The sequence below is a fragment of the Vanellus vanellus genome, assembly GCF_965231255.1.
Source record: "Vanellus vanellus genome assembly, chromosome: 11".
NCBI lineage: Eukaryota > Metazoa > Chordata > Aves > Charadriiformes > Charadriidae > Vanellus > Vanellus vanellus.
In genome coordinates this window covers 23,833,339-23,904,115 of record NC_138916.1, presented here as the reverse complement: position 1 = coordinate 23,904,115, position 70,777 = coordinate 23,833,339, and the positions used below count along the sequence as shown (strand labels likewise).

Below are 70,777 nucleotides of genomic sequence, written 5' to 3'. Positions count from 1 at the left end.
TGTTGGGGGCTCCAGAGCTGGAGCAGCACTGCGGGGGGGTCTCCCCGAGCGGGGCAGAGGGGCAGAGTCCCCCCCTCGCCCTGCTGGACACACACTGCTGAAGTGATGAATGATGAAGAAAAGCACAGAAACCCCAAAACTGCAAATGTGAGGAGTGTGGGGCTGTCTAAGGGAGGTATCGGGGGGCACCACACTGGCTCGAGAGCTCTCCCCCACCCGTGGGGCAGCACCCGGATGGACACCCACCCGCCGGACCCTCACCCTGGTCCCCCACTCCCTGAGATGGAGCAGCTTTGGCACCACTGGGGTTTTCCAGGTCGCACGGCGCTGTGGTAGGACCCACCTCGAAGTGGCCTCTCCGTCGGACGCAGGGGCTGGAGAAGGCGAGCATGGCGGCCAGCAGCCCCAGGAGCGCCAGCCCCGTCTGCGAGGCCGTGCCGCCCAGGCCCCCCACGCCGGGCCGGGCCGACAAGAGGTACTCGGCGAGGGCATGGCGCCCGTCCCGCCGTGCCAGCCTGCCTGGGCACACGCACGGTCGGGACGGGGCGCGGGGCACCCGCAGCACCCACCCGCTGCGCACCCAGACTTCGGCTACGCCCGACGAACCGTTCCCAGTTATTATTATTTTTTTTTTCTTAACTAAGAAACACCCAAGTGCTTTGCTCAGACATTTAGAAAAATGCAACATTTCTCCTTTCAGAGCGCGTTCCCGGGCTCAGCACCGTGTCAAGGGGGGGCGTTTTGCACGAGGGTGGGTAGTGCAAGCAGACGTGCTCCCCCTGAGCTGGGGACACAGCCCTGGCACCCCGCTGTGGGGTGAGGGGGGGCTGTGGGGTGAGGGGGGGCTGTGGGGCGCAGACCCCACTCGGGAGCTGTGGGGGAGAGCGGGATCCCTTCGCTGCCCGGCTGGGAAGCCACTAGAGGGGGATAACAGACAGTGCACAGACTGTGCGGCACCGCACGCACCCTCCGGCTGCCTGCACCCTGCCTGCAGCCTCCCTGGGCATGTGCACCCCCTCTCCAGGCCATGCATCCCCCTCCCTGGGACATGTGCACCCCCCAGGATATGCGCATCCCCTCCTTGGAGCATGTGCGTGCCCCTTGGGATCCAGGCGTACCCTCCCTGGGACATCTGCATCCCTCCGGGACTTAAGCATCCCCACCATGGGACATGTGCGTCCCGCCTATGGTACATCTGCATCCATCCAGGACATGAACATCCCCCCTGGGACGTGTGCATCCCCTCCCTGGGACAAGTGCATCCCCTTCTTGGGACATCTGCATCCCCCCAGGACATGAGCATCCCTTGCCTGGGACATCTGCATCCTCCTGGGACACAAGCATCCCCCAGGGACATGTGCATCCCAACCCTGGGACAAGTGCATCCCTTCCTTGGGGCATGACCATCCCCTCCTTAGGACATCTGCATCCTTCCCGGGACATGAGCATCCCCCCAGGACAAGAGTGTCCCTTGCCAGGGACATCTGCATCCCCCTGGGACACGAGCATCCGCCCTTGGGCTTGGTGCGGTCCCCTGCAGCTTTTCATCAGCGCAGTGCGGGTGATGCCCCCTGCACCGAGGGGCATTTTCCACTTTAGCAGAGGGACTGGAAGTGGGGGGGAACCCACCGCAGGTTTGGTGGGGTGCGTTAGAACGGGCGCTGCCCGAGATAAACCCACAGCAGCCGAAGTGCCTCCCCTGCCCGGGAGCTGCTACTTACTGAAGTTGGCGACGTGGGCGCCCGTGTGAACGGCTGCCAGCGCCAGCACCACGTACCCCACCAGCTGGTGGAAAACAACGTGCTGGTCCAGTGGCAAAACCTTGGCAATGGGGGTAGCTCGCAGCCAGGTCAGGCACCTCCGCAGCATCAGCACCTCCAGGAGAGAGAGAGGGGGGCAGTTGGGAGATGCTGGGGGGCAATCGGAGATGCCGGGGGACAATCGGAGATGTTGGGGGGGCTCAGCCATGGGCTAGTCCCCGGGCGCTCCAGAGCCAGCTCCCCGCTGATGCAGGGTGTCAGCTTGGAAAGCACCCAGAGGCAGAACTCAAGGACCCATCTGTAAGGTGCCATGAGTGCCCATGTCCCAAAGAGCTCGCAACCTCCCTAACCCATTATTTATATGACGTATTATATATATATATATATATTTATATTATATTTAGAGGACACAGCCTGGTCCCACAATTGCAGAAGTCCGCAGGCTCCAGTTACTGCCCTCCGAAGTGTCCCAGTGTAAATGTGACTGTAAATAGCCCAGGTAACCATCACCCCGTGCCGCCCTGAGCTCAACATCCCCCCGGGACCCGGCACTCACTGCGAGGAAGGCACAGTTGAAGTTCAGGCACTGCCCACAGCCCCGGGCCACCGCCAGCCACCCGCCGAGGCCAGCGTGCCGCAGGGCGGCCAGGGCGAAGAGCAGGAGGTTGAGGCCAGCATAGCCCCCCAGGAAGGCGAGTTTGCTGCGGTGGTTGTGCCAGTACGCCCGGGTCAGGTAGCGCGGCCGGCGGCTCCTCTCGATGGGTGGTGGGGGCTTCAGCCAGCTGGCTGCACTGGGAGCAAAGGCATGGGATTGCTCCTTGCCCAGAGAAAGAGGGAAGCTGGGGCAGTCCTGCACCCAGGCTGGCACTCATCCCTGCATCCGAGCCCTGCACCCATCCCAACACTACCCCTGCACCTATCCCAGCACCATCCCTGCACCAGTCCCTGCACCTGAGCCCTGCACCCACTGCGGCATCCTCCCTGCACCCATCCCAGCACGATGCCTGCATCTATCCCTGCATCCAAGCCCTGCACCCACTGCGGCATCATCCCTGCACCTATCCCAACACCACCCCTGCACCTATCCCAGCACCATCCCTGCATCTGAGCCCTGCACCCATCCCTGCAGCCAAGCCCCGCACCCGTCCTAACACTATCCCTGCACCCATCCCAACACCATCCTTGCACCCATCCCTGCATCTATCCCTGCATGCAAGACCGGCACCCCGCTTGGCACCATCCCTGCACCCTTCCCTGCGCCCGAGCCCTGCACCCAATGTGGCATCATCCCTGCACCCATCCCAGCATCATCCCCGCACCCATCCCTGCATCTGAGCCCTGCACCCAGTTTGGCACCATAAGGCTCCTGAGTTGCTCCCAGTGCTGGCCCAAGCACCTCATGGTCTGGGCACCCCATGAGAGCCTTAATGAGAGGATAAATCTCATGCTTTTTCCTCCAGGCGGGAGGAAAAAGATGCTCCCAAAGGAACCCACAGCCCCATGGGGCTGCCAGAGGGACACAGCTACCTGATGGTCAGGTTCTCCATGACCTCTGGGAAACCCTCCAGCTCCTCCCGGAGCTCCTCGAAGGTGATGGAGCCGCTGTGGTCCTTATCGGCGGCCTCGAAGAGTGCCAAGGTGAGGTCTGCCAGCCGCTCCTCGGGCAGAGCTATGCCGCTTTCCCGCAGGCACCACCGCAGCACCACGCGCAGCTCGTCCGGGTCGATGGAGCCGCTGCCTGCGCGGGGCGAGCGGGTGCCGCGGCGGGTCAGAGCAGGGACCCCGATGCGCCGTAGCGCCCTGACAACCCCATGCTTTTACCTTCATCTTGCGTCTTTAATGCAGAAGCTGCTTCCCTTTAATGCAGAAGTTGCCCCCCTTTAATGCACGCAGGCTCTTTGGGAGGATGGCCTGTGCCTTTGGTTATAAATCAGCTGCTTTTTAAAAAAAAGGGTGACCTAATCGGCAGTTTACCTGCAGCAGTCGCGTCGTGGCTTGGCTGGCAGAGCTCGGTGCTCGCAAAGCGATGCAGACACGCTTATCTGGCAGCCGGGCACGAGGGCAACGCCGACAGGCGAGCGGCTCGGCACTCAGCTCTCCGGCCGGCGGTTTATGCCCAAGCAGGTCAGAGCGGGAAAAGCAGCCCAAGAAGAGCTTTGCTTTTGTTATTTCCAGCTTTCCCAGCCGGCGGAGGCAGAAGAGAGCGCGCCGGCCTTCACCGATATCAACGGGACTGAGAGGCGGTGTTTGAGCGGAACAGAGAGTGCTCCTCTCCGTGGCCAGGGATGAAAGTGAATCGCGGGAAATCCCGACAGGCGGCTGGTTTAATTGCTGCCTTTCCAATGGATTTGTGCTGCTTTCATCAGGGGACACGGGCAGCGGCGTTATGCCAGGTAGAGGCTTACATTTAACGAAGATCCAGCAGTGAAGACCCACCTACCCCGTTACCTGGCTGTGCTTAACCTAAGAGGGGACGTGGCAGCAGCGCTGAAGCCAGGCGGCGATGCCGGCACTTGGCTGCTCACAGGAGAGCCGTGCTGCCTTGCAAATCGCAATTCGGTTCAAAAAAAAAACCAAACCCCAACATATTAATCTATTTTTCATCATCTTACCATCCACGTCGTAAACCTGGAAGAGGAATCTCAGCTTGTCGGTCTCATTCCCGTGTACCAGCAGGCTCAGGGCTTTCAGCAGCTCCTCCAAACTAATGGTCCCGCTCCCGTCCGAGTCGAAGAGCGCGAAGAACCTCTCGGCGAAGAAGGACTGTGGGGAGGAGGACAAACGCTCTCACACAGCAGTGGGATGCTCGCCACCGGCCGAATCCTGATGCTACAAGCAAAGCTCTCACCGCCAGCGATGGGAATCGTCCAGCAAAAGCTGAAAGTCATGGGGACGGTCCGAAAACAGGAGGGAGGAATGAAAGCTGTTTTTTTTGTGGAGGTGTACTGGCAGCGCAGCCGGAGGGGGCTGCCCGGGGAAGGGAGGGAGCCCTGGGACACGGGACGGGGTGACGGGCATATTCAGGGAATATTCACTGGGAATAGCCAAGCGTGTTCAGAGGCAGACTGTGTACATCCAATCGATTTTGCATTACGGATGGGTAATCCGTGTTTTCCACTCCTGCTTGCTGCAGAGAACCTCCACGTTTCCCTCTCCCTCTTTCACACAACGTCACGCAACTCTATTTTTAAGCTTAATTTTCTCTAAGTACAATAAGAGACCACAGCTCGGTGCCGGGGTGCCAGTGCCGCCCAGAGGCAGGGACCCCGTGCCCCGGCCCCCCGCGGGAGCGCTCACCTCCTTCACCTGCAGAGCGGTTTTGAACTCTTCCAAGTCGATTTCTTTGTCCTCCCCCGCGATGCTCCCGAACTGCTTCGTCACCCACCGCAGCCACTCGGCGTCCTCGGCCGCGCTCATGGTGCGGGAACCTGCGGGAGGGCAGAGCGCAGGACGGGCAGCGGCTCCTACTAACCCCTGGTGCCTTCAAAATCTGCTTTTTTACTGTTCCCACCACGCTTCCGCCACCCGCGGACTCCCCGCAGCCCTGTGCTGCAGAGCACAGGGGCGGCTGCTCTCTGCCCGCCTCGCCGGGGCTGCACGGGGCGTCCCTCACCGCTGGTCCCGCAGCAGCCGCCCTGGGATGAGCCGGGGCTCGGGCAGCCACGGTGGCTGCGGCGATGATACACGGCTGAGGAGCGTTTGGGTACCACATCACGTACAGCCCCAAATTTCCATGTACCAAAGAAATGAGCTGATGAGTCCTATTTGTACCTGCCACGCTCCTGATCACCAGCCCAAAGGTGCTGGAGGTGATAGGTCCTGTGTCCAGAGGAGGCCCTGGAGATGCTGGGAGGGCTGGAGCCCCTCTGCTGGGAGGACAGGCTGGGAGAGGTGGGGGGGCTCAGCCTGGAGAAGAGAAGGCTCTGGGGAGACCTCAGAGCCCCTTCCAGTGCCTAAAGGGGCTCCACGAGAGCCGGGGAGGGACTTTTTCCAAGGGCACGGAGTGATAAAACAAGGGGGAATGGCTTCAGACTGGAAGAGGGCAGATTGAGATGAGATGTGCGGAAGAAATGTGTCCCCGTGCGGGCGGTGAGCCCCTGGCGCAGGGTGCCCCGAGGAGCTGTGGCTGCCCCATCCCTGGAGGGGTTCAAGGCCGGGTTGGACGGGGCTGGGAGCAGCCTGGGCTGGGGGGAGGGGGCCCTGCCCGGGGCAGGGGTGGCACTGGGTGGTCTTCAAGGTCCCTTCCAACCTAAAGCATTCTATGATTCTATAATTTTATGATACTAGTACTAATAAGGGGTCATTCTTTCTTTGACCTTTCCTCCCAAGGCCAGTCCAAAGACGCAGCTGCTGGGGCCACCCCGTGCCTGCACGGGGAGCGAGACCCTCGGCTGGTCTTGTGGACCTGAGTGAGCAAGCACCAACACGCAAATGGGAAGGGCTGACGGAGAGAGAGGAGCCGGGCTGCTCTCAAGCCTCCGTAGCTCGTCCGTCAGGTTAACCAGGCGGAGCGGGTGCAAGTCCTCGGGCTGCCCGGGCCCCTGTCATCACCCCGGCGTGAGCAGCGTCGCACAGCCCGACGTGTTTCGCAGCGTGTGCTCAGCGAGGCTGAACTTCTTATTACACCCACACCTTAATCCCAGGAGTTCCCTAACCTTTGCGAGCTCGGTGTTACAGGCTGAGCCGTTCCCAGACCCTTTCAGCGCCCAACGACAGAGAGGTTCTGCTCCTCCATCACACTGGGACGGAAGCGGGGCGGCAGCAGCAAGATGCTCTGGGGTTTCCCTTTGCCAATGAAAAAGGAGCGGGGAGACGGGAAATGTTGCTCCCTGCAAGCACCCAGCCCCGTCTCCCCTTCCCTCTCCTCTCCTGGCTGGTCCTCAGCCCCATCCCCGTCGGTCCCTGCCTTCTCGCCTCTCTCCATCCCCTTCTCCAGACCTCCACGTCTTCAAACCCGGCAGATCTGACAGCAGCTTGCCAACAGAGTCCAAAATTACCACCGGCTCTCGTTATCTTGGGAAAGCAAGAGAAAAATCAGCACAGAGCCGCCACGTTCAACGAGCCTTTTTACACCCCTGAACCAGCCCTGTGCCGCACTGCCCCAACCCCCTTCGCTTCCCCCTCCTCGAATGGCTCCGGCGGGACGTAAAACGGGGGGCTCGGCCTGGGAGAACAGGCAGCGATAGAGCCGGTTTGGGCAACGCGGCTGGGAACAACCACAAGCTTCTGCTCACATACAGGGAGGTCACTCCCGAGCCCTCTCCCGCTTCGCGTCCGTTTCAGTTTATCATCTCTCCCGTCGTACAGTCACACCCGGGGTTGTCACCAGGGCTGTAGCTGCAGCCCGGTCCCGCTGTTCCCGTATGATATTTGAAACGTAGCTGCTCACAGCTGTTGTACGCTATTCTTTTAATTTCCTTTATTTTATATTTCTTGCGCCATTAAGCAGCCTAACCTTGGGAAGCGCGCGCCCTGCCAAATCCCATAAAGAGCTCGTATTCACCCGGTGCTCCAGCCCTTATTTACTGGCCATCAGGAACACATGGGGAAGTGTCTTTTTCATACTGCAACCTTTATTCATTTTTGAACAAATCCTACTTGTACGGCACTAAACGGTGACTAAATTGGGGAGGAGGTTGCCATGGGAATGTCAGAACCAGAAACCAGGTAGTAAACCATTTCTGCTTTACTACTGGGGCTGATGTCACGGGCGCTCCAGGCAGTAAACAAGCAGGGGAAGCAGGGAGGTGTTTTCTACGCTAAGCGGCAGAGTTTCGCTTCATCGCCGGAGCCGAGGCAGCCGATCCCAGCTGGAAAACTCCCTCGGTCTGCCTACTTACTTCTTTAAGGGAAAGCTCACTGGGCTTTGGACAAAAATACCCCTTTGGCTCCACGGGAACTGCAGACGTGGCTCAGGTCACCAAATGGTGGGGGCCGGCAGGGCCCTCTGGAGCCCCCCCAGTGCCACCCCCCGCCAGAGCAGGGGCACCTCCAGCAGTGGCACAGGACACCTCCAGGCGGGTTTGGAATGGCTCCAGAGGGGGAGACTCCCCCCCTCTCTGGGCAGCTGTGCCAGTGCTCTGCCGCCCGCACAGGAGAGAAGTCCCTCCTCAGGTTGGGATGGGACTGCCCATGGTCACGGTTGTGCCCGTTCCCTCCTGTCCCGTCACTGGGCACCACTGGAAACAGACCGTTCCCACCCCCGGCACCCCCCTTGGAGGACTGATAAGCGCTGGTGAGACCCCCCTCAGCCTTCTCCTCTCCAGACTGAACAGCCCCACGGCCCTCAGCCCCTCCTCAGCAGAGAGACGCTCCAGTGCCCTCCTCATCTCCGCAGCCCTTTGCTGGGCCCTCTCCAGCAGTTCCCTCTCCTTCCTGACCCGGGGAGCCCCGAACTGGACACAGCGCTCCAGATGTGGCCTCCCCGGGGCAGAGCAGAGGGGGGGGATGACCCCCCTCCACCTGCTGGCCACACTCTGCTTGATGCCCCCTGGGATGCCACTGGCCCTCTTGGCCACCAGGGCACACTGCTGGCTCGTGGGCATCCTGTTGGCCCCCAGGACTCCCAGGTCCCTCTCCCCAGAGCTGCTCTCCAGCAGGTCAGCCCCCGACCTGTACCGCTGCGTGGGGCGATCCCTCCCCAGACGCAGTACCCCCCACTTGCCCTCGTTGAACTTCTCCCCTGGAGCCGTTGCCCAGGGACCAAGGCTTGTGCTGCACACATTCCCGATGGCAGCAGCGTCCCCAGCCTCGCCCCTCCTTCCTTACCGCCCAAGCGGCACCATGGCCTGTGCCCCACGTATCGGACCGCAAAGAGCAGGGAGGAACGTGGATGAGGCAGCAGAGCCCGACACCACGTAGAGGACAGCCCTGTGCCCTGCCCCGCTGTCAGCACCATTCCCTCCAGACTCAGCATCATGACAGAAGGTATCAGGAAACACAGAATACCTTACACAAAAAGCATCTCCTTGGGTCACGACTGAGTCGTTCCTCACGTAAGGGCTTATTTTCCTAACGACGATAAGGCTTTAATTTGAAAAGAGGCTGAAACAGGATTGGAGTAAAGAGGTTTTACGAGAGCACACAAAACCAGGTACAACTATTTTAATCCAACTAAGAGCTGAGAAATGGGTGCTGTAGAGGCTGCCTGCCTCTGAGCTCCCCGGCAAAGTAATACACTTTCAAGGGGGTTATTCTTCCTATTTCCCACCGCAGTGGTATTTCTTCTCATCTGTATTTCACGTGAAGTTGCAGCTTTTCCCCACCGGGATCCAGCGGAAACCAAGCACAAATTCTGAACTGAGCTAAAACTGTCAATTCACAATCCAGACAAATTCGCTTTAAAACTGTGGCGCTCTTAAGGTCATGAAACCGTTTAACGAGGGAAATAGGAGAGTAAAATATAAACCATCTTCAAGTATGCACTGGAGCCTACAGACACAAGCCCCGCATTATACTCAGAGTATTTCACCTCTACAAACATACTGCAGATATCTAAAATAAAACTTAATAAATTGTGATGAGGCTGCTACGAAGAGAACAGAATACATTACAATCAGACATGGGACATTGGACGGAGTGGGATACTGGATAATCCACTGCCCTCGGAGCCGGCAGATGTACCAGTGCAAGTCTGCTTTATTTCAGTCCTTGTCTTGAATTCCTCATGTATAAGTTTATGAAAAGAAGCCCGATGAGTCAATCTCTCAAGAAAAGCACTTCTGTTTTCTCCGCCTGCAGAGATTCCCCTCTCGGGCTTTCAAAGATGACCACAAACCCAGAATTTTTGTACCGCGCTGGAATGCGTGAAGGTAACCCAAGCCGTGCGAGCCAGACTGCAGACAAGGACCCAGTTCTATGAGAACCTAGAGCGGAGCCCAATGCAGGCTGTTTCCATTTAAATCGCTAATTAGAACTACTTTCTAGAGTAAAATTACACAGCTGTAAAACTTTACAGGATGGTGCCTCAACCGCCTGTCACTCCAAGACCAAAATCAACTGTACAAACACATTCAATGGCTTCAGAAGCAGCAAAACACACGAGGATGAGAAGTAGATACAGGACTAACGCACCAGCAGCCACGGGTGAGGCTCACGCCTGCTTAAACGAAGAGGCTGTAATTAATAGAGACGAGGCACATCCCTGTAATACTGCTGAGCAACAATTTAGGCAAGAAGCGACTTTGAAATGTCTTCCTGAGTCACTTCTTCAAAGGCAACATCCCTACTAGGGGAGCCTGAAAATCGAGAGGTTCGTCAACGTAGGACGTGTTGGGTGGGAGGTGGCACGGAGAGCGTCCCAGCGCGGGGGGGAGGGCAGGCAGAGCTACAGCCACCTCTACATGAGGAAGAGCGTCACCCTGCCCGCGTCCCTGCGTGGCCAAAGGGAGCCGAGCCACGAGCCATGATATCAAGTTATTTTTTATTGCTTCTTGCATTATGAGGGGGAATGGCTTCAGACTGGAAGAGGGCAGATTGAGATGAGATGTGAGGAAGAAATGTGTCCCCGTGCGGGCGGTGAGCCCCTGGCGCAGGGTGCCCCGAGGAGCTGTGGCTGCCCCATCCCTGGAGGGGTTCAAGGCCGGGTTGGACGGGGCTGGGGGCACCCTGGGCTGGGGGGAGGGGGCCCTGCCCAGGGCAGGGGGGGGACTGGGGGGGCTTCAAGGTCCCTTCCAACCTAAACCATTCTGTGATTCTATGATTTATTAGCAATTACCGTTTGGATACGGTTTGATCGGAACACCTCTCCTCCTCCAAGCCCAGTGAAATTTTCATGACCTGATGGGTTAAGCACAGTAGTGCGCAGCAAGAGCAGAGCTGCCGTCCCGTGCAATGTCACCCTAACGTCACTGATATTTGGTATCTTCCTGAAAGCTTCAACACCTAAAACTCAGTCTGAACGTCCTGACTCTGGAACTCTGTTGATCAAGAGCAACCAGGTTCTCTGTAATCACAGTGTGAACGTTTAAGGCCCCAAACCAGGAGTTAGCTAAAAAGGCAGCAACTTGTACTATTTGTCAGGAATCTCATTTTCTAAGCTAGCCCAGTTTTTACAGGATCTGGCTTGTGGTTTCAGGGTGTTTGGCTCCGGTAATTCTGGGAGAGTTGCGTTTTGGTGGCATCTCACCGTGTTCCCAAGCAGGCGGAGAGGGAGCGAGCCCACGCGGAGGAGCTGCGGCGCTCCGCACCAGCGAGAAATATCCTCTTCTGAAAATCCCCCGCCTTTGTTCAAGCTTAATACAACGGGCGCACGCTCAGTTATAGGATTAACCAACCCTCAGTTTGGTGGCAACTTTTGAAAGGAGAGTGGAGATTAAATAGTTTATCGGTGTATTCACTCAGTGATGAGTTGCAGGTAAAGACAGTCAAAAAAGAAATACAGCAAAGTGTCTTCCTGCACAGAAAAGAGGTCGAAACACTACTATCATCTCACTCGTGTCCTATAAGAAAAATAGGCACACACAGGAGGAATAAAATGTTTACAAACTTAAGAATTCAATTTGAGAAAATAAAGTCCTTTAACACAAGACTAATTTTTAGTTGTTTTTTTTTAAGAAAAATTACTATCAAAAGTATCTGATGAAATAAAATTTAGATAATTGCTCACCAGTACAATTTAGTATTTCTTTCATGTTAAAAATATGCACGAAAGCATCATGATTTAAGTGCTGTGCTGCATTTCTTCTCTTTGAACTAAGCCATACATATTTTACCACTGTATAAATTCACAAACCGCAATCTAAATGGATACTTTAAACACTCAAAGTAAACACAATTAATACAAATTATAACTGGCCGATATGTGTCAATCTAAAGAATCCTCCTCCAAATATTTTATTTCCTTTGTTTAGAAAAAAATCGAGTGCATTTTGTATGCACCAACTATCAGAATGTTTGCATTAAGGCAAGAAATTATGTATACATTAACAAATTATGTACGTAATAACAAATTATGCAACTTATATCTACAAATACTTCTGCTCAGATTTTACACAAATGTTTCTGCTAAGCAGAAAACTTAAAGATGTTTAAATTATATTAAAAGTGGCAAAACAAAATCTTTCTTAGAAGAATAGTTTACTATAACATTCTTAATACTTAAACTCACCTTAAATCAGACATTCGATAGAGCTTCCATTCTTGTTTATTCAAAGAGCCGGTGCTCTTCAGTTAGCTGTGGATTCCAATCTAAATGATTTTACCCGAAATGACTGTACCACAGCGGTGCGTACCCTTTTAAAGGTTTAAGCTAAGTCAGCCCTGGTAAAGCTTTTCATGTCAAATAAAAAAAAAAATTAAAAAAAAAAAATAAAAAAGGATTTCAACTGACCCATTAAGGAGCATCTGGTTGTGACATTTCCATAATTACTGAGTTATTTTAGAACTACTTTGAAAGTGGCTTATGGGTCCCCATCTAAATACTCTGAAAACCAGAAGAGATCGTGTGGCTCCTCAAATGCTCAAATATATGGTCCTCAAATAATCCAGTTATTCACAGAAACCATGGCAGGACATCGGCTGAGCCATGAGTCCTGCGTCCGAGTGGTGATGGAGAAACCTCTCTACACGCGCTCTCCTAAGAAATATTCTGGATACAGCTGGGCGTACAGTAGCCCAGAGTTCATTCACATTTGTAATAGCGCTGTATTTTTAATTTAAGAGGGATGTAAAAGTCCATCGATATCTCATAACTTCTAACCCCACAGTGAGACGTGCTTCAAGGGGCTCTTGCTAAGAGCACCCAACAGGTGACCCCAGTGCAGTCGCCTGTGTCGATAACGTTTGCTAATGCCATGGAGGTCGTTTCCATTTTCATAGAATCATCATAGAATGGTTTAGGTTGGAAGGGACCTTCAAGACCATCCAGTGCCACCCCTGCCCCGGGCAGGGCCACCTACCGCTGACGGGCACGAGTCCGAGTGCGTTGTGTCCACACATTTGTGCCATAAGAAAGTTGTGCTCCAACACACTAAGGGTGGTGTGTTTTGGTTTTTTTTTTAAATAGCTCTCTTTACCAAAACACACATATATTGGCCAATATTGATACAAGCACATGAAAATAAGGCATGTGTTCTGACAGCATTCGACTCTCCTAAATCCTGGATTTAAAATTACCTAAAGAGTCTTAATCTTTCTCAACACTGCCTGCTTACCCTCGATGAGTAAAATACTCATAATTCACGTGAAGCAGAAAGATCCCCTTCGTGTGCCCTTCCTGCTACACTGACAGTGACACCTATTCAGAGAGCTTTCTCGGGCTGCTGAAAATATTTGCAAAGCCAGAGAACTGAAAAAAAAAAAGAACTTGGTCAGAATTGACTACCTGCACAAAAACCTGCGGTTCGGAGTACTGTATTCACTATTCAGTATTTTCCAGCCTCAAAGTTGCCGTGACCCACTTGAAGGAATACAAATTATTAACTTCAAACAAGCAACATCAATAACAATAAATGAAAAAGCAAAGCTGTCACCAATTTATATAAATAAAGTGCATACTGAAAATTCACTTGTTTCTAAGTAAAAGCTTATGCAACTACTCCATGCAATCAAAAACTCCGTTTATTTATGTATAATTCTAAGTGGAAAAGCAGAAAAATTCACTGCAATTGCTCCTACAAGAGAAGACAGATGAGAATTTGGATCCCTTACCCTGTCTACTCCCAAACTTTCCCACGACAGTTCAGTCCTGGCCCCACCGGCTTTAGTTTTCATCTTCTTTACAAAGATTGCCCGCATTTATGAAACCCCATCATACAACAGGCGGGATCTAACCTCCACTGCTTTCCGTGATGCTTTTTGCTATCTCCATGTCAGATTTTTATTTCTTTGCACTACTTACTTTTGCGTATATTAAAGGTCAATGGTTTAAAGCCAATAGCTTTTAATTTTTCTCAGGCAGAAGAATAAAAAGGTTTAAGAAAACATTTTAACTGAATATGCCAAATTTATGAAATAATAACTATACTAGAAATTTGGAAATATATTTTAAAATTAAATAGAAAATAAGTATTTTCTTTACTTGGTATTGAAATACAAAGAATGTGCACGTTGTGCTTCTCTGAATATAAGCCTTGTATCATCATGGAATGAACCCATTTTCAATGGAAAAAGCAATGAAGAAGTATGTCATGGATATTGAACTAAAAGACATACAAGTGAATATGTTTAGTTTAAAAACATGTTTATGTCAAAAAAACCCCAAAACTCCCATTTTCAGCTTTTAACCCATGCAGAAGATGATGTTTCAAGAACGAACAGTATTTGACAGAAGCCTTCTAAGAATTTAACCAGAATCAAAAGAAAATCCAAATAAACAGTAAGGAACTAGAAATAGTATAGAGCTCCAAAAATCTGGCAACTAGCAGCAGAAAATGTAAATATTGCATGGTACTATTTTTAAGTAAGAACATATTTTCCAATGATGAGATTTAAATTGGAACATGTCCACAAAATAAAAAAAAAAGAGAAATTGTTGGAGCCAATTTATTATTGTGCCATTAGTGTAGAACATCGAGTGTATTCTAAAAATATGAGTGACTCCAGTTGTCATCTCTTATATGTGCATATGAAAGACAGTAAAATTTGGAAAAGCCCACTGAGCATTACTCTTTATTTCACTGTGATCCAATTTATCACTGTCATAACAGACATAAGTAAAAACATTTTAAAATGATAACTGTTAATTACTGGGATAAATACAGTTGTATCTGGTTTGGGTGATGGAGAAAACTGAAAATTGATCTTTTAAACCTCAAGGAAAGACAAGGACAAAATTCCAGATATTAGTATTTAACTGTTTCTTAAAGCATTTTCACCATTCTTAAAAGCCGGAATACTTTTTTCAACATAACTATCAATATATGCATTTGAAGACTAAAATCATAAAGCAGGTTAATCAAATATCTTATTTTCCTGGTTTCAGTTGAGCTCTCTCCTAGACCCAGTGGACAGACAGATGGAGAGGGAGGAGCAAAGGAAGCATTAGAAAAATCATACAGTTGCTCTTACCAATCCTTTACTTCTTTTCTAGATTCCAGCCAATTCATCACGGCCATTGAGGTGCGGTTTATTTAATGCTCTCAGGTGTGTTCACTTCTGCTACCTGTAACGTTTCAATCATTCCCGGGATGACTTTGCCTAGAGCTTGATGTTCCATCTTTGTAGACTCATGCAATCTTTCTCATCATTTTGCTGGTAGGTTTTGGGTTTTCAAATTTAATTGCGATATTTACCATACCTTTTTTTTTTTAAACATTTTTCCAAGATTTCACTAAACCCATTTATTAACAGATCAAGAGCCTTATTTTTCTTATTTGTCGCAGCAGTTTGAAACATTAAGGCTAGCTCTTTCAGGGCTGTTGTCAGCTGAGCAGACTCCTAAACACAGAAAACGGAAATATCCGGGTCAGTTTGGAGTGTCAAAATTGATGGTGATGTAGATGGAGGAGGTTTTCTTGTCATTGAGATGTTTTCCAGGTTTTTTTGCTTTTAGCATCTTTCCTGTACACTTTTAACCCAAGAGTATCAATGGCATGGTTGAGAGGGGGTGTGAGGGCTGACTGCTGGGCTGCGTGGGCACATGTCGTGTTCCTCGCTCCAGAGCGTCCGTGAGGCTCTTCAGGGTTTCCTCTTTTTCAGCTGCTTCTGTCCTATACCGAGTTGTTTGAGACGCTGCAAAAGAGTATTAAAAAGCTTCTAAGTTGCACGTTCATGCAGACGTCAGAGGTACCCTTGCTACGCTCGTCCTTCAGCCGACATCACAAACTGCACAAACTTCAGTACAAACGCACTTACGCTAGAATAATTACAATCTTCGCATTTACAGAAAAAATCCATTTGTTTTGCCATACTAGATGGCCACCTTGCTTTCTTGAACGGATGAATAATGCCATGAATTGTCCGTTTCACTGTCTCTGCAGCGAAATAGAGTTGTTTTCCATGCTGCTCTTGAAATCCGCAGCTTTTATGCCCTTCTGAGCACAGGCAACGTGCATGGGATGCCTTCCTTAGGAGCTTATTGGTTTGAAAAAGCTCCTACTGCTCAGCACGCAGCTGAACTGCGGATTGTCATGGTGCAAGGGAGAAGTTCTTACCATGGACTGTAGCACCGAGGGTGTCTCCAGCTGCAATCTCAGTAGGTGAGGACGGATGATGCACCATCATCTGTCAAACACAAAAACTAACTTTAATCACATCAGGACTTAAGAGCTCATCGAAGTGATAATATTCATCGCTACATCATCACACTGAATTTTTTAGGTTCAAATTAAGACAAACGACTGTAAAAAAAAAAATGGGGTGGAGGGAGACAACTTTAATGAAAACATTATTCCTAGAGAGGCCTGGAAACTCAAAGTTAAGGCTACTATTTTTAGCAAAGAAGCAACCAAACCAGGCCAAGAAAAAAAAAAAACAGTATATTCGTGAATATATTCTTTACAATACTCACAACTCATAAATTTGCTTCTCCTCTAGATGCACTATGTGGGGGAGAATATAGGTTTTTTCAAGTTTAAAAATGTCAGAATCCAACTTGCAAATGAATGTTTTTGACTGAATATTTTAATTTACACTTTGCTTTCCTACCTTTTTTCTTGGAAAAAAAATATTACATCAGGTAAATTCTAAATAGCTACCCGGTCTGCGTGCTGAAATGTCAGAAATAATACGTGCAAACTTCCACGTGTGCAAAGCTTTGAATACGAATTAATGTACACTCTGGCCTAAAAGCCTCACATGAGGCCAGTGGCCCTACACGTATACAGTAGATTCTTTTATGATTAGACTTAGTATTTCTGAACAGTACAGCACCACTAAGAAAGTACAACTCTTCAAGAGTACCACACAGCTACGAAAAAGCACCGTGTCTTCTTTAAAATTCCTTGCAGCTCAGAAAGAGCAAAGTTTCTCCACCCAGAGCTATTCTAAAATACTGAACTAAGTTGGTCATTGCTAACAACTACAACGAAATGTCATAAAATTCACAGCATATCACAAACTTTTGAAAAACATGGCACGTTATTATGTTTGAAAATCGTGAAACCAGAAAGCAACGTATGACTACTGTTCCTACGTCATCATTAAAATCCTCACATTAGAATAGCCTGACATATCAAAACTAAGTGACATATTATAAAAAGCACCGCTTGGTGAAATTAAGCCTCTTCGCTGGGAATAAATAAGCGTCTTTATGAAAGGTTCCACCTGGCAAATTTTACAATGAAATTCATGCGAGTCTATCCTCAGTGGGAACCTATGAGGATTCCCCTTTGTCTCCCTTGACATTGCTCCCATAAAAATAAACAGGAAAGCTTCCTAATAGTTTCAAGAGCAGAAGAATTTGGTTTATCAAATACACAGTAGCACCAAAAGTGAGTAATTAATGAGAAATAAACACATCCATGTTCCAAAGTCCCTTCCTTAAAATTACCTGTACACGTTTCGCATTACTGAAACGATGCTGCAACGCTAAAAGAAAGAAAAATTTTTAGAAACATAATCAGTCACTCAACGCAAACACAAACAACGCTATCTCAAATGGATACATGGGCTTGAATTTGCTGTTCTCTGTGCTTTATAATCTTCTGCTTTGACTAGAAGTTGCCATGCCATAAGCAGTTCTGGTAAAGGAACACTGCACAGCTCTACTGCGGAAAAAAAAAAAAAAAACAAAACCCCAAAAAACAGAAGAGAGCGGTCTCTTTTTTAGAGCTGGGTTTCTTTCTTTGCAATGAGCACTCTGAAACTTGTACGGGTTTTGTCTGAAACACAGATTCCCTTCCAAAGCTGGAATTTGCTTTGGAGGATCAGAACCTCTAAAAACAAAGAGAAAAATTATTTTCCCATGTAGCATCTTAATAAAGATATTATGTAGAAGCATCCTGTCTAGTGACTCAGTGCAGTCTAATCACTTCCAATTATTGACCTTCTCGATAATATGACACATCTTTGCCCATGCCCTCACGATCCCTCAGGTACATACTTGAAAGTGTTCAAGCGTTCACTAAAGTTTAGGGGTTTCTTTTGGGGGGACTGATTTCCACCTTACCCAATCAGTCCATCCGAACGATTTCAGAGCGAGTTAGAACAAAAGCCGGTTGCAATTTGCCCGTGTGACGCTGCACAAGTACAGAAAATCTTACTGGTCCCTCTTGAGCAATACGAAAGAGCAGCTTTGGAAAAAATACATGAAAGGTAATATAAAAATGAGATCTGATCTTTTACTGTGTTGCAGTAACTGCCTAACCTAAAATACTTCAAATTATTTCCTAAATCCATGGTTTTCTGAGAGACAGACAAATGTAAAATAGGAAGAATTTCACAGTTAAAGCCTCTGTGGTTAACCAGGAACCAAAAGTTAGGAAACAGAGCAGCAAACAAAAATTAACCCTTATAAAATCAAATTAAAATGTTACACATACATTATTTGCTAAAAAGGATGCGTGATTTTTGTGGAAAGAATGGAAATAAACTTGTGGCTTTCTCCTGTCTTTCGAGAGGCTTCAAAATACCTCAACATGTACGGAATAAATAAGATCCTATAACTTTTCCAGCTAAAACTTTATTTACAGAGCAGCATCCCCACAAGAAATCATGTTTGGAGCAAGGTTGAAACCACAAAAGAAATAGATTTGACCTTTGATGGCAAAGAGCTTTCTTCACATGGTCAGACCTCCAACAAGTGGGGTTTTACAGAGAGCTTCATGCAGTGCTTTCAATAGCATGAAAGTTTCAAATTTCATAATTTGGATGGACAATCTTAACGACTACAAATTAACCCGAGAACAGGAGGAGGGGGAAATAATTACAGCTACATTCCTATTCAAGCAATGGGAGAATCTGAAAATCAAAGGGATCTCAAAGTGCAGAAAGTATACCAATTAATCCATTTTGTCTGTGGAATTACGAAAAAAAAAAAAACATCCCCAAACATCCCCAAACGCACACTGTCATCCAGGAGATGGAAAGCCTCTCCTGTTACTACACTGTGATTTGTCATCTCTGGAGGACAGATGTAAATTGGAAGGAGAGGAAGAGGACCAGGGCTGTCAAGAAAAATATTGATTGGTACTCAGCTGTGCTCTTCAAAATTTCCCCCAAAACTCCCCAGGATAGCAATTCCTGCAGGAGCAGATGACCCATCAGCTGTGACTCGACATTGCATCCTCTTGGCTGTAGGCTCTCCAGAAAGGCCTTCCATCCACCAAAAGGGCAGTTACTGTCCCACAAAAGACGCAGACAGACTAAACGCTGTCAGCTGGGAACTCAACAGCATAGCTATCATATGGACTGAGTTCTTAAACGTCCGAAGTAAAAAAAGGTATTTCCCCTCCTCTACATCAACAGGAAGCATTTGTTAATGCTACTATCAAGTAAACTGCCAACAGAATAGAACCATGGAATGGTTTGGGTTGGAAGGGACCTTGAAGATCATCTCGTTCCAACCCCCTGCCCCAGGCAGGGCCCCCTCCCCCAGCCCAGGCTGCTCCCAGCCCCGTCCAACCCGGCCTTGAACCCCTCCAGGGATGGGGCAGCCACAGCTCCTCGGGGCACCCTGCGCCAGGGGCTCACCGCCCGCACGGGGACACATTTCTCCCTCACATCTCATCTCAATCTGCCCTCTTCCAGTCTGAAGCCGTTCCTCCTCGTCCTATCACTCCATGCCCTTGGAAAAAGTCCCTCCCTGGCTCTGCTGGAGCCCCTTTAGGCACTGGAAGGGGCTCTGAGGTCTCCCCAGAGCCTTCTCTTCTCCGGGCTGAGCCCCCCACCTCTCCCAGCCTGTCCTCCCAGCAGAGGGGCTCCAGCCCTCCCAGCATCTCCAGGGCCTCCTCTGGCCCCACTCCAACAGCTCCATGTCTCCCCTCTGTTGGGGGCTCCAGAGCTGGAGGCAGCACTGCGGGGGGGTCTCCCAGAGCGGGGCAGAGGGGCAGAGTCCCCCCCTCGCCCTGCTGGCCACACTTCTGCTGACGCAGCCCAAGATACGGTTGGCCTTCTGGTTAAATAAGGTAACACACCTGAAATGGTTAAATAAGATAATGGTACTGAATGGTTACATAAGATAATGCACCTGAAATAAGATGAATAAATTCCTTATCAATCATTTGAACGTGTCAGAGAAACAGGCATCCCACAGAATGCCCCGGAGCGTTTTTTCTTTGCAAACCACGTTATCACCTTTCTGAGGGGGGCGGAGTTACTACGCTCCAGCGAAAAAGTCTGCAAAGAAGCCACACCAGTCTGTCCAGCTTTAACGGCATTCTTCATCACCTGTGGCACGACACAGCGAACAGCAATAGGAAAGGACAGATATACAAGAAAATTTTGTGTACCCCTTGATACAAAGGGGGAAAAAAAACCCTGCCATTGTGAAAATGAGTTGCTATTCACGACAGACATTAGAATTTCACTATTTCAATGGGAGAGAAGGCATCCAAAAGGTATTAAAATTAAGCTTTCTACTTGATGGTCTCAGCAAGTTTGGTCCAGAGGAGCACAAACATCACAGGAACGGGTGTTCTCCGGGCAGTGGGGGCTGCAAAGGGGCTCCTTTGGCTGCCGATGCCGCGCTTTGCGTTGCTGAAGGAAAAATGGACGGCAAGCATTTATATTTAAAGAACAGCGGTAATAAAATTTGGGACACATTAGCAGCAACTGACAGAAAAAAAAAATTAAAAAAAAGCAGTCTGTGGGTACTGGAAAAGATGTAATCTGCTCCGAAAGCCGACTGTGCAGGCGCAGCGCCTGAACGCTCGGCTTCTCCCACCGTGGAGCTATTTCTGGGCTCGGAAAGAAATCCTCTAGAGGGAGTCAGAAAATTGTTTAAAGGATTATTTTTTTTTTTTCCTTTTCAGCCCGATAGCATCAAAAGACCAGGGGACCATGAGCCATTCCACAAAGAAAAATAGTAATTAAAGAACTTCGCTTCATTAAATGAGGAATATTTAGAGCACAGCAGAGGCAAAAAGCTCGTAGAGCAAACAGAAACGTTCACCCACGGAGAGGCGCAGGCGCCGGTGCGGCAAACTGCAGTGCAAAAGGGAATCCGCCTCTCGGGGGAACTTCAAAGAAAGACATTTTCACCTGTCACGGGGGATTTTTAGGGGGAGATAAAATCTGTGCAAACCAGAAGGGCTGCGGGGATGAAAGGCTTGGCGGCAGCGGCGGGGTGAGAGCAAGCAGAGGGAAGCCGGGGCGCAGGAGACGGCGGGTCAGCGCGCCAAGGTCGGGGCCGTCAGCCGGCGGCGCTGGGAGATGCGCCGCTACGCCACCGCCACGAGCGTCAGCGCTTCCACCTTCCCGCAGCAGCCACCAGACACAGAAGTATAGTCGATATTTAATTAGACAGCAGCACGGCCAACATGGCATCGCCGTTTCCTCTGGGAAGCATTTTAAATAAAGTTAAATCCCGAAGTTGTTTTAGGCCCTTTGAAAATTACAGCCATCACTGGGGGAAATGCAGCCTCGTTTTTTTTTTCCCCAAAAAGTTACCAACAATTTCACTACATCCAGAATTTATTATCCACAGCTTGACAGGACACTTTTAACCTATTATAGAATTTATGGTCATGATTTCAGTAACGCTTTGTAGCTGTTTATGTGAGTCGTCTCAAAAAATCAATGGAAATGCATGTGTGAAAATGGGATTTGTGTTCCAGGAAAACGCTAGATTTTGTTTTAGTTTTGAAAAGAAAAAAAAAAAAAAGAAATCTGAATCAGGATGAAAAGTTGATATAGCAAAACTAACAAAATGGAAAACACATGGTAAAAGGAAAGTTTTCTTTTAGAGCTTCAGAACAAATTTACTAGAACATTTCTTTCGCTTTGATGTCTGCGTTTCAAAACAGAGGAGTAAACAGAGCGGCGGCCCGGAGAGCTGCCACCCCGCAGCATCCCACCCCGCAGCATCCAAGGCTCCGCTCCTGCCGGGGTGGTCCTGTGCTGGGAGTGGGGGACGGGGCTGGTGGTGGTGCCGGCGCTCGCATACCCTCTGCGAGCTCCCGGGCAGCACCTCCGGCAAGCCAACACCGCAGCACCAGCAAAGGGAACGCTTTGGAGTAGCTGTGACCAAATGCGGCACCTGGCTGGAACGGCTGAAATACGAACCACCTCAAAATATCGAAAATTATAACTTCCAAAGACTGAAAGTCAAACGAGACCCTTTACGCTGTCAAATGCAAAATAAGGTGGGAAAGGCAAACCAAAGCATGACCTCAATTTTTGAAGATTCTACATCCAAACATTACCGAAACATCAAACACACTGATTTTAAAAACCAGATGCTTTGGTACGAAACTTCTATCCAAACATTCCTGCCCGTTCCAGCTCAGTGCCTAAACCAAATCAGTGAGAACTAGACCCAGAGAGGTTCCTCTACCAGCAAAGCAGTTGGAGCGAAGACAGCATCTGCTCCAGGCAAAAGACCTGACTTTTTACTGCATTCTTCTCGAAACCAAGATTTCTTTTTGCTGAGAGAGTCGGCAGCTCAGGCTCTAGTCTACTTCTCAGTTGAGTTAAAATACAGTCTAAAAATGTAGGCGCATCCTTTTAAAACACGTCGCACTCAGGGACGGATGAGGGTTGACACTGCAGCAGACGGAGCACCGTGGTGCTCCCAAGGGCTAGAGACGGCGGTGCTCACGCAGGGCTTCTAGAACTGCAGAACAGAAGGAAAAGGATAACTTCGATATTTAATGCTGGGAAAGCCGCACCAGGGCTTGCAGGTTGTCACATTACTTCTGCACACAGTGAGAAGTAAGTTCAGGGACTCTCATCCTCTTGTTGCTCCCCACCAGCATCCAGGGACCCCCTACCACCATGCAGCCGTTCCCCCTGCACCCCTCAAACCCCCCCGCTCCAGAAGAGGGGCTGTCCTGTACCGTGTGGGTTGCAGGAGCAGAATCTGATTCAGAAATGACTTCCCAGGAACAATCCAGGTGTCCCTCTCCACGGCTTTCCCACCTCTGCCCAGTGGATGCTCAGCTACCAGAAGCCATGAGGCAGACGAAGGAGTCATAGAATCATAGAGTCGCCAGGTTCTTCTCCGAGCCCCGGCGCTCGCCCACTGGAGATGCCCTTCCCCAGTCATCACCCGTCAAGATGGCCCCAACAACGCTGATTCGGCACGTTATTCTGATTTGTTACTTTTTTTGACTACGGTATGCTTGGAACAACCTCTGGATTGCTGCCAAGCATGCTTCTACCCTGAGATCTATAGCCCCTATTCCATCAAACAAAAAAACTCCAAACAAATAAAAAAACCCACCCCAAAATAACAAAAAGAAACCCAAAACAACAACAACAAAAAAACAACTCCCCCCAAAACCTCAAATAAAACACCCCAAAAAGCCTCAAATAAAACCCCAAAAAGCCTCAAACAACCCCCCCAAAAAACCTCAAACAAAACCCCTGCTCCCTCCCCAAAAAGAACCAAAACAAAAAAAATCTACACCCACTTTTTACTGAAGCGTCTTGCTCCAAATCCTCAGTTTCCTCTTATTTAAGGGAAAGAATATTACGAGGCGTCTCACAAAACACATCCCACCTTTCTAATACTGCATAATTAGCAAAAGTAAGGGTTTGTCTACGCACAGATTTTGTACCAATACAACCAGCTACGTCTGTTTGGAAACAAATACAGTTAATTCATAAAACTTGCTAGTATCAGTGTAATTATATTAGTATAAACTTATTGATATAGTTCATGAAATCACTTAACTACTCTGCTTAAATGCATGCATAATTGTGCTCAAACCAGCTCTAAATTTGACAAACATATGCCTGACATTTTTCAAGTGCTAGTAAAGAGTATGTTCAAACGAACCCCTCAGAGATCTCGGATCTAAATTGGGAATCTGCGATAACAGGAACACCAGTGATGGTATTAAGTTCCAGAAAATACATTCAGGCCTTGAGCCCAACTATTTGCCTGTCCTCGAAATTTCCTGCAGCTCTGTTCGCTATTGGGTGTCACAAACTATTCTGCGTTGATAAACAGAAGAATTCGTTTGGAAAGTACTGGTTTTTGGAAGCTCTTAGGAAACGGTTTTACTGGGACGCAGAGGGGGTTCACAGGCAGCCAGTCGCCCCCGACAGCTGTTGCGCCTCTGCCAGATGCTCCACTGGTATGTTCCACCTAAGCATTAGAATCCCTTTTCTCTTGGCAGTGGAGGAATGGAGTACAGGTTCCATAATGTGTGGCAGAAAAGAGGACAGAGCAACGGCCAGTACCTGGCAGGGCTGACAAAGCCAAGGTTTTCCCGAAGAACACGTTGGTTCTGCACTCACAAATTGTGCCGTAGCCTGCGTGTATCTTGTGGCTCTTTTCTTCTCAAAAAAAACCCCTGACTTAACACATGCCTGGAGTTAGGTACCCCCCAGTCACCCCATGGTGGCCACAGAGGCTGGGCAATACATTGGGCAAAACCCCCTCTCTTGAAAGGGAGCTTTGAGACCAACCGCAGAAAGCAAAACGCCTGAGAGGTCCTCTGCTCGTCACCAGCGTGTGCCGTTCTGGGCTCCCTGGGAAAAGACAGACAGAGATTGTCCTACAGCAAGTCAAGTACAGGGCCACAAAGGTCATTAAGGGACTGGAACATCTCTCACACACGGAGAGGCCGAGCGAGCTGGGGCTATTAAGCCTGGAGAAGAGAAGACTCGGGGAGATCTTACCAGTACATACAAATAGCTGATGGGAGGGAACTGGATCGTTACCAGTAGTGGCCAGTGACAAGAGGCAACGGGTATAGATAAAAAAAAATTGAAGTATCATCTCAACACAAGAAAACAACTTCTTGTTTGAGGTTTGGTTTGGTTTTTGTTTGGTTTTTTTTTTTTTTTTTTTTCACTTTGAGGGCGGTCAGACAGTGGAACGGGTTGCTTAGAGAGGTGGTACAGTCTCCAAACCTGACTCAACACAGAATCACAGAATCACACAATGGTCAAGGTTGGAAGGGACCTCTGGAGATCATCCAGTCCACCCCCCCCGCCAGAGCAGGGGCACCTCCACGGTCCTGCAGAAGCTGCTGTAGTTGACCCCGCTCCAGCAGCAGGGTTGGACGAGTTGATCTCAAGAAGTCCCTTCCAACTTAAATAATTCTGTGATGAATCCCATCAGTGAGTTTTGTACAATTCAGAAACTCCACTGAGAAAAAAAATACAATGAAAAAAAAATCTCAAACCATTATCAAGTTCCTGTGCATTACTTGGACAAAAATAACCCATGGGGGAACAAACACCTTCTGGGCAGCAGAGGGGCTCCATTAGAGAAGCCCTAGTGATTTATCAGTTGATACTTAATTGGCTAGCTACGGACCGGCAGCTGGAGAGGCGGCAGGAGTGAACGCACGTACACGGTGTGGAGCTACAAAGCAAGATCTGCGACAGAGAAAAGCCATTCCAGACATCCACAATTTCTCTTACTGCACATCTACAGCACTCACCAGTCAGGGTGGGCTGGCTGATCCCCAAACTGACATTTGTTGCATGAACGTTACAGAATCCCAGACTGGTGAGGGCTGGCAGGGCCCTCGGGAGCTCCCCCAGTGCCACCCCCTGCCAGAGCAGGGGCACCTCCAGCAGTGGCACAGGACACCTCCAGGCGGGTTTGGAATGGCTCCAGAGGGGGAGACTCCCCCCCTCTCTGGGCAGCTGTGCCAGTGCTCTGCCGCCCCCACAGGAGAGAAGTCCCTCCTCAGGTTGGGATGGGACTGCCCATGGTCACGTTTGTGCCCGTTCCCTCTTGTCCCGTCACTGGGCACCACTGGAATCAGACTGTTCCCACCCCCAGCACCCCCCCTTGGAGGATTGATAAGCGCTGGTGAGATCCCCCTCAGTCTTCTCCTCTCCAGACTGAACAGCCCCACGGCCCTCAGCCCCTCCTCAGCAGAGAGATGCTCCAGCGCCCTCCTCATCTCCGCAGCCCTTTGTTGGACCCTCTCCAGCATTTCCCTGTCCTTCTTGACCCGGGGAGCCCCAAACTGGACACAGCGCTCCAGATGTGGCCTCCCCGGGGCAGAGCAGAGGGGGAGGATGACCCCCCTCCACCTGCTGGCCACGCTCTGCTTGATGCAGTTCTCAAGTAATATATAAATAAAATAAAGAAGCAACGTGTTCTTCTGCATCAGCCCCTTTCTCAGTGTCATTGGGTCTATTGCTGGTCCTCACAGGAGCCTGCGGCAGCTCACCTGAACCTGCCAGCGTGAGGAACACGGTGCAATTGCACATCTCTCTGCCAGAGCCCGTCTCTGCTTTGGGGGGAGTAGGAAATCAAGGAAATTTATGGAATCTCAGGGATTGCTCGGTGAGAGCTGAAGTCCCAAATTTCAATTACACCCGATACAACTCATACGAACAACAGCGCAGGAATTGCCAGACACGTGGCACACCTCCACCCCTCTCAACAGCCACCGAAATGAGAAATGCTTAATGTAAATACTGAGACCCCGAGACGGGTTCCAAATGTGGATCCAATCAAAAAACTCCTGAATAGAGTTTTTTTTTAACACGTGGTATCTTCAGGAATGAGCATCTTAAACACCTGGAAGTCTTTGGACAACAGAAAGGGCCTATAGAGCTGACACATGTAGCTAAAGGGAAAGTCAGTCCGCTCAAAGCAAATATTCAAAATTGATTCACTGGTGGGAAAGATTAAAAATGGGGTTTGGGGTTTTTTTTGGTTTTTTTTTTTTTTTTCCTAGGCTGTGAATTTTCTTTACACACCCTAAAAACAAAAGGCAAAGTGCAACTCAATACATTTTGTTTAAAATGAGAAAAAAAAATTTCCTGCCCACTGAGATCTTACACTGGATGCTGAGGTTTCCTCTCCCGTGGGGTATGCAGAGTCGGAATCTGAGAGGGATGGTAGCAAACTCTGCTCTGCAAAGGAAATTGCTTTACTACAGGTGGCTTAAAATTATCTGGTTTCTATTTATGTTCATTAACTCAAATATCTGGGGAGAAGTAATATTGGATGAGACTTCAAATCCTTGCCTTTTCAAGCAAGGGTTTGGTTTCCAAAGCTGACAGCCCCCATCTCCGGGTTATCCGCAGTCTCCCAGTAGAACAAAAAAATATAAGCCATATTTCTGAAAAGATAAAGAGAATTTTTTTCCCCATCCTCTTTTTTAAGCATTGTGGAAAATATTTTTTTTTAAATGACATTACAAACCTTTTCTCCCCATTCTGCTAAACGCTGCAAGCAGGAACAGCAGCTTTTTGAGAAACATCCATAGAAATAACAGATCACAAAGGAACGAGAGAACTGGAAATAACAGAAATCATGAAGAAGATTTTAGAAGGGACAAAAAAAGACTCAAAAGTTTTCTACTTACCTGATTTCCCAGCCATGAGTTGTCATCGTTCCCCAGCCCCCCCCATTCTAAGGTCTGCATCTTAACCAGCTAAAAGCTATTAAATAGTCAGAGAATTAGCTTTGGACCCATGTGTATATTAGAACATCTGAAGGGAAATTAGGCAAATAATCACTTTTTATTCAGAAGCCTAACTCAATTTTAATATTAGAAGAGTACTACTTACTTCCAGTCCCACCAGTTTTCCCAGAATCTCCACCCCACTGAACTTGCTCGGCAAGATATTGACTGACACCACCTTTCCCCAATGAAATGCAAGTTAAGAGTCACTCAATCGTCGGCATTCTTTGGCAGACTGTACCTGAGAGTGTTTCACAGCCTGCTGAGGAGTCCAGGAGCTGATTAATGCTTCCTTAGGTATTACATATGCTCAATACATACTGGTAACCCCTTTTGGGGACACAAGGCCACAAAGCCACACCTGGAAAACTCTTAATGTTTGACATAGATTGCTCAGTCACTCTGTTCCTTCTTTTTGCTCCCATTTGAGTGCTATAGCTGGTCACTCCTATCATTCCGAAATGTTTTGCATCTAGTATCAGGTGAATATCAGTGTCAGTGGAATAGTAAACTTTGTAGAAGGTGATTCAACATAATACTACACGTACAGGCTGGGCGGAGAAAGGCTGGAGAGCAGCCCTGAGGAGAGGGACTTGGGGGTGTTGGTGGATCAGCTCAACCTGAGCTGGCAATGTGCACTGGCAGCCCAGCAAGCCACCGGCATCCCGGGCTGCATCCCCAGCAGCGCGGCCAGCAGGGCGAGGGCTCCCAACAGAGGAGAGACATGGACCTGTTGGAGCGGGGTCAGAGGAGGCCCCGGAGATGGTGCGAGGGCTGGAGCCCCTCTGCTGGGAGGACAGGCTGGGAAAGTTGGGGGGGGTCAGCCTGGAGAAGAGAAGGCTCCGGGGAGACCTCAGAGCCCCTTCCAGTATTGGAAGGAGACGTACAAGAAAGCTGGGGAGGGACTTTTTCCAAGGGCATGGAGTGATAGGACGAGGGGGAATGGCTTCAGACCGGAAGAGGGCACATTGAGATGAGATGTGAGGAAGAAATGTGTCCCCGTGCGGGCAGTGATCCCCTGGCGCAGGGTGCCCCGAGGAGCTGTGGCTGCCCCATCCCTGGAGGGGTTCAAGGCCGGGTTGGACGGGGCTGGGAGCACCCTGGGCTGGGGGAAAGTGTCCCTGCCCAGGGCAGGGGGTGGCACTGGATGATCTTCAAGGTTCCTTCCAACTCTAACCGTTCTATGCTTCTATGAAAATAGCCAAGCCAGGTATTTCTGCTGAGGAACAACACATCTTCAAATCATGGGGCACTGGTAAGAAGAAATTTCAATACAAAAGCCTTCAGAATATATTTATAGAAAATAATGCTACACTTAAAGACAGGCAGAAACATCTTTCTTTTATGCAGATTTCACAGAATATGAATCCCTTCTGGTCCAAACTTGTGTACACTAAGGGTTTTACCTTGTTAATTACTTCCACTTCTTAAAATGAAGTATAGCCAGCAAAACCTATGCAGTGCTCTATGCACATAGCCCGTAGGCAAAAGACAGACTCTGCTTTGCGATATATGTTTACTAAATGCATGAAAGATTAACAAACTCTTTCTAGAAATACAGAGATGCGGCATTCCAGAGCCAGAAACATAAGATAAGACCCTCAAAACTGCACTGGATACGGCCAGAAAAATGTTAACACAAACAAAGCACTGCTATAACACATTTTTTGTTGGGCAACAAGTTAAAAGCACTTTAACGCAGATGACATTCACCAGACAGTCACAGTCATCCACACAAAGAGAAGACTATTTTGTTGTTGTTTTTGGAATATCTGACTCTGTATATTAGGCAATGGTTTCACTGCAGTGCTGAGTTACGGCCACACTGACAGCCAAGTCACATATACTTATGTCGAAGCAAGAATAAATGGGAAGGTTAAAAACATTGTGACATTTCATGGCTGTTGTTTGAAGGACAGGCTGCTGTCTAGATACACGTTTAATGTTCATTCCCCCACCCTGAAAGAAAGGCTAAACCATATTCACTGCTATTAATGAACAAATAAGAAGCAGGTATGCTCACAGCAAAAAAAGCTTCAGAAGGCAAGCTAGTGGTAGGTGAACCCAATCCCAGTCGTCTCCATCAGCTTGACCAGATAAGCAACCAGCTTCTACTCTGCTACTCACTATTACAGGATATTCTCTAAAATTTCAGTTATTAAATAAAAAAAGACTATTAGACCCCAATAACCAGCAGGTAGTGGGATCCACCTCCCTCATTTGAACACTTTAGAATCATAGAAGGGTTTGGGTTGGAAGGGACCTTGAAGACCACCCAGTGCCACCTCCCTGCCCTGGGCAGGGACCCCTCCCCCCAGCCCAGGGTGCTCCCAGCCCCGTCCAACCCGGCCTTGAACACCTCCAGGGATGGGGCAGCCACAGCTCCTTGGGGCACCCTGCGCCAGGGGCTCACCGCCCGCACGGGGACACATTTCTTCCTCACATCTCATCTCAATCTGCCCTCTTCCAGTCTGAAGCCATTCCCCCTCATCCTATTACTACATGCCCTTGGAAAAAGTCCTTCCCCAGTATGAATCTCACAAGAGCAACACATTTTCCTTACCTTAAGGTTTGGTTCTTGTGAAGTCTATCTTGAGGAGAGCAGGCAAGGAGAATGTGGTAGGCAGTGGTACGGCTGAAGCCCACTCGCAGCCCCTTCTGAGCAGTGCAATTCCACAGGTCTGCACAACTGCAGTTATTTTCAGGTTGTTTGACTTGGTCTGCCCGATTAGTAGTCATCTTTTTGTTGTTGTTTGAGGTTCTGAACGGGGTGACCTGGTTAATTCAAAGCCTGTTCCTGAAGGCTCCTCAATACATTATTGTGCTCACTGACCTTCCCTTGCTCGTGAGCCTACTGCAGCTGAAGATGCCATGGTCCAGTTTTAGTCATGGAGATACCAAGGATATGGACCCTGCTCCTGCTGCTCTGCTTTCCCTCAGCACAGCTCATTCCAGTCCTTTTGACACGATCTGGAAATCCTCAAACAGTTACTGGTCTCCTGCAGAAACGATAGTACCTGTCAAAATGCAAACCTGGGCTTTTCCTCATCCTGTTGTCTTCTACTCTGCGTGTAGGATGGAAATCCCTAAAATGTGCTGGTATAGGCTAGAAACAGGGGACTCTGACTTCAGGATTACCCCACTGAACTACAACTCACCGGGAACTGATTTGCCAAGAGGCACACCCTGGAAAACAATGGCATCTTGCAGGGATCCGAGATTGGAGGCGATGAAAAAATTATAAAAGGGCAGGACAGGTCCACTTAATCACCGCGGTGAGGTGGACCTGCCTGTATCAAAACCTCAATAAAACATTAAGGATCCAACTTGCCTAAACAGAGGGATTGTCAAGGAGATCAAAGAGGACAGCAACACTAAGGATCTCAAGAGCATTTCTTCCTCAATCTCAACACTTTAACCATCAATTAAAAACAATGGCTTTCTGCGTATGCGATCAACTGTGCAACTGTTCTGTAAATCTGTGGGTTCCCACCCTCAGGCTGGCCTCAGGTCAGCCGCAGGGGGAGTCCGTCAAAAAAGGATCAGGCCACGAGAAGAGGTGGCCAGAACCAAGTAAGGGAGATGGTTCCCATCCGAGGGGACAACACATGTGTGCATCTAATCAAGAGTTAAGGACAGTGACTACACTTTTTAATTAAAACACGTAATGAGCTTAATGTACAGGATTCAGTAATAGGACCTTTTGGCAGGAATCTAAAGGATACCCCTTTAAAAAGAATAACAAACCGAACCAACAACAAACAAAAAAACCCCACAACAAAACCAAAAAAGGCGAAACACACTCTCTATAATACTTCTACGCTCCTGTCCCTCCTTTACTGTGGGCTTTTTTTTGGGTGGAGTTTAGATATTTCTGGTGAGTACAACATTGCTCTATGATTATAAAGTGAATTTGTGATAGAAGCCCTTTGTAGAAAAAAAAGTAAAATATTCAAGTGGTCTCTCCCTTTGCCTAAATTCCTTTCCTACCCTTAGCTTTAAGTTCTCCCGGTGTTTCCCATGCGTTCAGAGATGCTGAGTAAAGACCTGTTGTGAATATTTACAGAAGGAAGGTGGAAAGCTGGAACAAGCTGAAGATTAAATCAAGGGGAAGCTATTTTGCCGGTGTCTGTGAAAACCAGAAGTTGGTGAGCCACTGTCTTCATTTTAGAGGAACACAAAGCCACCCTCAGTACTCACCTCTAGCTAGTAAAGAATACACCAGAATCCCTCCATTTTACCTCACAGAATAAAAGCCCAAAGGTGACTTCTTTGTGTCATTGTACCATCCTTGTACTTTTCCTGCTACCAGAACTTACCTTTAGTAACCTGTATGCAGAGATGTATCTTTAAATGTATATGACCAAGTCTATCAGTGTTTTAAAAGTTCACAAACGTACTAATTAATACCAAACACTCAAGTCATTTGATATCTGTATTATTGCTCATCATGAACTTGTGTGCAAATTACATACATGCCCAGTAAAACAGGCAGAGCTCATCTGCATCCACAAAAGCTCAATTTGCATGGATGGTCGTTGCAAACGAGCAGATACACTCAACGTGAACCTCTACATACCGTCGCCGCTCCTTCGGCCCTTCTGCATTTTCAGAATCTCATCCTGTATGTCTACCTATTTCCTCAGACGAACGCTCGCCTCCCTTTACAAGCACACACTCTAATTCCCGTGAGCTGGCGTTCCCGTGATTCCTCATGCTTGTAGTAAGATACCTTGTAACTGCCAACTGATTTCTTTTTTTTTTTAAATCTGTTTTCACACAAATTAATTTGAGTTTTGAATGCCTGACTGACCTCTGCAACTGCCTCAGAAAAAAAAAAAAAAAAAAAAAAACCAAACCAGAGGGTGGCCACAGAATTTCCACATACAGAAACAAGATTTGAAAGTGCATCTCTACTTGTTTTGCCCATACTGCAGCAATTTCTAGAACTCACAACTACCAGAAGAACTTAAAACATTAATAAACCACAAACATCCATTTCCCATGGTTTTCCACTCATGAGGCTGAGATAGGAAAGCAAATATTTAAGGAAAAATGACAGAAAGAGTACATTTTTAAGATTACTGTAAAAACAGTAGAAGCAGACATAAGAAAATAAACAAGGTCGTATCATTTTGTGTCTTCAAGAAAGAAGCTATTCATGAAGTATGGAGGAAAGAAGAAGAATGTATTTTATTCCTCCCCTCACGGGGCTTTTAAATATACACAACATATCGCAAGCTCTGGGAATTTTCAAAAAGAATAATGCAGCACATAAGCAGTAATAACATTCAGAGCCTCTGAATATTTCCCTAGCTCATCTCCAAGCACACATTCCAGCGCAGAGATCTGCGCTTTGAGCTTCATTCAGAAGACACACAGAACGCTGAGGCGCTTTGTATGGCTATTATCTGAAAAGTCTGACCCCGCAACAAATGACGCTACAGAAGAAAGCTAAATTATCAAAACTTTATTTCAGCATTGTATGCTCAACAGAGTGTTTGGCATATCTGACTAAGCAGCCAATTTGCTGCTAGGTAAGCAAAGAATTTCTGATCCTGTTTGTACAACGCTGAACTCCAGCACGCAAGAGGGTGAACTGTGAATATTCCATGAAGCTCATTTGATTAAATCACTTACTATTTTCGTAATAGCATTTGTGTAAAGGAAAAACACTTCCATTTCCCCAAATGCAAGTTTAGGTCAAGCAGAAATGGGAACACATGATCCATATGAAGAAAAACAAACACACAGGGCATACCCACCCTGTTTGTTTTTGAAATGAAGTCTTTTTACGCTTAGCGGACGACAAATCCTTTTGGTATATTCAATATTTAACATCCACCCCTTAGTCCTAGATTTTGCTTTTGTCATATTTAGAAGAAAATAATATGTCATTTTCCAGGGCCTAGAATAGTAGTACTGCACTCAATAACAATAGTGACTAATAACAAGAAATCCTTCCTCTCTCTTTCTACCCAGATCTTTTCCATCCCCTCTGGTATTTTTTGCAGTCTGAAAACCCTTGTAAGATTTTGCTGGGTCCAGTACTGGCAGAGTTTGCTCCTCACCCTTTGCAGCACTCCGAGACTGCAAGGATGGGAAGGATGGATGTTCAGCCACTTGGCCCATTGACTCACTCTTCAAAGTACCATCTATTATGCTTCTTTATGTTGTCTCTAAGGGACAAAATTTGGCAATGACACTGGAATCCCTTGCGTTGTGACACCCGGGAAGGAACAGATAAGACAAGTTAGTAAAAATGTAATTGTTCTTGTTAGCAAAGAACAAGTCCAGAAAAGAAGAGCTAAGACGATCTTTGTAACAGATCTCATCAAGTCTACAGGCACTTCGCAAAAATGAAGGCTGAAAAGGGATAAAATTCCTCCCTCTGCATACCTAAGGGATAAATATCAGAGAAGCAATGCCATTTGATCTTACAGATATTGTGACTACAAGGATACAGCCAAACCACGATAAAAAAAATTAGATGGCTTATATCCATCAGAGACTTTTGAACAGCTTCAGCATCTTTTCCAGTTCTGTTTCCAGTTCAAGGCCACGCAACTTCCATCACGCTGATCACACTTCCCTCTAGGAATAGTTTTTCATTAACATATTGACCACTGCAGCTACTTATTATTACTGCCACTTCAGTCACATAAATACTGGATGGAAAGAACGAGCTAAAGAACTCTACAGAAAAGACTCTAATGGTTGCAGAGAAATTACAAGGTGAACACGAGTCAACTGCATTCATTTATTTTGACAGCAGCGCTGCACTTTATGGGGATCAAAGACAAATATAAGCCAGGTCTCAGCTGGAGCAGAGCACCCGGCTTTGGAATGTTGTGCCTTAAGAAAGAGGTGTACCCAATACGAACTATGTACAGAAAGGCAGTGAGAACAATCAGATACTCAGCAACCAACCTGCAAGGAAGGGCTGAAGAAACAGAAGGCTGGCAAAATGACCACACAGTCTGCAAGTACTTTAAATAAAGCATTACAAAAAAGAAATGGAAACACCTTTTTTCCTGTTCACAGCCTGTACGAGAAGACATGGGCTTACACTGCAGCAAGGAAGACTGAAACTAGATGTTATGATTAGCAAGGATGGGAAGGCATCAGAGCACATTATCAGGGAGCAGAAACTTCAGTATTACCTACCTCCAAGAGCAGCATACGTAAACATCTGTTAGGAAGAAAGTTTTGTGTAGCTGTGCCTGCCCTGAAAGGAATTATGGACTAGACGGGCTTCCATACTCATGAGTCAATGTTTGATTATTCCATGTTCTATCATTATTTATTTGTTTTACTATAACATCTATACAGTCTAGCCACTAACTCATGCCAAGTCCTGGGACAGGATAAACATGTGACAGAAATTCCACAATGGGCAGAAAAAAGACATGTAAGAGGCAACAGTAGAACAGACAGGTAGGGAGGCCCAAACAAACAGCAAAACAGCATTGAGAGTCCCAACAGCACATCAACAAATAACTCTGAAGACTTTTGCAGTGATTATAGTAAAGGCAAAATTAAGGGTTGTTTAGGAGAAGGGGTTGTTTGTGGGATACTCCTCCTTGTATGAAAAGAATGTCTTTAAACACAACCAACAGACAATGGAGGGTGGCACACTGCACCAAGCAGAAGTGGCGGCTGACTAAGGTGAGGTGATGAGAAATAAGACAGTGCGCGATCTGAGATAAGGAAAAATACTTCCTACTGAAAACAAGATGAAATACCAAACCACCATCCTGTACAACGTCCTCTGCAGCATTGCTCTGTGTTGATGTAACACAATGAAATTTGTCAAGTTTGAGAAAACAATATTGGAAGTAGTAGTTAATTAGCCAGTGACACGTTGCGCACGTTCTCCAAGCGCAGATGTCCAAAGACCTCATCATTTAAGAGTTCATGTAGAAAGACATATGGAAGTTTAGACAACCCTACTCAGAACTGAGAAAATCTTATTTCAAAGATGACGCCCAATTTGAATTTGCATGATAAGCAAATAAGGCTGTTTCATCTGCCGCAACTAAGACAGTGAAGGAAGACTGGCAGAGGAAGAGAATCTCCAGTTTAACTGTGTGATGCAAAATCCAATGCCTCGTGTACACAGACACTTTCAGAAAGACAAAATGAAATTTTAAATTGTGGCAGAAAGCAGAACTAGGCAACACCAGCACTGCTGGTATGACCGCTAGTTTCAGGTTTATGCAAAGCAAGGCATAGAGGAAGCAAGATGACTGTGGGCTTTGATTACATCCAGAAAAACAACCATGACACGGCAAGGAAACGTCTAGGAAGGCGAGAAATTAACTGGTGGCAAACAGCCACAGATGCCATGGGAAAACCAAAGTCCAAACGCATCACTACTAGCGGCAGAAACAAGATGATCAAGGAAATTTCTAGCTACTGGAGAATCCCTCCTCTCGTTAGGGAATAAACAGGTTTGTATTGGCTTTGCACCCCTTTGTATGTTGTAGACTAAGCAGTGTAAATAGATTTAAGAAAAGCAGCCATCATAACCTCTTCTGCCCTGAGATGAAGTTCAGATTTGACTTGAGCATCACTAGAGTTGAGCCGTGAATCACAACCTCAAATGATTTATCATCTGCAAATGGATGTTTAAGACACAATGGATGACTGAGCCATTTACCAAATTTAGTTGTAACGTTACGTGTTAAACCCCAAAATTCTCCAGGCTTGCCCACAGAAAACACTGACACTTTTTTGTTTTCACCTGCAATTTTATGAAAGGCTGAGGCACCACATAAACCTCAAGCAGCAAAATGGGGTGTATACCACTAAACTTTAAAATGCATTATATCTTTGTGGAGGGCTGGGAACAAGACAATCCCTTCATCATTTATATATTCCTACATGATTAAAGCAAAATCTTTTGTTCGGATCACAGAACTCAGCTGTGTCAATTGAATTGCTCTGATTGAACTAATTGAATTTCAATTGCTCATGTTGGGTTTTGAACAGTTTTGTATGACATTCAAAAGACTGAAGACTTCCTTTATAAATGGAAGTGTGTGTGTGTGGAGGGACAACAAATGATTTGGCTGTTACCCAGAAAATAACAAACGTGTAATGTTTTTCACTGGAGCAGCACACCAAGTTTTCTCTTTCAGTAGAGGCTTCCATTTACCGGGCTGCTGTAAAAAGCACTCCCTGCGTTTTAGGGTGCTCTCTCCAGGAGGAAGGCGGTAGGGACCCTCACTCTGCAGACTACTAAAGCAAAACCGAGTGTTACATAGCAAAGTCCTGCCTCACCCCCGTAGCTACTAGTGTGTTAGCAGACACAGAACGTACTGGAATTACATCTTCATAGGACAGAGGGCACAGACAACTTGTAAAACTCCTGCTTTTGCCACCCAGAAACTCCATACCCACCTGGGAGGGAAAACAACACAATGCGGCCCCAAGACAACTAGGATTCTCAATTATTACCATAAAAGCATTTATTTAATTAAATTTTAATTAAAGGTCAGGCTACATCTCATGGCTGATGTCTACCACAAGCTTCTGTACAAACTTGCTGATTGTTCTTTATTCTCACTGCAGAAGTGGAACTGTAAGCGGCTTACGAGCCAAAACCAAAGCGCTCACAAAGCCAATGGCAACAATTACATTAACTCTACGAGCCAGGCCACCACAGCCAGTGTGCGATCAACCTCCTATTCAGCACCAATTCATTATGCTTATTTGAGTCCATCACTTCCATTTTAAAGGCATCAATGGTGTGGACGCACAAGAATCGTGCTTTATAACTTTCTAAAAGGGCCCATCTACTTTAGTTTTAAAATTAATTTGGTTTTGATAATAACTTCTACACCACAGAATTTGCTTCCGTACCCCTTCATTCTCTCTCTGAATAAAGTATCCACGCGCCCCAGCACAAGTCTTCAACTTGTTAAATTAACTTTTCCTTTTCTTCCTCTGTGTCTCAAAAGTAGCTCCATTTATTTTTGTAACAGGGCATTAAAAAAACGGTAGGAGACACACCACACACTTGAAGGCTAGCCTGCACGTCTAAGGAGCACCACAAACTTTTGGGTGGACAGGAAGGATAACTCTATTGTCAGTCGGATTTTTAAGTTCTGACCGATCTAGGTTTCCCACGCAATGTACACATTACTTAGCTCAATTTACCCATCTATAAACCAGATGCGAGTCTTCCTCCTAGTCTGTACATCTCATGGATATTATTCATAGGTATGAATGATTCTATCATTCTTCACAGTTATCAGTCCCTTGGCTGGATTTGCCTCTGGCTCAACAAGCTTTTGCACCATTACAAGAATTGCAAAATCCTCTTTCAGAGCGCTGGCTGAACCAGGAGTTTCATACCCTATTGTCACCTGTGACTGACCTCAGAGTTTAACAATGGAATTATTTATGAAATTGGGGAAAAAAAGTAATGCATGTACAATGTACCATACCTTTACACTAGGCAGAAAAATAAAGTCACAAAGAAAAGCAGAGAAACTAAAGAATTATTAAACTCTATTTATTAACCTACTTTGGGGGCTGTGAAGACCTAATTGTTGAGGAAAAACACTCTGGGATAAGCTGATCTCCTTTTACACCAGATAAAACTGTAGTCTTCATTTTAGAACTAAAACTATTTTTGTTTCAATTGCTTTAAAAGGAGATTGTTTAAATAATAATAAAAAAATAAATCAGTTTTCACCCTGCTTTCCGTATTGGAAAGAGGTTCCAAGATGGTGCAGAAAAAGGATTAAACTACAATATTCAGACTTGGGAGTTTCATTGTTAAAAAAAAAAATAATTAACCACAACTTTCAGGCAAAAATAGTTTGTAGAGAATGTTAATTTTTAATGGCATTTTCAAAAGTACGATGTGACTCTCACTCCATAAACTGATACCCAACTATGACAAAGAAAATATGCAATGTAATTGCCACAAAAAAGGTCACTTTACTGGGGCTGAGCCTCAGTGCATACAAAGATGTGCCAGACATGAAGCTACAGAACTACACTTACTATTGCTGTTTGCAGTCAGGAGGCACTTGTGAGTATGGGCAGTCTCTTATTGCCCCACAGCAGAGTTCAATCCCATAGGACTCCTGTCGGACTCACATCGCGCCTGAATTTAAGTCTGTAGGAACTGCACCACAGCAGTCAACTGCGGTAAGAGTCAGGGATACTTACAGAATATTTTCACAAAATAACTAACAATCTTGTGATAACTTTGTATGCTGGAACTTCTGATTCCCTCTCTACCTCTTTCCTGAATCAAGTCACAAAAGTCTCTGCTCAAGAATGCCAAACAAGCTGTAGGAGGTAAGCTGTTAAGAAACAGGAGGTGGAAAGGACAAAAGTGAAACGACAGGCAGATGAGAGGTTGAGAAGAGCAAACCTGGCAATTCTTGAAGAGGCTAAGGAAGACTGAATGAAGTTAGGAAGGTTGCGTGCATGTACATATGTGTCATTGATACCCAGAAAAGCCAGGAAGGAAACCAAGTATTCTTTTAAATAAGACAGAAATAATTGTATCTACTGCACAGATGAAATTTTATGATCTGCTAATGCAGATATTTGGGCTAGGTAGTTAAATAGACTGCTCTGACTATAAAAAAAATCAGAGTTCCTGAATCCCTGACCCATCTTTGACACTAGACTGATACATGACCTTTGGAAATTCACTTCAACAATTTTAAATGGAAGTTGCACTTACTAAGTGCCAGAAAACTGAGTTTTGATGACATGTTAGCGAGAGAAAATAATGTTTTGGGATTAGTATTTCATAAGTCCCCCACTTCCCAGTAGAAGATTTTTCTCATTTGAACTAAAAATTTATATTAAAAGGAAGCCTGGGTCTAGCAGAACATTGTTTATCCCTTGTACCCCTAAATGTTTCCAAAAGCTCCTAACTCCAAATTTCATTTTTGGATCAATTCTGAAACGTTCCATTCAACATAACTGGAAACAAGTACTAACAAATGAAAAGTCTGACATACAGTTTAAGGAACGGCAAATAGAAAGTATTATCACGGAGAGAAGTAGAAAGTCCTATTTATTATAATACCGAAACAAATTAATTTATTACTGAAATAAAACCTTGTGCAATCAAAGTGTAAAACCAGAAGTGCAAAATATATAAGGGAAGGGATTTTTTCTTACCTGAATTCAACAAGTTTTACTCCTTATCGGAGTAATTCAGTCCCTCTGATTCCCTGCCCTTTCACTATTATTTATAGAAAACACAAACCAAAATCTTACCACCTCCAATTCCAAAATTTCAGCTCGGCCTAAACGTTTTAGGAAATCCTGTGAAGCTTTGGTGTCAGTTTGAAACCTAGCAGAAATAGTTCCATCCACGCATACTGGTCTGAAGTTGGCAAGCGGGACAAGGTATTACACTTCTCCTGTTCACATCTTTATCACTTACATGACGACCAATAGAACATTGGACATGACAGATTTTTTTTAGTACTGGCAGAAGTTACTACGGCAGCTGCACTGGTAATTACACTAGTAACTATGTCCCATGAATCACATTCCTCTTGAAGTCCCCTGCCCAAGAACTGTCCTCACTTTCATCTTCACTACTTAAACTGTCAGACTTGAAAGCTCCCACATCCACTACAGCAAGTTTCGTACAATACGCTCTTGCTACAGCAGGTGCTTCTTATTGTGAGCGTAAGAAAGAAATGCACTCTGTTCTTCTGAAGTACTTCTCTTAAATCAAAACCTAATCATTCTGTACAGTATAAAAACTACAAGTACATTCCCCCCCCCCCCTTTTTTTTTTTCCTGAAAAAGAGCAGAACTGGTCAAATACTCCCAAAAGTTTTCTTAAAGTCCTAGTGGAACCATAAGGCTGCTCTACTTTCAACTACATTCACGCTGCTGGTGTGCAGGGCTTGTAAAAACCTGACATCGTGTTCCCGTTGCTTTGAGTAACTCAGACAAACTGCTATAAAAAAAAAAAAAAACACAAACAAAAAACCAAAATACAACCAACCAAACAAAAAGCACTCTTCTATTTATCCTATCACACAGAGATTTGAAAAGAATCTCCAAATTTTCTATTTTAATTAGAGCCCTCTAAATGTCTCTTGTCATCTTCAGTAACAGTTACATCAGTCCTGCAAACTCTTTTCAATAAACTACATTTCATACAATTTTGTTTTGACATCATCGTTTGCTGTATTCTCCACCTTAGTAACAAAAAAAAAAAAAAAAAAAACCACATTAACACATATTTTTAGTTTTGAATTCTGGTATGTAACCTCCTTAAACTTTCTGTACTAAAAAATGTCATTTTTCTTTCCTAGTTCGGATTTTGTGTTTTATTTTGCCACAGCTGAGTTTATTGGCTTTTTTAAAAGGAATTGTATCAGGAGTTTTGCAAGAATCTCTAAAGTCCTTTTCCTGCTTCTGTGTTGACCCACTCACAGATTTATGACAGGTTAAAAAAAAAAATATATATATATATATATAATGCCGATTTCCCACCCTCCCTCCTGTCATACGTCTAACAAATTATTTTATTTTGATTCTTTACAAACTACTCAGGAAAGCTGCACAGCCTGCTCATTTGAATTCCAAGTCATGCTATGCCTTCAATTTAGGATTTTTTCACTTTCATGTTGTACACATATTTTCCCCCCAAATTATCCTGAAGGTATATCTAGCAATTAAGCTAATCCCTAGTATTTCTGGCTTACAATATCCACTTCATGAGATTTTACAAAAGTTGATCATGGACAGGAGAGCTTGTAAAAGGAAGACCAATGGCAGTAAGACCGGCTGAATATTCAGTTACAAAATAAGTAATATGTATTATAAGCCACGGGAACTAACTGAACAATTATTTTTCATTTGTTAAATCCTGTACAGTAAAATGCAGTATCAAAACCATTAAAAAGCACTTATTTGTAATGATGTCATCCTACCTTCATAATAAAATGATTAATGCTTCAGAAAAGAAATAGGAAGAAATTAATCAGTTCACATGAGGAATTGCTGGGTTATCTAAATAACATGGAAGCATAAATGTAATGAATACTCTTAAGCATCCTCTTCACAAAAAGGGACAATATACACTGCATCTCCTGGTTAAAAAAAAAAACAAAAACAACACACAAACAAACAAAACCCCAAACCCAACAACCAAAACTCACCTATACCCTGCCCTAAAAGTGCACCAATTAAAGCAACCAGTATCAGCAGGAAATAAAAAAACATGTTTGACAAACAGAAACTGGGGGGTGGGGGTGTAAGTGGCAAACTGCAAAAGACTTGCAGAAAACTATTAAAACTATTTTAAAAACTGGTGTACAAGTTATGGAAGGTTTATGGGTGTATATATTGACCGGTCTATTCCCATAGACCAGCAAAAATGTGTGAAACTTAATTTCTTCCCTTGTTTTGTTAATTATGTAATTTCTAGGCTCCACTGGAATGCCTGATATTGTGCAAATAAAAAAGGGAAATAACATCCTACACTCAACTCTGGAAAAAAAGCCAGGTTTGAGACATACTAAAAGGACTCACCTCTTCTTCTCCTAATTTGCTAACTTAAAACAGCTGCTTCCCATTCTATACATTGCTTTAAATAACCTTTCTTCATTTCTCATCTGAGCTCCTCAGTATCAATCTCTTACTTGAAACACTGCTAGAAAACAGAATATTGTGACACAGATGTGGAGTATTTGCAAGCAATTAATGCAAGAAACCAATGGGAATCACTCATAAACCAGAGCAATTATACAGCGGTCCCAGAAGCAAGCACTGAAAAACATATTGTTTTGAACTTGCCCAACTCCCTCAAAGGGCTGATTACATTTTAAAAATGAGCAAATAACAGCAGACAAGAACCCTTCTGGGTTTAGGCTTGACCACTCAGTTTACACCTTGTGAAACACTACTGGGAGAGATTTAAACAAACGAACAACAGACAGAAGGCACAGCACCAACATCCAAGCCTCTTAAAACAGTAGTAAGCTCCAGAGTTTATTCATCCAACATCTTGAGCTCCTCTTCTTTCTTTTTTTTTTTTTTTTCATTCTGCCTATAGCACTCCCCTATTGATCTTAGTGGTCTCAAAGCGTAAACTTGTGTTGTCGGAAAATTTATATAGTTTCCCAATGCTCATTTTTGTCCCTTTTGCCCAGAATTCCTGGATACCAGCAATCAATACTGTTCTAAATTCCCCTTAATGACCAATACTACAGCTATGGTAGGGGGTGGGGAAGTTAAGGGCAGGAAGAGGGACAATTTAAGAACAGAATTTTCTCTTTCCAGTTACTGTATCTACACACAGAAATGACTGAAGAAGATGTTACACAAAACATGAAGGAATGCATTGTCTAGATGCAGCAGGGACAAACAAGATACCAGCAGATCTACAAAGGAGTATTATAAGCCACAAAAAACAATCAGCAGCTCATTTCAGCAAATGCTCAGCTACCCAGCAACTTTACAGACACAGGACTTCACATGTGATGCATATGCTTAATGTATAGGAGACCGTCATATGAAACTTGTGTTAATGTAAGGCTGCAGTATTCACGGGAGAAAAAAAAAAGGAAAGAAACAAAACGTGGTGAACCATCACTGACAAAATATAAACTGTGGATGAAGTCACCTAATCGGCCAAATTGCAGTTACATTAAATAGTTTTTAAGGCCAGATCAGAAAATACTTTAAAGATAATCATGTAGAAGCGCACGAAAACCTAACTCCGGCCCAGCAATAACTGAAGAGTTTCTATAGTGAGTGTTTTTAGTATTTTAGATTTTGGCCCAGGATTCTGACATACAATCAGCTTCAACATGCAAACCTGTATTTAGAATTTCCTTTTCGTATAGTTAACAACAGGTTACTTTGAACAATGAAGAAATTTGACAAATATGTGAACGATGTACAAAAATCAAACATTAACTGCAGTGATTACAGCAATTACCCACAATATTAACTTCTTTATACTTGAACTTCAAAAACCAGAACATACAGGTAAGAACAGAGAATATTTTGATCTTCCAATGGGAAATGGACCAGGGACCCCACCGAGTAGTGTCCCACCATCGTAATCAGGGCTCAGACTGACTTTGCTGCTCCGTTCTGTTAAGAACTCCAACAAGACAGGATTCCATACACTGTGTCAGTAGGCAGTATTTCTAATCAATGACATTCATAACAGGTAGTTGATGGCTTTATTCATAGAAATGCATAATAAAAAGTCCTCAACTAAGACTTAGTATTGCTTCATCAAAATGTAACAGCTTCTTCCTCTATTACAAAGAGGACAAAACTGGATCCTGAGTTCAAATGGCATAATCATACGCATTTTTAAAGCTGATTTACTTTTTTTGGTATCCTAAAAGTATTAGTCAGTCCAGTGAACAGGGTTTTTTTTGCTGCTCTTTGTTTAAGAATAGCTGTATTCTGCAAAGAATGTTATTTAAAATTTATTTACCATTGTGATAGGATGCTTAGATATTTGGCCTGTGGAACATTTCCACTCACTTTTATTCTCCAAACAGTTCTCAAGACTTCTCAAATCCCCGCAATACACACAGCGTACGTATAAACAGGGCAGAGGGGAAACCAACAGTTTTAAACATTTCATTTTGGTTTTGAACTTTGAGTAAGTTTCCTCCAATACTTTGGAGGGGGACATTTTATAGAACTTTATATAACTGGAACACACAACACATTCCTTCTTCTGAGAAAACAAGGAAAAAGTATCTCTGTATTCTCAGAAACTTTTTTTTAATACTATGTTGGTTTAGTTAATACTTATAGACACTTTGTTTCCATGATAAATGTTCTTTTCCAAAGGTCTTCACCTGGCCACGAAAACAAATTCCAGACCAAACCTTCTTTTGTGAAGCCTCAGCCCAGGGGCCACCTTTTTTCACACCTGTAAAGGAGAATTTAAAACAGAGCTAAAATAAAATTCACCCTAATCCAGAAGTCCTAAATGCTTTGTAAAGTTTGTACTCTAAAACTACTGCAGTAACCTCCGTTATGTTGAAACTAGTGCCACAGAACAGTAAATAAAACAAATTATCTGTGCCACAGACAAAACTGAAATCCCATAGCTCTGACAGCTAAATCATAACAAAGCCCTAAACCATCACAAAAATCTTAACCTGTTGCAGAATAGTAGTGGTACCACACTACAAGTCACACTTTTTACCTTAAGCTGGATCCAGCTTGACCTTTCTCCCAGCTCACACGCTCTCACAGAACTTGTGCTTAGCTGTCAACTGCGTTCATTACAGTTTATCCTCAGACAAGGCAGGTAAAAGTAGTACCTCCATCCTGCACTGCAAAATATTTTGACAAGACAGACAAGTTTTCCAGCAATTCTCATCTTTCTGTTGATACTATATATCAAGTTTCAAGCAACTCTTAGGCATTTTTAGTCCTGTCTTCTTCAACCACGCGAGGTGAAGGCAAGGTTAACGAGTCCACCGAAACTCCAGTGACCCTGCACAAAGGGACAAGCTGGAATCTCACTACACGAAGGAAGAGCGTTTTACCTATCATCTAAGCCCGATGAAAACGGCCCCCTTATGTTTGACAATCACAAGCACATGGAGACAAGCAAGTGTGGGGTTTCACCACCCTCAGGACGCCAGTGGCTCCAATACCCGATGCAGACAGCAAGCCCTGCCAGGGCATATTTGGCACCTCGTTTCAGAAGTCTGCCTGGCAAAAGATGCAGGAGAATCTACCTCCTATTGGCAACGCAGGCCCTGCCCCACCGCTTCACCCGACAACTGGACGTGAGCAACAGCAAGAGCAGGCTTCCCAGAGACCGCCAGGCGTCTGCTGACGCTTTCAACCCGCCGGGCACCTCCAAAAGCAGCTTTCCAGAGCGGGAATCGACCGACCCGGGACTTCTTTACACAAACAACGCCTCCCTGTCCTCCCTCTCTCTGCCCCGAGCCTTCAACAGCCCCTTAACCCAGAGCGGGGACTGGGGGAGCCCGAGCGGCGACACCCCGCGCTGACCAAGCGTGTGTCGTCCCCCCCCCCCCCCTTCGCCCGTCACAAGCGACACCGACACCCTACGCTCCCTCCCGCCCCGGGGACCCCGCGGAGGGCGGGCAGGGCCGCGGCAGAGCGGGGCGGCTTCGCTTGGCCTCCTCTCGCCTCGCCTCGCCTCGCCTCCCCTCACGCCCGCCGCCACCGCCGCTGAGGCGATCGGCGCCCCTCCCCCGCGCGCCGCTCGGTCCGCCTCGCGCTCTCCCCGCCTCTCCCCCCCCCCCCGAGCCGCTCCGCCCGCCGCCGCCGGCCCGCGCGCCATTCCTCGCGCTCCGCCGCCCCTCAGCCGCCCCGCTCCGCACCTTTCCCTCCCTCCTGGCTGCTCGCCCCTGCCCGGGCGGCTCCGGCTCTAGGGCCGCTCCCCGCCCCGCGCCTCGGCGCCTCCCCCAGGATCCGGCAGGCGGGGGAGCGGAGCGGGGAGGCGGGGTGGGATGGGGGGGGAAAGGCAGAGCGCGCCCCATCCCCACCGCGGAGCAGCCGCCGCTCCTTCCCCATCAGCCACCAGCACGGAATGATCCTCCGCTCCCAACCGGGCTGTCCCTCTGGCCGGCTTCGCCGCTCCCCCATTGGCTTCCACCTCCCCTTGCCCGCCCCATTGGCTCCGGCCTCGCGCTGCGGCGCCGCGGTTGGCGGGGACGGACGTCAATCAGGCCGGAGCCCCCGGGAGCGCCCGCCTCCGCAGTTATCAGGTTAGTGTTCGCCGCGGTGCTGGGGCTCGGGATTCCGAGCGGAGCTGGTTGAGCCCTCAAAGTCCCTCACCGCGCTGGCTTTGGGGGGGTCTCCATCGGTGTCACTGCACGAGCGGAGCCGGCGACAAGCGAGCGACTCCCGCCAGCCACGGACATGGACATGAAGAAAAGGATCCACTTAGAGCTGCGGAACAGGACGCCCTCAGATGTAAGCAATGCAAAATAATAATAAAAATCCATCCCACTTTTTTTTTTTTTTTTGGGGGGGGGGGGGTGGTGGGTGGTTGTGCATCCCAAACCCCGCGGGGGTCGGGCGGACGGGGAGGTGGGGGGGGGGGGGGAGGGTGGGGGGTGGTCGCCGCTGCTGCCCTTGAAGGTGCCTACCTGTGTGTGTAGTGTGTGTGTGTGTGTGTGTGTGTATGTATGAGTGTGTGTAGCCGCGCACCCCCGGTTCGGGGTTCCCGAAGGCGCACGCGTTCCGGTGCGGGGGGGACCGAGCGGCGGCTCCTGCCCCTGCCGGTGCGCGGTGCCTGCCAGGGGGGCTCGCCGGGCATTAAATAAAAATAAGTTGGTGCTCCTCTCTCGGCGTGTTTAGTTCGCAAATATTTGTACAGGGTGCTGGGCAGGGAGAGGCAGACAGGGGCTGCGAGCGAGTTGCAGACGGTTTAGTTTAAAGTGCGTCTTCATTTCTTTGCAGTGATCAGGCAGGAGAGACTGGGGAGCCATATTTGTAACTTTGTAGTCCTCATGAACGCGCCCTTTCTCTCTCTCTCTCCCTCTCTCCAGATGCTGAGAAGATAAAAGAAAAGAATTTTAAACCAATGCTTAGCGCTTTTTTTTTTTTTTGAGGGGGGGGGGGGCGATGGGGTATCGCCGCCGGTAGCGCGAGCGTTGAATAAAAAAAAAAAAAAAATTTGCAAGAAATAAACGCACTCTCCACCCCCTCCATCCCCACACACGCACACGCACAAAAAGGCTGGATGTGTGCGTGTGCGTGTTTTTCTCTCACCCCCCCCCCCCTTCCCCCTTCCCCCGGGGCCGGACTTCAGGTTGTTGTTCCGCGCCTCGCGGAATAAACGAGAGAGAGAAAAACTTTGTCAGGACAAAACAAAACAAAAAAAAAAAAAACCAAAACCAAAAAACAACCCCAAACCTACACACACCTCCCCCCCAAAAAAGAAAAGGGGGGGGGGGTGTGCTCGGAGGCAGGCGGGGCCCCCAACCCGCCCCGGCGGGGCGCGAACTCGGGGCCCGGGGAAGGCGGCGGGCAGCGGCGGGGAAGCCCACTCCCTCCGCCCGCCCGCCCGCCCCGGCGGGGCCCGCCGCCGCCAGGCCCTTGCATAATGGCCGGGGAGGGCGAGGTGTGCCCCGGCCCCGCCGCGGGAGGGGAACGGGAAGGAGGGGGGAGGAAGAAGAAGAAGAAGAAGGGGGGGGGGAACGTACCTCTCCGGGGGGAGGGCGGAGGCGAGGCGGCGGGACGCGGCCCCGCGGCTTTTCGGTGGCCGAGCGCGGTGTCCGAGGGACAAAGGCGGGCAGGTCGCTGTAACCTGCTCTTTAAAGTTTAAAAACTCCTGGGCGAGGAGGAGGAGGAGGAGGAGGAGGAGGGCTCCCGCCACCGCCGCGGCACACGCCGCCGTCCCCGGCGGGCGGTGAGGCGCGGCCCGGCCCGGCGCGGCGCGGCCCGCGGGGGGTGGTAGTGGTGGTTGTTGCGGCGCGGGGGGGGGGGGCACAATGTGGCGAACGCGGCCCAGCGCCCCCCCCTCCCCGGCCCCGCGCTCCAGTGCCACACCGCAAGTAGGACGCGGCGCCATGTTTTTTATTTTTTCTTCCTCCCCCCCCTCCTCCTCCTCCTCCCTCTCCTCCTCCTCCTCCTCTTCCTCCTCCTCAGCTGCGGCGGAGGGAACGGCCGGGCGCGGGTTGCGGCCCTGCGCGCCCCACCGGGCCGTGAGGGGAACCCCACCGCCTCGGCCCGCCCCGCCGCCGGTTCCCGCTCTAGCAGGCCGCGGGTAGCACGGAGGTGTGTGGAAGTGCGACATGAGGCGTTGGCGGAGGGGGGAACCCTTCCCGCCGGCACTGCGGCGGTGGGGCCGGGTGGCGGTGGAGGGGCGCCCGGGCGCCCTCTCCGACATGACTGCCAGCGCCGGGGCTGCCATTTTGTCGCCGAGCGCGGGGCGGGAGGAGGCTCGTGACGACCGCAGCGGGACGAGCCAGGAGGGTAAAAAAGCGCCGCCACCCCCCACCCCCACCCCCTTTAATTATTATTTTTAATTATTATTATTTTTATTTGATCCCGCGGGTGCCGCTGTGAGGGGCGGGGGGAGGCCGCCTTCCCGGCCTACCGCGGGTACCGGGCCCCAGCGGGCCGGTACCGCCGCCACCGCCGCCTCACCTGCCCGCCCCGCCCCGCCCCGGCAGCGCCCGACCGGGACCGGGACCGGGGCGGGGGATCCCTCGCAGTCCCCGTCCCCGTCCCCCCCCGGGCTGGGAATAGGCCTTCTTCCTGGGCAGGGCCCTGCGGGAAGGTAGGTCTCTGCTTTAGAGGCTCTTTTTTTTATATATATATAACATTTTATTTTATTTTTTTTTATTATTTTTTGGCCTTCCCGCCCCCTAATTTTGGTCGGTTTGTCCATCGCTCCTACTGCTGGAGGCTTAGTCACCATTTCAAACGCAGACCTATGCTCTAAACACTTTGATCCAAAGTGTGTTTTGTATAAACTGGCCTTTTTTTTTTCCCCTTGATCCAAGGTGTGTTATGTATAAACTTGACTTTTTTTCTTTCTTTTTTTTTTTTTTTTTTTTCAGTTTTTGCTCTGCTTTGGCTTATGCCAAAGCAAGTTGAGAGAGCTCAGATCTGGTGGGGGTTCGCTGTTCCTCCGCAACTCTGAAATCTGCAGCGGTTGGTTGCAAAATAAGGCTTATTTAACCTGTCACTCGTTCTTTTTACCTGCTCGCCTGTAACTCTGTCAGTGAGTTATGTGTGTCAGTCCTCCCAAGGTAGCAAAGGTGACACCGCTGTTATAAAGCCAAATCTTTCAGGTTTCATATGAAGGAGGAGAGATGCCGTTTGGGAATGCTGTTCTGTTTAGAGTTTGCTCTGTACAGCCATTGATTACAGATGTGTGCACGTGCTTTTGTGTTGTGGAGAATTAAGTGTACTGTTTGAAGTCTGTGTCTCTAAAACACCTATTAAAATAAAATTCAGCTAAATCCAGCTAGTGCTTTAGGTAAAATACTTGCATCCAGGATTTAGAAGCGATTTTAATGCCAGTGCGGTTTATTTATGGATTTTAGTAAGTCTTGGCATGAACAGGATGGTTCTGTGGATTGTTTTCATTGGTCTCTGCCTTGATAGATGGGCAGTGTTTCTCCTTCTGTAAGGGATCATTATTTTCAAACTTCTAAGTGTAATGTAAATAAATCTTGGTGGAAATAACCTTGTTTTGGAGCTTCTGCCCTAGACGTGCTTAAGTTTTGCGGTACAGCTTACATTTAATGTATCCTGTTACCAGAATGCGCGGGATCAAAACTTGTTGTAAATCACAGTTAGATAAGAGGATGTTGATAAGGTGTTGTGATTCTTTCTTAACCTATATTAATACTTTGTAGTTTGATCTGGCTAATACGGTTCTTGTGTAGAATACTGGGTGCTGCTGTGCAGCTGAGGCAGCTGCTTTGAGCTGTTAAGTCACATAAACCTGTAAGGTTACATGTTGACTAATAAAACATCATATAAATGTCCCGAAGTGGGTTGTATGGGAACTATTTCTTCCGTTTCTTCCTCAGTCTCTTTTTTCTTCTTTAGTTTTTCTTAATTCTCCCTCCATTTTTATATGAATTCGGTGTTGGTGAGAGGTCTGGGGTTTCGGTGCTTGAAATTTGTTTTTTCTGTGTGTTGTACAGGCAAAGCTGAGCTTGCGCATCTACTTTCTGCCCAGATATTTCGACTTTTTATCCCATTACATTTAACGGTCACTTGTGGTAGCACACTTGCTGTAGCCTTTGTCACTTTGCTTACCTTATCAACATGGTTTTCTATTATAATTAACTGCCTGTTAGAAATGAGCCAGGTGCAGTTATTTTATATGGGTTTCCTTCAGAACCATCAGCCAGTAGTGGTGTAACTAGTGACCTCGCAGATGGGGTGCTCACCTGGGCATGTTTGCGGGCATTCGTGTTCATTCCCGTCATAAATTCATTAGTAAAATGCAAAGGCTGTGAAACAAACTCGGTAATAAGGCTCTTCTTGGCCATCTTCCACAGAGGTAGGTTTTTGAAATTATGCACCAAACTCATCTTCTCTGGTTTAGCACTACCACCCTGGTTCATTTTGTCTGAGGATTTAGTGCTTTATCAGCTCAAAATTGTGACAGTGATAAAATACTGACTGTAACATTATTTCTTACAGTTCTTCTGACTTTCTGTTGCACTGCAAAACTTATTCGACAGTCTGATTTCTCTCTGCTTTTCTGTAGATTTTAACACTGAAGGGAAATACAGTTCAAGCATCTATACAATGTGTTCTTTCAAATGAAGAATATAAATAAAAAGGCCCCTTTTCCCCAAGCTAGTTCCTTGTTGTGATGATTGTAAGAACAGTAAAGAGTTTAAAGTGACACTAAAGACCTGCATTTTTAAAAAAGTATTTTGCTCTTGTGTATGGGTGCAGATAAATACTTTTTTACTTACCGTAGGCTGAACTACCTTAAAATGGGAAGGGGATGTACTTTAGGTTTGAAACAAAGTGGGATACAGAATCACAGAATGGTCAGGGTTGGAAGGGATCTGGAGATCATCTATTCCAACCCCCCTGCCAGAGCAGTGTCACCTACAGCAGGTTGCACAGGACGGCGGTTGTGTCTAGGGTGGCATGAGATCAGCACGTACAAATTCTGCGCGGCGCCTGCAGATTATCATGGATTTTTGCAGACTTGTCTCACTTAACCACTTATGTAGCTGACAGCAGGGTGTAAACGTACAAAGAAATAGCTGTCTTTTTTGCAGACTTCCCAAGTTTGTATAACAGCTGGTTTTAATGACTCTGAATTTCCAGACGGAAGCTTCTAAAATGAGTATCCTGTTGGGTGGATGGTCCTCTTGGAGGGACTGCAGCCCACAGAAATCGGGTTGGAGAAGGGTGTGATGTGTGAGTTGCTCACACTGAAATTTGGACCAGTTTCACAGCTGACTACTGGGCTGACCAGGGAAGTATTTGACAAATTCTCTTCTCTTGATCTGGACCAAGATTTAAGCACGTGAAAGGAACAGTGAACACAGAATTGAAAAACACTAGTATATGGCTCTAAAACTGGTTGCCTAATTTTCCCGTTTCTCTGCGATGCTGCCAGAAAGTAGCAATGTTAGAGTTTTAGTTTTTTAACCCTTAGCTCTTGAGAATTCCCTTTTGACCAGCAATATGTAAAGTACAGTCACAGAACTTTCTGTATGATTCAGGTTTGTGTCCAAATACTGGTTTGGTAAAAATGTATTAGGAGAAACAGCTGGGGTTTAGATGATGTAATTGTGTTGTAGTCCATCAAGAACTGCATCTCTGAAGAAACCGGGGCCCTTGTCCTGCCCACCAAATAAAACAAGTTGTTGAAATGGGGGAAAAAGAAAGCTTTTTGATGCAAAGCTTCTCATGTTAAGATTAGCTAAGAACTCCTGAGTGTTTCAAGGTACCATGAATCACATGCAGGGATTTAGGACTTTTAAAATATTTTATCTTTTACTGGATTTAAAAGACCATATTATCTACTGTTATATTCACCATCCCTGGAGGCGTAAAAAAAGGGTAGATGTGGTACTTAGGGGTATGGTTTAGAAGTGGTTTTTGTCAGGGTAGGTTAATGGTTGGACTTGATGATCTTAAAGGTCCCTTCCAACCTCAGCGATTCTATGATTGTATGATCTACGTCAGTGATGCATCTTTAAATATCCATTGAATGGTGGCACAAGTATCAGTGGCTGTTTTCTCAAATACTGCTGATTCTTCCTATTTCATTCATTCTATGGATTACTCTCCCCATCCTCCTGCTGTAAAGGTGCAGGTATTGGTAAGTTGGAGAAACCTGAAAATTAAGAACTGAACTTGTGAAACACACATGGGTGCTATGTCTTGAACATTTTTTTGCATGAATTAAAAGCTATGGGAGGACTAACCAGAAGCTATCCAGAACTACTATGGGAATAGTTCTGGTTTGCACACCAGAATCCCAGGCACCTATTGGGATCCCAGCGCCCTGGCTGGGAGGGAGCAGGACTCGCCCGGGGTGCCGTGAAGGGAGGAAAGGAGGAAGGGAGGTCCTCTCCTTGCCACCCGCCGAGGCAAGCCTTGCCATTTGCGGAGCGCATGATGGCTTTCAGCAGTCTAGATTGACAAACAGCTCAGCTCGATGAACCAAACCCTCTGTGTCTGCAGCGAGGTACAAGTCTCAAGTGGGAATAGAGAGCAGTGATGTTTTTGTTGTGCTTTGGAGTGATGGACACTTCTCAGCTATTTATGTGACACTACTGGGCTTGTTCTGCATATAATTTTTTCCTGCCTCCTCTCTTCCTCTGCTATCCTTCAGACAAAATAGCTAGTAAATACATAGTCTTGAATATGTAAGCATGACCTTTGAAATATTTAAAAAAAAAAGCCTCAGTGGTCTGCCTTTCCACCACTGTGTAAAAGTTGTGCTCTCTATTGAAGCATTCATTTGCCCATCGACTTGGTCTATTGAACACTTTACCTTCAAAGCCATAAAAAAAGCTAGGAAAAGCTTATCTTTTGCAAGTATGATTTGCCAATGCGTTCTGTAGCAGCTGACATCTTCAGAGACTGCTTTCCGTATTAAATATGCAGCTCTTAAAATTAGTCTTCATTTAAATGCAGTGTTTCTTTTTTATGTATGTCTCTACTTCAGTCCTTTGTTGCTGAGGGCAATTTGGAGCAACTGAACAAACTAAGCGTTTCAGCTAAATGCTTAAAATTTTGAACCGAAGAATTTTCAAATGAAAGGTGCAGTGCAACCTTATGTTTTGCTTCTGGTTTATTTAAATAATAGCTGGCGGTGAATGAAAAGCACGTTGGCTGTGGGATCAGGCACTCGGCTTCTCAAACAGAGTGAAACTGAGACGTGGAGCTGAAGTGACCCGTGCAAAGTCACCCACCCCAGCCAGGAGCAGAGCGAAGTGCTCTGCCAGCAGGTGATACCATCTGTAGAAAAGGGAGAAGCAAGCGACGTTAATGTGAATATTAAAAAGCATTTAATGCAAAGATCAAGCAATTTACTTATTTGAAACAGTGAAATATTTGGAGTTTTTACAGAGTTATGCTGCTAGCAGTAGAAACAAAAATGAAAACTAGCTATATGCTTTTGAATGAAACAGCTTTCCGTGTTCCTAAAGTGTGTGCTCAATTTATTAATTAGTGTGTTGCTTATGCATATGGCTATACTCACCCTTGTAAATGTGTGAAAGCGTATTTATGTGACTCATGGGGTTTCTTGGTTGGGGGGCTGTTTTTTGAGAAAGACAACCGTAGATTATTCTTTTTGGAAGTTTTTTTAGTACTGGAGATGCCTCGTAATTAGATATGAGGGTAAGATGTGGTCAGAATTGCCAAAACTCTTTGCCCTCCCTTCTGTCACTTACGTATTTCACTTGGACCTTTAGTTTCTCACAGAACAGAGCGAAGAGACATAAAATTAGTGGGAGCCATATGTATTGCTCTCAGGGTTTATAGCTATGCGATGTAAAATATTAGAGGGTAGAAAAAGTAAGTGTATTGATATTGAGCCAGATTTTTTTTCTGAGCTGTGCAAGCAGCCTTAAACTGTCTCTGAACACAGAGCAGCTTTGATTTTTTTCTTTATTTTAAAAAAAAAAAAAAACCACACAACAACAACCAAACAAACAAAACAGCAAAAATTTCCTGTCTCTCCTCCCCTGCTGCTTTCCCTTTGCTGGCGTAGGGATGATGCCGGGTCCCCCATAGATGCGGAATGGCCAGCGAAAAGAGGACACTAACTGTGCTCATCCCTGTGGGAGTTAACAGCGACAGAGCCCAGGTTGAGGGGAGCTTAAAAGGTGGCTTTAAACTGCCATTGTACTGCGTCGCTGTGAACTCAGGGACAGCGATTTAACGAGATGCTCCAGTCTGGACTGTGACAGATGTACACTGAGATGCCCATGTTGTCACTTGGTCCCTAAGCAAATGTTTTCATGCAATTCCTTGGTTGCATCCTCATTCAGAGTCAAACTAAGTTTCTTCATCACATGTTTGTTGGACCAACTAAATTAAATAGAAAGCACTTGCTACGATGTAGTTTACAACCACAGAGTAAACGTGTATGAGAACCGTGGCATTGTAGTTCAAAGACAGCGGAATCAGGATCCATGCACATCCATGCGTATTGGTGCTTGCAGTGGCAAATATTAGAGGCACCAAAACTGTATTGGTATGATGCTGGAAGTTCAATTTTGGGCTTCTAAAACCCTCTGCTGAGGTGTTTAAAAGTATTGGTGGCTGTTTCCGAGAAAGAGATGTGGAAGAGGAGTTCAGATATGAAAGTTTGACAGGGTTGCGTCATTTTGAGAAACCCTAGATGAATTTTGAGGTCCAGTAGTTGTTTCAGGTGACATCATTGCAAGAATTTGGAGTTCCAGTTCAGCTGAATGGGTATGGAATAGGCAAAAGAGCTAGAAGTGGAATGTGTTGCCGTTGACCCAGGCTGCGCTGGAAGCTCTTGTATTCCGCAGTTGTGAATAGATCAGCATCGAAGAGGCCGGTTGCAGCGTGCTGATGGAAGGGACGCCTTTGTTCGGGTGTGGGGAGTGCGCCTGGGGAAATCCTGTAAGCTTCAGCCTGAACTGCCTCGAAGTCCTGACAGGCGCCCGGCGTTCAGCCGTGGCGAGACTTAGCGCTTGTACCTGCTGTCTGTAATGGTGCTAATGGAGCACTGCTCAAAATTACAAAGTATACGCATTAATCCCATCCAGTCCCTTCCCAGCTGTCAGTCACGGCCCCTGCTAATTCTCAAGTACTCTGGCTGGTAGCTATCTTGCTTGTGCTTCAAGGGAAGTGGTTTGTGTTACGTGGCCATTTTTTGCACAGCGTTTCTCCCTGCCCCAGGTTTTGCGGAGTCTTTGCCCAATACCGTAATGACCAGAGCCTGCACAAGGTTGTTGGCTAACTAGTTTAAGACATGTACTGCAAGTGAGTTGAGTCTATATAATCTCGTCTTGGATACATGTAATAAAGCCTTGAAGGGTCTATCAAAATCCAAAATCACATGTTGGTTTAGTAAGGAAAAAAACTTTATTGCTGTCACCTGCCGTTGGTGCCTTTATTCTGGTTTGCTTTTTACTTGTGTATCTCAGGGGAGGAAGAGGATGTCAACACTATTGGAATTTTCCCTTCCCTGTTACGTTTAATTTTGTCTGTGGCTAGATCCTCATCCCCGAGCACCTCCACCAGGCGATGCCCAGGAGGAGTAGCTGAGGATTGCCCTGCAGAAGGGGAATCCCCAGTGGCACCAAGCCAGTGCCGTCGGAGCCACGGCACCTGCCTCCCTCCCCTGCCTGCCTGCCCGTGGGCAGCACGCCACGGGTAGGAGGGGGCACAGCCCGAACGGGCAGCGCTCTGGCAAGCCTGGAAAGGCTGAGCAGCTCTTGAGGTGTATCTTAATTGAGGGACAGCAGCCCAGTAGCTGCTCTAATTTGGGCTAGAGGTTATTCTGCGTTCCTCTGTCTCTCGCTGTTTTCCACCAGGAGCTGAACTTTGTGTAGCCTGGCTCTGCTGTGTGTTTGTATCGCAGGGGGCCCGAACGTGGCTGAAGGTCTGTCTTGAATGTAGGTGGCAAATGGCATGTGGTGCTGTCTTAATTTTTTAAAAAAAAACAATCGCTTCTTCAGGTTGGTTACATTTTGGTGACCATCTTGGAGCAGAAGTTGCATCATGTCTTTGAGCCTTCAGAGCAGCTTTGCTAGCCCAAGGTAGGCTGTTCATTCAAGCTTTTATTTTGGCCTAGTCACATTCCAGATAGTATCTGAAATGGAAATTCGTGCAATTTTTATCTCCTCCAGAAGTAACTTTGGGGGAATCTTGTAATGTGAGCATGGAGAACATCATATCCTTACCATCAATGTGCAGCTAAGCATGAGCGATGGGCTCCTGCAAGGCTCAGGTGTTACCTTGAGCCTTGTCAAACCCATGCCTTCCCCAACAAATGAGAACATCATGACTGTGGAGGGCTGGCTTCTCTTAATCTTTTCTGCACAAATTGAGTGGAATAGAAACCATTTCTGCTCAAGGATCCCCAAATCTGCGTGAGTACAGATCAAGAATACAGTACAAGAACTAGGAGGACACAACTCTTGGCAGTCTGGTTACAGTAGACAGTAGTGCTCGTTCTTTACTGTGGAGTGATGCAAGGCTTTGCATGGACTATGGAGGCTTTTGAGACCAAAAAACTCCCGAAGACAGAAACCCAAGTGTCTTGAAAAAGTGTGTGTGTGTCTGGGAGAGAATAAAACTGTCTCTGCTTTCAAAAGCGGACTTTGCTTCTACTTACCATGACTTCCCTTCTTTCCGCAGCTCTGCTCTCCTCCAAATGAGGTGTCCATTGGGTTAAGAGGTGTGAAGGACTTCTCTCAATGCTCACCTGGATCATTTGGTTGGGAGCAGCGCAAGACAGAGTTAACCTGTCATCTTTACCTGCTTTTTTTGATAAAAATGCCACATAGCGGGATATTCCAGTCCCAGGGGTACCATATGCAACGTACGCTTCAAAAGCATCTGGTCCATTGTGCTGAAAATGAGATGTTACAGCCTTTGCTGTTCCTGCTTGTAAAGCCAGCAGAATGGTATTTGTACTTGTAAATTTGCCTTTTATCTTTTAAAATTATACTCACAACTGTGTCCTTCTGTCACCTTGTTAAGCCTTCAATTACAGATAGAGATTCGGGAACTTAGTCCCAAGTTCATGGATCTCCCTGCCCGTGGGTTGTAAGCTTTCTGAAGTACAGACTTTGCCTTTTTCCCTGTTACAATGGAAACGTAGATTAAAGGCTGAGGTGACAGCATGTATGGCTTAATAGGGGTCTGTGTGTAATCATATTCTATTGATTGTGTATGTGTTGATAACTCAAGAGTATGGTCCCTTCCAGAGAGGCAGGGGAAGGTCTGCCGGGTACTGTGCACAGCAAGTGAGTCTCAGATGTCCTTTATGACGACTCCTGGGAAATCCAGTGGCTGCTTACACATGGTTGCCTGTACTTGCTCTAGGAATAGGTTGGAGTCTCGCAGTAGACCCCCTGGCTATATTAAGGACATTGTATGTGCATTTGGGAACACAGCTTAATGCCATAACCATACTAGGAAACAGATAAAAGAGTCCCTGGTTATCGAGCAGGCAGTAATGTAGAGTGTGATGTCATGAAAGTCGTGAAGAGATACAGGGGATGCTGTAATCCACAGTTAACAGTGCAGTGTGCATTAACAGAGATGTGATGTCATGTGCTGAAAGCGTCTGGGACTGTCAGAAATAGAAACTGGGATGACCACAGGAGAACAGGTCCAAGGCGCGTGGCCTGAAGAGTTTGTTGGAGAAGCAGCAATCTACTTGCTTACGTGTGACTGCTGAAAACCGAGGACTGATACCAGCAAACCACAGAGCAACGCTTGAGCAGAAGTACGCGGGCAACCAGGAAGCACCTGCTCGAGCAGATGGCACCCGCAGAATGGGGGAGAGGGGCAGCAGAGCCCCGAGCCACCCTGGGAACGCAGAGGACAAGGCAGAATGGCAGGCTGGGCGAGAAACGCTTGGCAATGGAAGCTGTACAATGTGTAATATCCCTACCCGAGCACCTGATGGTGCCTTATCATAAATGGTATCAAAGACGTGGTTATGTACTACGGGAACCAACCTAGCCACCTGCTTGTTAAGTTTTCTGCTAGACATTCACCTGCGGGTGCCTTCTTAGCTCTTTAGGTAAGTATTGCGGTGTTATTTGTGGTTGTTGGTTACCTATGGCATGTTGCTCTTCCACTGTTTCTCACGGCTGGTTTTTGGGAGAGGGAGGAAAGATAGGTACAGCTTCTGTGGTCTGTCTTGTACTAGTACTTACTTGTATTAGTACTTACTCCAATTAGTGCTTCGATTTGCTTATGCATTGTGGCGTAGGCAGTGATAAGGTTGACCTTACACAACTTCTGCAAGTTGAATCTTCCCATCTTTGATGCAGCTAAATTAGCTGAGGACACTTACTCCCTTAGCCTGTCTCTCCAGACAAGTTCAGATTGTCCTCCCTAATTCTGCCTCCTCGTGTACGTGTCTGTAATATTACAGAGACTGTGGTGTGCTACAATTTAAATTGCTTCGGACCAGCTGAGGCCCACTTACCTTGTTCAGGTATATAACAAGACTCGGAAAGGGTGCTCGCCCAGGCTACTTACATCAGGCGAAAGTTTATTCTGTGTTTTGGTGACAGACTATGAAGGAAAGAGACATAAAAATTGTAGTCTCACTGTGCGTTTTCAGGGAAGTTCAGTGGATGTTTGGAGAGTGATTCAGGAGCTGGAATTTTCCTTAAGATTACAAAGACTTCTGAAAAACAAACAAGCAGTAGGTTTTTAGTCCTTCTGTCATAGTTTTGTGGTAGCGAGCTGTTTTAGATGGAATGTAGCTTGCTAAGGTCACCTTTCCACTTCTGCCTCTCCGTATACTGACACGGTTACGTGCTCGCTAAGTGTCGAGGCTGTAGTGGGCCTCATCAAGACCTCTGTGCAGCAGCCAGCACCTTGGAAAAGTGCCCCGTTAATAACCCAGGGGGTCCTTGGAGAGCGATGCCCTCTCCCGGGGGGCACGGTGCTGCCTCGCTGTTAACTGCGAAACAGCAAGTTCTTAGGGAGGAGGTGGCAAATGAGAGTGGAAGGGGAGGAGAGCGGGATGCACAAGACTGCAGGCTGAGAGGTGGTGGGCAAATAGCTGCAGGTAATTTTAATGCTTATAAAAACTGTATAAGCTGGAGGTAGTTGCTACCGCTTGTACTGTATGCGAGAGAATTGGGTACAAGGCAGCAGCGAGCGTGCGCGTGGCAGTGAAGTTGGGAGAAGCCCCATGAGCCGAGTTCACCCGCCTTTTGCACACGTGGGATTCTTAAATCTCTTCAAACGTAAAGCCATCTTAATTTTGACTTGAATAGTATTTTGTGGGGGTCACGTTCTTTTGGAAGCCATTCAGTGTGTTAATATACCTCTGACCACATAAGCACCAAAACTATGTTGCCGTGGTTGCGCTTCTGGAGCGTTAGGAGCCTGCGCTCTGCTGTTTCCTAAACGAGCTCTTCGACTCGACCAAGTTTTCTACCACTTGCAAACCTGCTGGTTTTATTCCATGATAGCTTCGCCATGGAGTTGTTTTGACTGTACCTTTGCCCAGGATCTTGGTACTGGGTACAGCAATGAAGGAAGCATTGCAGTTCTGTATCAAACGGAGTTTTCTGAAAGGTAGAGAGGAAACGGCAGTCTTGAGCTAAAAAGAGCAAACTAAAAGCAGAAGCCAGGTGGCTCCTCTGCCATCATATTAAAGGGGTTTTCATCTGCATCCATGGCTATTTCCAGCTTCACCTCAAATCTTTTCTCCACCTCTGAGGAAGCTTTGTCCAGTTCCCTGTTTGCCTCTTCTCCACCCTGAGCCAGAGCTGACTGCTGCGGTTGTGAGCATTTTCCCTCCCTGAACTCCCTCCTGCCTTGATTCACTTTCCTATGTGTCCTTTGCAAAGGAGATAAGGCAAAAAAAAAAAAAAAAAAAAAAAAAGCCCTTGGGCTCTGCACAAGCACTGGTTTCCCACTATGGAGATCAGCCCCTTTCTTTGGAGAACCCCTACTCCCGCGGCACTGTGCAGCCACTCTCCTTTGCCCTCGTGGCTCCAAGACGTGTCCGTAGGTGGGTGCTCAGATGAGCCACCTCGCTGGCCAAGGGAGATAACGGGGCAGGCAGGGGCCTCATGTGCTGGTGAGCAAGGACACAGATAGGGGGAATGTAGCTGCCGCACACTCTGCGTTTGGGGTGGAGCTTCTTTCACTTTACTCCCCCCCCCCCCCCCCTTTTTTTTTTTGGCGGGAACGCTGTGTGTGTGTGTGTGAAGCAGATGACTGAGAAAACTGTGTGTTTGTCCCTGAATTGATCTCACTGAAGAATCCTGATACTTAAATACTGTTACAGTAAGAAGATACACGTTTGCCTTTAAAATGGCTTTCCTGCTGTCCTGAATCTCAAAGCAAAGAGGGTTTTCTGTAGGTTTTTTTGGAGGTTTTGGTTGTGGTTTTTTTTTTTTTCCTGGTGGAATAGATGTATATGGGATCAGGAGCGTTTGACTTGATCTTTGGTTTCTTCTAACCAGCCTAAAATTCTTCTGGAAGACTTTTGTGTAGTCATTCCCTATCATAATTCTTCTAGGAAAATTGTAGAGTCTTGGAAAATGTGTTTCCTGTCTAACGCTGATCCTCCTACTCTCAATGAATCACTTGTACTCTCGTGTTGCTTTGGGCTGACTTCCCTATTGACTTCAGTGCTTGGGATTTAATTAGAAATCTAGGGATGTTGTTTGGAGCTATAAAACTATATAGGATTCTTCTCTGTGCAGCAAGATTACAGTAATAAAAAAAAAAATAAGAAAATTAAATATTTGCATATTAACTGTCCTTGGTGTGAACGGAAGAGTTGCTTCATGTTTCTGCACACACTGCTCTTGCAGACTTCTTTTATCCCATCCTCAGCATAAAGCAGCCGCCTCCTCCCTTTCCAAACCTGTAAGATATAGCAAACCTCGAGCACAGGATGGGGGTCTGCAGTGCGTGCAGAAGGATGAGGTTTCCTGGGTGTTTTATAAGGGAGAAATAACTCCCAGAAATTCTTCGGCGGCGTGAAAATGTCTGGGTGTTCCCCATAATGGGTGGGCCCTTCCTGCAGAGTCACAGTCTGCGCGGGCAGAGCTTCCCCAGAGCCCAGGAAAACTCGTGTTGGTTACTAAGGGACTTGAATCCCGTAAGGCTGGCCTGGCCTTAGGGTGAAGAGGAGCAGTTTTATTCAGGGTGGGGCGTATTTAGGGGCTCTTTTGCATTGATGCTGTTGTTTGCGTCTGTCGAAGATAGCACCTGCAAAAAGAGCGCTGCTGTATTTAAAACCAAAAAAAAAAAAAAACCCAACAAAAAAAAACAAACCAACAAAGCCCTGCAGCCCATGACTTGCTGTACACGGGCAGGTCCTGGCCGTCAGGCAGGTCCTGTGCTGCTCGGGTCCGTAGGGACATTATCTTTGCCTCTCCCTCCAAGCCTGCCTCCTGCAGCAGGGCCAGGGAGATAAGGGGTACGCTGCTGCAAGAGCAGCTGTGCTCACGGAACCTCCCCTGCCAGCATCATCTGACACAGCCCTTGTAATTCCTGGAGAAAGGCATTGCCTGGGTGGAGAAGATCTTCCCCTGAAGTTACCCATCAAGCTACCCTAATGAGGAGGGGTGAGGGTGGGTTCCAGCAAGACCTGGTGTAGGATCACCAGTGCCTGCTTTAGGTTTCAGGAGTGTCTGAGCAGACAGTGATCTCTCCACGCTTGAAAAGCTCAAATAATTTTTGTGTGCAGAGAGAAGCTATTTTAACAACTGATGATACGTTGTATTAGCACACGAGTTGTACAGAGTGTCAAAGCTGTAGGGTAGTTTAAAAATAAATAGGTTGGTTTCGTATTTTTTAGAGTGCTTATTGCTTGCATTTACTAAAGACAATGCTGCTTCTAACAGCCAAATCGGTTAAGCCAGGATTTGTGGTTTTGAACTGTATACATTGTTTATAGAACAACACAAAGGTGGGCAGTTGAAGCAAAGCCAAATATCCGTGTTTCTGAAACGCTGCTAACCACGCTAGCAAAAGTGGGGATCAGACAGTGAAAATAACCTTTCACATACTTTCTGGTTTACTGGAATACCTTTAATTTTTGCCTGATCTGTGCCATCCTTTGCTTGTGAGTGAAATGTTTTTTCCTCCATGCAGAATGTCTTATGTGCATTTTGCATTGTTCTCTTTCCAGGTTAAAGAACTCGTTCTTGACAACTGTAGGTCATACGAAGGCAAAATCGAAGGCCTCACAGATGAGTTTGAAGAGCTGGAATTCTTAAGTACAATCAACGTAGGCTTAACCTCAGTTGCAAACTTACCAAAGTTAAACAAACTTAAGAAGGTAAATAAAATGTCCTATGCCATATCCCTCCCTCTTTGCACTATACCGAATGTAAACTAGTTGTTTGTATAAAAACGTAATTTAGCTGACCAGACTGCTTCGTGATACATGTTTGCACTAAAAACTCAAGATGTTTATGTGCCTTCTAGCTCGAGCTAAGCGACAACAGAATCTCAGGAGGACTGGAAGTGTTGGCAGAAAAGTGTCCGAACCTCACGCATCTAAATCTAAGCGGCAACAAAATAAAAGATCTCGGTACAATAGAACCTCTGGTAAGTTGATGCGGTACGGGGTGAAATCAAGCCCCATTTTGTGATGAGTAGAGGCATTATGTGCTTGGAAAGTCCGAAGCAACTTGCAGCGGAGTGTCGTGAGCGCTTATCTCTGCGGCCAGGTTGCTGTGGGGCTCAGCCTGGCCCCGGGCTGTCTGGCGGCTCTGCCCCGGGGCTGTGCCCGCAGCGTGAGCGGCTGCTTCCCTCTAGCGGCTGCTGCTCCAGGGAGCACCGTGGCTTTCCGCTGTGGCGTGGGCTGCGGGTCTGTCTCCCACATGCTCTGCTCGAGCTCGGTGCGTTTTCCCTGAAGCCTTGGGTCTAAAAATCACTAGCCGCCGCTTCTGCCCAGGGGTGTGTGCTGGTGGTGGTAGGGACCAGATGCGGTACAGTGTGCCTCCGTACTGGGTTTGCTCGCTGCAGCTGGGCAGAGGTTGCCGAGCTTCCGGCTTACTCCTGCTGGTTCCTATTACCTCTCCTCTTCACGGTCATTCTACTACTTATTTCAAGTGCTGAGTTCAAGTTTGTCAGGTTACAGTTCCAAAAAGCATCCACGTGTCAATTCTGGTAGTACTATTTTCTAGTTTTTGGTTTGTGTGCCCTTTGCTCTCTGGAAATGAAGAGTTTTGGTTCATGCTTATTTCCTAAATACGTGCTCTTAAAATGTTTTGAGGAGCAGCTCTCACGTGAGTCCATCTTGGATCTCCTTTCCCCCAGGAGAAGGGGAGAGCAGAGCAGTTAAACTCGTGTAGCAAACAGATAAGAGAGCGCGCTTTCTGACTGCTCCCAGTTTCGGGCTTATTGTTTTCTCCATGTCACTGTTGGTCTACACGCTAAACTTCGGAAGGGGGATATTTCATAAGACTCGATACAAATCCTCAACTGCTTGTGCTTTTATTGTTGGTACTTGGAAATGCTGTGGGCAATGCAGACCACCTCCTCCTCAAAAAAAAAAATATTTAAAAACAGGAAGGAATTGAATTCCTGTTCAATTTATAAGCCGCCTTTTTTATTATTATTATTTTTTCCAAAGGCTAAGGAACAATCATTAACATTTTTAACATCTGTCTTAGCAAGATTAGTCTGTTTCTTCTTCCATTGAAAGTAGTAGTTCAAATATAGCTGAAAGCAGTAGTTTAAATATACCTGACTGCTGCTTCCAATATTTTGCCTTGTGCTTTTGGGATAACTGATGGGACTAATATTTCTTGCTAGCTTGACCCCTCGCAGCATGTGTGATTTTGCACCATTACCGGTTTCCAAACTCTGGTTTTCTACTTGCGAGATGCTGAACTTGAGAGAGAACATTTTCCACTCTCAGATACCAAAGCGGCAATGGCCAGGCATTGCAGATTTCTGTTCCACACCAAATTAGTAGGCAGAGACCAAAATGACCCTATTGTCATGGGAAGCTCTTGAGCACATTAACTCTGGCTGCTGATGCTTTCTCTGCTCTGCAGAGAATTATTCTAACACTGAACTTTTCTTTCTTTGCAGAAAAAGTTAGAAAACCTGAAGAGTCTAGATCTTTTCAATTGCGAGGTAACCAACTTGAACGATTACAGAGAAAACGTATTCAAGCTCCTCCCGCAACTCACATACCTCGATGGCTACGATCGGGATGACAAAGAAGCACCGGACTCTGATGCAGAGGGCTACGTGGAGGGCTTAGATGACGAGGAGGAAGATGAAGATGGTATGTGAATTGTGCTACTTAGTATACGTAAGTTAAAAGATGAGTATGCTGCCTAGTACATTTTGCTTCCAGCTCTGACTTGTTGGCAAGAGAAGGGTGTTCTCAGCAGCTCCTTCCTGACTGATGTAAAGGAGAAGTACCTCAGTGTCCTCTGAAGGAACGAGGGGAAAGGAGATGGGCAGGGCCTGAAAGAGCTACTTTCTCAGTCTTATCTCTAGTGAAAGATCGGGATGACAAAGAAGCACCGGACTCAGATGCAGAGGGCTACGTGGAGGGCTTAGACGACGAGGAGGAAGATGAAGATGGTATGTGAATTTGTGCTACTTGGTGTACGTAAGTTGTGAGATTGATGTGCTGCGTGGTAGGTTTTGCTTCCGGCTCTGACTTGGTGGCAGGAGATGGGCGTCCTCACCAGCTCCTTCCGACTGGTGTAAAGCAGAAGTATCTCGGTGTCCTCTGAAGGAACGAGGGGAAAGGAGATGGATAGGGCCTGAAAGAGCTACTTTCTCAGCCGTATCTATAGTCAAAGGTGAGGAGAGAAAGGGTGGTAGGAGAAAGGGGCCAGCAGGAGGAGTAAGACACTGAAAGAGTTCAGGGAACAGTGTACCACGGGGGATGAGGACACAAGGGAGAAATGGGTAAGAAAGGGTGGCATGCACACGCTGCGGTTTTCCAGGAACAGTACGATCAGGGAAGTATGAGCAGTTGCATAGACCGTGATGGAGAAGGGTGGGGTGGAGAACCAGACTGGGCATAGGAAAAAGTAGCTGAGTCAAGGAATTAAGTAAAGAAGCCATTAACAGGAGGTTGTAGCTGCTCCGTGAGGACAAAGTGGACTAGTTGGTATCAGGCAGAAGAGAGGAGAGTGTGTATTGAAGTCTGCCTGGGGCAAGCTCTGCGAAAGGCACTAATGAAGCAGCAAGCAACTTTTTAACGTTAGGAAAATGCACGGTGGATCCCACTGTGCTGTAGGAGCCATTCTGCCTCCCCGGCAGGCTGCACTCGGAGGCATCATTGTACTGGTCGGATGAGTATCCGGCTGAGTTTGGGGAATTTGCTAGACTCTTCAAACCCAGCTGCACAGCAAAAGCAGAATAGCTGGACTTGCACTTTTCCCTCGAGTGCTGAATGTGAGCCCTGGTGAGAGGGGCGAGCGCTGCAGCGGCGCCTGGCAGAGTGGTGCATTCAGCCAGCTTCAGCGGGGACGGGTTCTTCTCATCAGAGCTCAAGTCTGGGCCGGCATTCAAATGCATGAAAAAGCTCCGTAACACCATTCCTGCAGCATGGAAAACAATTTCTGGTTTGTTGCTTGGGCTAGTTGCGTTTAATCTCTTTTCTCTTGAAAAGAGATTGCAAACTTACAAGATGGATTGCATGTGACCCTTTTGCATTGCTTTGGCAGCATAAAGGCGAGGGATGTCCCTCGGGCAGGGTTCCCAGTGCATGGTTGGCTTGTAAAGTTCTGCTCTAGCCCTGGTGGGAGCAGATGGACGCTTGCAGATGAAGAGCTGCAAGCGTCCCACAGGCTGAAAAATGCATATTAGCAGTGAGAACTGGAGCAGCTGACGCTAAAGCAGTCTCGAGGCTGCGGTGACTTACTGTCAAGGCCCCTGCAGCTCTCGAGCAGCTCAGACCATGGGTGCAGCTGCCACAGTCCCCTGTCACTAGGCTAAAGAGGCACAGTGCTACGTCTCGCCCTGTCTGGCAGCTGGAGATTCTGTACTGCCCTTAAGCAACGCTTTCAGTTTGCTCCGTGTGGGGGTAGGAGGTCACATCTCAGGTGGCAGTGTTGGAAAAAAGTAAACTTTAAATGTCTGAGTGGTTAATCTTGTTTGACTGTATAGAAGAGGAGTATGATGATGATGCTCAGGTAGTAGAAGACGAAGAAGACGAGGAGGAAGAGGAGGAAGGGGAAGAGGAGGATGTGAGCGGAGAAGAGGAGGTAAGGATTTATGCAGTTAATAATGGGTGTGGAGTGAACATTCCCTAACTGGGAATAGTTGGGCAAGAAATGCACCAAGTATTGGAGGCTTTTAGTACTTGAAGCATGTGCTTTCTTTTTTACTTGAGAAGTATCGCAGCGGGGGGGTGGCTTTGAGGCATGCCTGTCTATGAGCCAGCTGCCATCTAGTGACCATTGACATGAAATAATTCTGTTTATTGGGCTGATGTCAAAAATACCGTCAGGAATGTCTGCAGACCTCGTTTGTGGTGTCTTTGAAGCTGCTGGGGTTACAGCCTCCGTACAGACAAGAGAGTGGGACATGAATTACTGACCCTGGGCTCTCAGAACGAGGTTCCTCCTTGGGCACGTACCTGGTGGTTCTTCAGGATGCTTAAGTTCTTAGTGCAGTCCAGCTCCCGTGTGTCAGGTGTGCTGAGCCACTTACAGCCTGCTGAGGCTTTGCTGTTAGCAGAACCACTGGGATGGGGCTAAAATTTGACTGTGGGAGATCGTATTATCTGTCCTCCGGCCAAGCAGTTGTAGATGCTCAACTGCCACTCCTGAATGGTTGGTCAGCCTCTTCTCAAAACCAACAGCAGCTCCTCAGGCTCTGGAGATGTCTGGTCATGTTTTAACTCTCTCTGCCCCTATAACACGTGCCTTCTACTGACCCGTCATCAAGTTTTACTAAACTCAGGACATCATAACAAAATTGGCGGTTATATATCAGTGTGAAGTATAAAACCATTTTCTCACTGAAGACTTGAAGCTAGAAGTGGCTGCTCCGGATTGCTTGTGATTTTCTGCAATGAAACTTGGGCCAGAGTCCAGTTATACTGGAGCAAAAAACTGCAATTTTATATAAGTGCGTGGGAAGTGTCTGCCTTTTTGTTTGGTTTTTGTTTAAGATGCTTCAAGGACTTTCTCTCTGTTGTAAAACGTTGTTGCATATTGCCAAATTGTGAAAGGTCCTGCACTAAAACCGACTTTTTTTAATCCCTCTTTTTTTTTTTTTTTTTTTTTTTTTTCTTAAATCTAGGAGGATGAAGAAGGCTACAACGATGGTGAGGTAGACGACGATGAAGATGAAGAAGAGCCCGGTATGGCAGCAATCCAGTTTCTGCTAGAGATAAAATAATACTACTTTTTTTTTTTTTTTTTTTTTTAAGTAAAATACCATTTTCTAAAATGTAGGCTCCCATTTGTATTCCTGCTCCTTTGATAGCAAGCCAGTTGCCAAAGTAGAAGCTTGTTGAACTTGTTCAGCTTCGCAGCAGCATGAGGGAGTGCACATATAATTCAAGTTGTGTTTTATTTTCTAGAGGAAGAACGGGGACAGAAGAGAAAACGAGAACCTGAAGACGAAGGGGATGAAGACGACTAAACTGAATAACCTATTTTGAAAATTTCCTATTGTGATTTGACTGTTTTTACCCTGTATTTCCCCTCCCTACACCCCCAACCTTTTTTTTCTTTTTTTTTTTTTTTTTTTTTTTCCTGATTGTAATGTTGCTGTGGGAATGAGAGGGAGAAGCAGACTGGGTGGGCAAGGGAATAAAATACTATTTTTACTGCCACTCCTCCTATTCATTTTAAATTTTTGCTTTTTGTCCCTCTCTTAGTCCCTGTAACTGCAATAGTAAGTATAAACCAAGTGGTAATTTGTTTCTTATTATTGGAGTGGATAGTTTGACATCTTTTTAAAAAAAAAAAAAAAAAGGACAAAAAAGTTGAAGATCAGTGGATGATGCCCCAAATACAGATACTCTGTTCTGAGACATCTGAACAGTGTTGGTCGTTGGGATTTTTCCACCGCTGCCAGTCACTAAATACATTGGAAGCATTTTTTTGGGGGATGCTGCAAATCCAGGCAAAGCGTCCCTCCACAGCAACAGGTGTGAGAATGGCATATTGATAAAGTGATTTCTTTGTTGCCTGTCCGTGAATGACTGCCATTTTCAGCCAATGCTGTCCCTGCTTTTGTAGGTACCTTTTATTTTGCTGTTTGTAAATAGTGACCAAATGTTTTTGTTGGGTTGTTTTTTTTTTTGGGGTGTTCCTTTGGATCTGGTTTGTGGGGTGAATTTGCAATTCCCTCCCCGCCTCCCCTTCCCCTCCCTGTGTGTTGTGTGTTTTCCTTTCTGTTTGTTTTGGGGTTTTTTTTTGGCTAGGGTATAGCCAATACACTGAAAATGGCAGGCATTTAAATATATATATAAATATATATAAAAAGTGTTCCTAATTCCTGAGTTACTAGTGAAATGAATTTGACAATTGTAATAAAAAAATGTTTCAACCCTTTTAAATAAGGTGTGTACTATTTTGGTCTGTAATATATAACACCTAGTCAATTTTAAGTGATGAGAAACTACTTCCACTTGTGCTATATACTTTGAAAATTTTTACAAACCTAAATACAGGAGGCAGTTCAGCATGTAGGGTAGGAGGTTTCTTTTCATACACTCAAGCACGAGATACTAATACAAAATTGTATTTTCTTACCTAGTGGAAGTCAGTAAAATGACTGAAAATACCTAGTGAATGTACAGTTTTACTTTCATATCCCTCTTTAAAATAGCTTTAGAAGTGACTTGTATTTCCTAGTCAATATTTCATCTGTATAAATACATTTGCAACAGTTTTTGTTTTTTTTTTTTTTTTCCCAGAAGAGCCAAACTTTGAGTTTTATGTCTGTTTGTCATTGATGAATTTCAATAAATCTTTTTATACAATTTTTCTGTGGCTTATTTGAGTAAAATGGGCCACTGGGAAGGAATCACACACCTTTTTAAAAAGGCATTTACTGAGCTATTCTGGTAAATTCCCTGATATTTTTAGTAGCTTGATGGTACATTTTCCTCCATAAAAACTACTCTTAGCCATGGTTGGGTGAAACCAAAGGAGAGGTTTTGGCTTTAACGCAAATAACGGTGTGCCGTTTTTCTTGCAAAATGAGGGTTTCTTGTGTGTTACCAGCATAATTATTGCAGCTAAGCATGTTCATTTCCACTGTTTAATCCTATTCCTATTTATCCAGGCCCAGAAGAAAGAACACTTGATTTCCTTTGGTTGAGTGAAGTGCTGTGGTTCAGTGCAGGAGTTCTGGGTTAGTCTATCTCGGAGCTTTGTTCATCCAAGCCAAGGGCTGTCTGCTGTGATGTACTGCTGGTCCAGAGCTAAGTCTCCACATTTTCCTCTCTTGTGAATGAGTTGTGGATTAAAGGGAAAGGGCATAGCAGGTAGCACGGGTTATATACCTCAAAAAGCTGCTGTGACATGCGAGAGCACGAGAATCATAGAATCGTGGAATGGTTTGGGTTGGAAGAGACCTTGAAGACCACCCAGTGCCACCCCTGCCCCGGGCAGGGCCCCCTCCCCCCAGCCCAGGCTGCTCCCAGCCCCGTCCAACCCGGCCTTGAACCCCTCCAGGGATGGGGCAGCCACAGCTCCTCGGGGCACCCTGCGCCAGGGGCTCACCGCCCGCACGGGGACACATTTCTCCCTCACATCTCATCTCAATCTGCCCTCTTCCAGTTTGAACCCATTCCCCCTCGTCCTATCACTCCGTGCCCTTGGAAAAAGTCCCTCCCCGGCTCTCCTGGAGCCCCTTTAGGCACTGGAAGGGGCTCTGAGGTCTCCCCAGAGCCTTCTCTTCTCCAGGCTGACCCCCCCCCACCTCTCCCAGCCTGTCCTCCCAGCAGAGGGGCTCCAGCCCTCCCAGCACCTCTGGGGCCTCCTCTGGCCCCACTCCAACAGCTCCATGTCTCCCCTCTGTTGGGGGCTCCAGAGCTGGAGCAGCACTGCGGGGGGGTCTCCCCAGAGCGGAGCAGAGGGGCAGAGTCCCCCCCTCGCCCTGCTGGCCACACTTCTGCTGATGCAGCCCAGGATGGGGTTGGCCTTCTGGGCTGTGATCGCACACGGCCAGCTTATGGTGAGCTTCTCATCCATCAGCACCCCCAGGGCCTTCTCCTCAGGGCGGCTCTCCAGCCATTCCCTCCCAGCCTGGAGTTGTGCTTGGCATTGCCCCAACCCAGAGGCAGGACCCTGCACTTGGCCTGGTTGAACTGCATGTGGTTGGCATGGGCCCACCTCCCTGGCCTGTCCAGGTCTCTCTGGATGGCATCCCTCCCCTCCAGTGTGTCTACCTCGCCACACAGCTTGGTATCATCAGCAAACTTGCTGAGGGTGCACTCCATCGCACTGTCCATGTCACCAACAAAGATGTTGAACAGCACCAGTCCCAGTACTGACCCCTGAGGAACACCACTCGTCACTGGTCTCCACTTGGTCATCGAGCCATTGATCACAAGTCTTTGTGTGCAACCATCCAGCCAGTTCTTTATCCACTGAGTGGTCCATCTGTTGAATCCATGTCTCTCTAATTTAGAGACCAGGATATGGTGTGGGACAGTGTCAAACGCTTTGCACAAGTCCGGGTAGATGACATCGGTTGCATTTCCTTAAAACTCAGGAATTTGTGATAGTCGGGGAAAGATACTCATTCATCCTGTTGCCCAAGGTGGGGCCAGTGGCTTGCTTGACCGCATGCATATTCCAGATCACTTCCAATTGAGATTTGAGAGGTAAATCTGCTGGTCTGCAGTCCCTAGGAGCAGCTGACCATCCTCGCCAAAAGTGGGTTCCTGAAGCGGTGATAGTCGAGGGTCTCATCCTGCCCTGCGATGCTTTGGTTGGTGTTGAATCGCCGCCCCGGTTCTCTGCAGGATGA

At 46.8% G+C, this 70,777-nt stretch overlaps 2 protein-coding genes and 1 long non-coding RNA gene across 4 annotated transcripts in view; 1 reads left to right on the top strand and 2 right to left on the bottom strand.

Annotated features, from left to right (window-relative positions):
* The window catches only part of LOC309676430 (NADPH oxidase 5-like), a gene marked incomplete at its 5' end in the record, with an annotated part of 10,960 nt that extends 5,783 nt beyond the window's left edge, over positions 1-5,177 (bottom strand). The window contains 6 exons of the mRNA XM_082488969.1: positions 344-519; positions 1,722-1,875; positions 2,317-2,551; positions 3,288-3,498; positions 4,373-4,523; positions 5,058-5,177. Of these exons, the coding sequence (XP_082345095.1) occupies positions 344-519; positions 1,722-1,875; positions 2,317-2,551; positions 3,288-3,498; positions 4,373-4,523; positions 5,058-5,177 (1,047 nt within the window). The remainder of the gene's footprint in view (positions 1-343; positions 520-1,721; positions 1,876-2,316; positions 2,552-3,287; positions 3,499-4,372; positions 4,524-5,057) is intronic.
* A 37,634-nt stretch (positions 5,178-42,811) lies between these two features.
* On the bottom strand, positions 42,812-46,019 carry LOC309676299. Of its 2 annotated transcripts, none has more exons than XR_014269587.1 (3): positions 45,989-46,019; positions 44,376-44,505; positions 42,812-44,096 (listed from the first exon to the last, which is right to left on the bottom strand). It is a non-coding gene; the product is annotated as an uncharacterized lncRNA (long non-coding RNA). The 2 variants fall into 2 exon arrangements; XR_014269588.1 differs by lacking the exon at positions 45,989-46,019 and adding an exon at positions 45,532-45,745.
* ANP32A (acidic nuclear phosphoprotein 32 family member A) lies at positions 45,770-68,774 on the top strand. The gene is made up of 8 exons (XM_082488823.1): positions 45,770-46,126; positions 61,989-62,138; positions 62,288-62,410; positions 63,905-64,103; positions 64,310-64,408; positions 65,948-66,045; positions 67,088-67,148; positions 67,371-68,774. Exons 1-8 carry the CDS (start codon positions 46,073-46,075, stop codon positions 67,430-67,432), a joined length of 846 nt encoding a protein of 281 aa, XP_082344949.1. The 5' UTR covers positions 45,770-46,072; the 3' UTR covers positions 67,433-68,774.
* Positions 68,775-70,777: the final 2,003 nt, after the last annotated feature.

What these genes read in the sequence shown, in the direction of transcription:
- ANP32A (XM_082488823.1), top strand. Translation starts at nt 46,073, where the DNA reads ATGGACATGAAGAAAAGGATCCACTTAGAGCTGCGGAACAGGACGCCC. An exon ending in GGAACAGGACGCCCTCAGAT is followed by an intron (nt 46,127 to 61,988) that starts GTAAGCAATGCA and finishes TTCTCTTTCCAG; the next exon opens with GTTAAAGAACTCGTTCTTGA. An exon ending in TGAAGATGAAGAAGAGCCCG is followed by an intron (nt 67,149 to 67,370) that starts GTATGGCAGCAA and finishes TTTATTTTCTAG; the next exon opens with AGGAAGAACGGGGACAGAAG.